Source organism: Heptranchias perlo, unplaced genomic scaffold (genome assembly GCF_035084215.1).
Source record: "Heptranchias perlo isolate sHepPer1 unplaced genomic scaffold, sHepPer1.hap1 HAP1_SCAFFOLD_59, whole genome shotgun sequence".
In the NCBI taxonomy this organism is placed as follows: domain Eukaryota; kingdom Metazoa; phylum Chordata; class Chondrichthyes; order Hexanchiformes; family Hexanchidae; genus Heptranchias; species Heptranchias perlo.
The window spans coordinates 2,413,776-2,485,864 of record NW_027139612.1 but is presented as its reverse complement, the minus strand read 5'-3'; the positions used below and the strand labels follow the sequence as shown (position 1 = coordinate 2,485,864).

Sequence of the window (72,089 nt, the reverse complement as noted above, 5' to 3'; positions counted from 1 at the left end):
CTCTCCCTCTCTCTCTCTCTTTCTCTCATTACATATACATATATATATCTGCTTTCTTTCTCTCTTTATTATTCTCTCCTGTCTTAATAACTCTCTCTTTATGTCTCTGGATATCTGAGTAAATCTGTCGCTGCCCCTATTTCATTCTATCTCTCTCACACACACACTTTTCCCTTTTATGTGAATCTGTCTTAACTTTCTGCACTTTTTAAATTGTTACATTTCTTTAGTCCTTGAGTGTGTGTGTCTCTCTCTCTCCATGTCTTCCTTTCTCTCTCTCTCTGTCCATCTTTCTCTCTAACTCTCCCTCCCTGCTTTCTCTCCATTTCTACCTCAACATTTATGTGGGGTTCACACATTCTAATCAGACCTCAAACAGATAGAGCAGGAGGTAAGAGAGGAGGGGGAGTTGCGTTCTTGATTAGGGAGAACATCACGGCAGTAGTGAGAGGGGATATATCCGAGGGTTCGCCCACTGAGTCTATATGGGTAGAACTGAAAAATAAGAAGGGAGAGATCACTTTGATAGGATTGTACTACAGACCCCCAAATAGTCAACGGGAAATTGAGGAGCAAATATGTAAGGAGATTACAGACAGCTGCAAGAAAAATAGGGTGGTAATAGTAGGGGACTTTAACTTTCCCAACATTGACTGGGACAGCCATAGCATTAGAGGCTTGGATGGAGAGAAATTTGTTGAGTGTATTCAGGAGGAATTTCTCATTCAGTATGTGGATGGCCCGACTAGAGAGGGGCAAAACTTGACCTCCTCTTGGGAAATAAGGAAGGGCAGGTGACAGAAGTGTTAGTGAGGGATCACTTTGGGACCAGTGATCATAATTCCATTAGTTTTAAGATAGCTATGGAGAAGGATAGGTCTGGCCCAAAAGTTAAAATTCTAAATTGGGGAAAGGCCAATTTTGATGGTATTAGACAGGAACTTTCAGAAGTTGATTGGGAGAGTCTGTTGGCAGGCAAAGGGACGTCTGGTAAGTGGGAGGCTTTCATAAGTGTGTTAACCAGGGTTCAGGGTAAGCACATTCCTCATAAAGTGAAGGGCAAGGCTGGGAGAAGTAGGGAACCTTGGATGACTCGGGAGATTGAGGCCCCAGTAAAATGAAGAAGGAGGCATATGACATGCATAGGCAGCTGGGATCAAGTGGATACCTTGAAGAGTATAGAGATTGCCGGAGTAGAGTTAAGAGAGAAATCAGGAGGGCAAAAAGGGGATATGAGATTGCTTTGGCAGATCAGGCAAAGGTGAATCCAAAGAGCTTCTACAAATACATAAAGGGCAAAAGGGTAACTAGGGAGAGAGTGGGTCCTCTTAAGGATCAACAAGCTCATCTCTGTGCGGAACCACAAGAAATGGGTAAGATCCTGAATGAATATTTCACATCGGTATTTACGGTTGAGAAAGGCATGGATGTTAGGGAACTTGGCGAAATAAATAGTGATGTCTTGAGGAGTGTACATATTACAGAGAGGGAGGTGCTGGAAGTCTTAACGCGCATCAAGGTAGATAAATCTCCGGGACCTGATGAAATGTATCCCAGGACGTTATGGGAGGTTAGGGAGGAAATTGCGGGTCCCCTCGCAGAGATATTTGAATCATCCACCGCTACAGGTGAGGTGCCTGAAGATTGGAGGGTAGCAAATGTTGTGCCTTTGTTTAAGAAGGGCGGCAGGGAAAAGCCTGGGAACTACAGACCAGTGAGCCTGAAATCTGTAGTGGGTAAGTTGTTAGAGGGTATTCTGAGAGACAGGATCTACAGGCATTTGGAGAGGCAGGGACTAATTCGGAACAGTCAGCATGGTTTTGTGAGAGGAAAATCATGTCTCACGAATTTGATTGAGTTTTTTGAAGGGGTAACCAAGAAGACAGATGAGGGCTGTGCAGTAGACGTGGTCTACATGGACTTCAGCAACGCATTTGACAAGGTACCGCATGGTAGGTTGTTACATAAGGTTAAATCTCATGGGATCCAAGGTGAGGTAGCCAATTGGATACAAAATTGGTTTGACGACAGAAGACAGAGGGTGGTTGTACAGGGTTGTTTTTCAAACTGGATGCCTGTGTCCAGCGGTGTGCCTCATGGATCGGTGCTGGGTCCGCTGTTATTTGTTATTTATATTAATGATTTGGATGAGAATTTAGGAGGGATGGTTAGTAAGTTTGCAGATGACACCAAGATTCTGGCATTGTGGACAGTGAAGAAGGTTATCTTGGATTGCAACGGGATCTTGATCAATTGGGCCAATGGGCCGATGAATGGCAGATGGAGTTTAATTTAGATAAATGTGAGGTGATGCATTTTGGTAGATCGAATCGGGCCAGGACCTACTCCGTTAATGGTAGGGCGTTGGGGAGAGTTATAGAACAAAGAGATCTAGGAGTACAGGTTCATAGCTTCTTGAAAGTGGAGTCACAGGTGGATAGGGTGGTGAAGAAGGCATTCGGCATGCTTGGTTTCATTGGTCAGAACATTGAATGCAGGAGTTGGGATGTCTTGTTGAAGTTGTACAGGGCATTGGTGAGGCCACACTTGGAGTACTGTGTACAGTTCTGGTCACCCTATTATAGAAGGGATATTATTAAACTAGAAAGAGTGCAGAAAAGATTTACTAGGATGCTACCGGGACTTGATGGTTTGACTTACAGGGAGAGGTTAGACAGACTGGGACTTTTTTCCCTGGAGAGTAGGAGGCTAAGGGGTGATCTTATAGAAGTCTATAAAATAATGAGGGGCATAGATAAGGTCGATAGTCAAAATCTTTTCCCAAAGGTAGGGGAGTCTATAACGAGGGGGCATAGATTTAAGGTGAGAGGGGAGAGATACAAAAGGGTCCAGAGGGGCAATTTTTTCACTCAAAAGGTGGTGAGTGTCTGGAACGAGCTGCCAGAGGCAGTAGTAGAGGCGGGTACAATTTTGTCTTTTAAAAAGCATTTGGACAGTTAAATGGGTAAGATGGGTTTAGAGGGATATGGGCCAAGTGCAGGCAATTGGGACTAGCTTAGTGGTATAAACTGGGCGACATGGACATGTTGGGCCGAAGGGCCTGTTTCCATGTTGTAACTTCTATGATTCTATGATTCTATAAACAGCTACTTTGATTACCAGCTTTGCCCATTTATCAGGGCGGCCATTTAGTAGAAGTCCAGCTGAGCTCTTTGGTGCCGTCATTTCGAGCAACAGTTCATGTGCCGTCCGTGGAGTAAATCCTGTCTCAAAGGGTCAGATTATCAACAAAATATAATATCAGAATCAGATTTAAGATAATTTCAAGGGTCTCTGCTGCTAATATAAAATGTACTTTCCATCCCCTCGGAAGTGTAGGAGATGGAGTATGAAATAGGATTTAGTTCTAGTGCTTGAAACCCTTCAGCTCTTTCTATGATTTAACTAATTTAACAATTAGATTGAGTGGGTATTTCACCGCGTTCTTCAGCTCCTCTCTGAATTTAGTCTGAGTCAGGACATAAATACAAGTGTTTGTGCAGGTACTAAGAAGCTGCATCATCTTTGCTGTGTGATCTGTGAGATAAACAGGATCAGTGGTGGAGTAATAATACCGAATGTCTGCAATTCGCATATAAATATAAAATACAACCTGTGTCATCCACAACAGTATAAAACTGCCCGATATACTGAAGAGTAAAATGATGGATTTCTTTCTGTTCTCCATCTCTGGGTCCTTGTGATTCTCTCCATTGCTCTTGCCCCGGAGTCCCCTGCGGACTCGACTGGACATAAAAATACGCCTGACTGTCTGAACATTGAGCAGCAAAATCAGACAGAACGGGACACAAGGGGTTAAAATGAGATGAAACATGTCAAATGCGGCCCATGCGGGGGAAGAACGGTAGCTCAGTTTAGTCTCACAAAACCAGGGAACATTATCAATTATATATAAAGGTTCAAATGTAAAGTACCAGGGGACACTCTCGAAACAGCCCAGCACGCTCACTGTTCCCAGAACCACAGCCGCCGTTCTCTCGCTGCAATATTTAGTTTTCAGCTTCTCACAACAAATGGCCACAAATCGATCAAAGGTGAAAGCGACTGTGAACCAGACAGAAACCTCCGTGGCTGCATTACTCAAGAAGTAAATAAAGCTACAAATGGGAGTAATGTCCAGGAATGACAATGGGAGATACATCACATTAATCGAGCCCAATATCGGATGAGTGATAACGACCATGAGATCGGCCACTGCCATTCCCACCAGGTAGACACTGATACATTTGGAGAGACCGCACTTCCCTCGGGACAGGATCACAATCGCCACCAAGTTAACTGTAAGAGAGAGAAAAGGAAGCAGAGAAATTACTGATCAGACCTGGAGCCAAAGCAGCAGTTTGAGAGGATCTGAGGTGAAATTTCCAGCTTCGTTGCTGCATCGAAGGGTGGAAAGTGATTGATTGACCTGGGCAGCGCTTTCGGGCAGAGAGATGTTTTTAAACACAATGATCAATAATGAATTGGGAGATGGATACAGAAAGTGAATAAAGTGAGCGCCGGATCCACTGGAAGGGCTGAGTGAGGGCGCAGTGCCGGTGGGGAAGGGAGAAGGGGTTTTACACACCGGGAATCCAGCGGATTAAAGCCAGATTTGGGCTCCAGATGGACGAGAAAGAGAGGGAAGGTTCCGGAAGGTGAGGGGAAAGGTGGAGGTGCAACTGTTTTGTTGCATTGGTTAAAGAAAGCACACAGGGGATGGGAGCAATAAGGAAAGGCAGCTGGATTCCGAGCCAGTGAGTGAGATTGCGAGGGAGACAAGGAAAAGGACATGTCGGAGCTGGAGGTGAGTCAGGAGCAGATGGATTGGGAAAGTGGACAAACTGAAGCAACGGATGAGGAAACAGAGGATTCAATGCAATGGGAGGAGAGGCTGGGATTCACAGGGAGAGATTGCAGCAGAGTGTTAGAGGAAATCTAAACTATAGGTCCCACTAACACAATCCAACTAAAACATTCAACAGTTCATTTCTGTGGTTATTGCTGTCAGGAAATCTGTGTTGGGTATAAAATGTGTTCAATAAATTTACTTTGTAATTCAATTAACATTAAATTTAAAAGTATTAATTAAATCAACCTCGTTGTTTATTGAAGTCAGCCGAGCTTTAAAAATACAGGATCCGAATAATTCATCACGATCAAGAAATTACTGATTCTATTCGTGAATTTTAATTATGTTTAGTGTTAATGTGGAAAACAAGAAACATTCACAAAAACAGACTGAAGACCTGACAGGGATATAAACATGAGGAGCGAGTCCCACAATAAAAACTCCCCCAGTCTGACCACATCATAATAACACCTTCAAATCACATTTTCTCTGTTTAATTGTACTGGAAGTTTCAGCAGTTTATTCTGATGAATTATTCACACCACAGCCTCTCGCTTTCCATCTCAGTCGCCCTCTCTATCACTCACTCTACTCTCTTTCTCAATTGCATTTTCATATCCGATTAAATCCTATCATCCTGAGCCTGCATTCTGTTCACCAGCCCCGTGTTTCACCGATCCTATTCTCAGTGTTAGTTTGTTAAATAGTGAAGCCTCTGTGGAATAGTTTAATATTTCTACAGATCATTCAATTCTCCACCTGTTCACCTACACTGTTCACTTCATCCACAAATCATGGAATAAACAGAATCGAATGCCTCTTCCAGACAGATCTCCCAATAATTGAGATTCCTTTTCCTGCAATTATAAAGTAAAGGGATAGATGGCAGGACTGTTCAATTAACAAGACGCTAACATCACACTTATCATCTGCAGATACATAGAAGGGCTCCTCATTCCAGCAGATACAGTGCAAACTACGAATAGACGGACATACGAATCAAGAGAAGGATTAAGCCATTCGGCCCCTCGAGCCTGCTCTGCCATTTTTTAAGATCATAGCTGATCTGATTGTGACCTCAATCCTACTTTCCCGTCTACCTACTCTAACCTTTGACTCATTTGTTAATCAGGGAACTATCGAACTCAGCATTAAAAATGCTCAATGACCCTGACTCCACCGCCCTCTGGGGAAGGGAGTTCCAGAGACTCACGACCCTCGGAGAGAAAAAAATCTCCTCATCTCTGTCTTAAATGGGAGACCCATATTTTTAAACTGTGGGCCCTAGTTCTAGTCTCTCCCACAAGGGGAAACATCATCTCAGCATCTACCCCTTCTAGTCCCCTCAAGATCTTATATGTTTCAATGTGACGACCTTTCATTCTACGAATCTCGAATGTATACAGGCCCAACTTGTCCAACCTTTCCTCCTCAGATAAGCCTCTCATCCCAGGAATCAGTCGAATGAACCTTCTCTGAACAGCCTCCAAAGCAACTAATCTTTTCATAAATAAGGAGACCAAAACTACACACAGTATTCTCGATGTGGTTTCATCAATGCCCTGTACAAATGTAGCAAAACATCTCTACTTTTATATTACATTCCCCTTGCAATAAATGACAACATTCCATTTGCCTTCCTAATCACTGGCTGTACCTGCATACGAACTTTTTGTGATTTATGTACGAGGTCACCCAGATCCCTCTGTACCTGAGAGTTCTGCAATCGCTCTCTATTTAAATATTATACTGCTCTTCTATCCCTCCTGCCAAAGTGGACAAGTTACACATTTTCCCACATTATACTGCATCTGCCAATTTTTTGCCGACTCACTTAACCTATCTATATCCCTTTGCAGATTCCTGACTCCTCTTCACAACTTACTTTCCTACCTTCATTTGTGTCATCAGCAAATTTATCAACCATAAAGCCGGTCATTTCATCCAAGTCATTAATACAACATAATATCAAAACATTTCATTTTACAGTGAAGTCCAGTGACAGTCAGTGAATTCATCCACAGTGAAGCAGAGAATATGATGTGAAAGAGGCAGCAGCAAACTCAGTTCAGTAACCAGACATCTGAAGCGGCGTCAGGTACACACATAATGAAATAATATTTCATAAGAGTGATCACCAATAAATACATTGAAATCCCAGTTAAACTGAAGCATGTTATTGGGGATGGAAGACGTGCGCTGCCTCCTTGTAACACTGAGATCTTGAACTGTCTCATTATCAATAACTGAAAACACAATGATGAAAACATATTCCAGGACCGGTTAGTTCAACAACAAGAAATTGTTATCAACTCCTGATGATCTGATACCAGCTCTTAGCCCAGACACCTGATTCCAATACATTCAGTACAGAGAATAATCCAGTAACAATGCCAGTGTTGGATATACAAAGTTCATTACAGATATAATGCAGCTCCTACAAGACCGAAAGAGCAGAGACTTAACACATTCCATCATTCAATCGATAGAACAGAACAGGTGACTGTGTAAAACATGCAGGGAGAAAAAACAATTTTCCAAGTACAGCAGCAGAGTCTCAACACCGATTGACACCATTAACAGATGTGGTAACGGCTTACCCAGAACACCAACGGCTGCAAGAACAGGATAATAAATGCGTTCTATCCGAATCATTACTGGATATTCCATTTCTGTGAGAAGCACTGACTTCTGTTACCCTGGGAACCAAAACTCCAGCAAGCACTCTGAGCTGATCCATTCCAACAAGCCCTGATTTATACACTGGATAATTCTCCACTGACACGGTTATACTCCTGACCATTGCTATTAGTTACAGTCAGTTTAACAAACACATTACATCAGCAGCTTTGACTCCGTTGTAAATAATGTGGTGGATATAACACAAACATCTCAAAGTCCAGGACATTATTTTAATCAGCCCTCTCTCAGGAATAAAGTTTAAATCTGTTCTCAATCAGGACTGATTCAACAATAATGCGCGGGTCCATTTACAGCTTTTATATAATTGTATTGACCATGTTCAATCCTGGTGATTCATTGATAAATGTTACAGATTCTCCGCAGTGCAGACTGAATCCAGGGACACAAGCAGACCCGTTTCACTCTGTTCCTGCAGTTTCCCAGTAAAAATAGGAATTGTGAGTCTCTGATACCAGGAGAGTTCAATGACAGGTTGAGGATTACAGCCCAGAAATGACTATGGGTGATATGCGGTGACGGACACTGAATGTGTCCCATTGACATTCCTCTCTCCGCTATTTTACTGCAGATTTATACCGTTTATTCTACCTTGGTTAACGGCTCGAGTAAAATTGGTCCCGTGTAAAACCGAGCTGAGCTCATGACCCGATTTGACCTCCAGCACAAAGGCCCCGTGATTCCATCACCCGCCTCCATTTTTTCCTCAACCAATTGCCATTGAAACCATCATCAATGCGTCTGTCCCCTCCAGACTCCATTCCTCCAATGCACTCCTGGCCGGCCACTCAACCTCCACCTTCCATAAACGTGAGCTCGTCCAAAATTCTGTTGTCTCTGTCCAACCAGCACCAGGTCCTGCTCGGCCTCAGTAATCCTCAGTGACTTCCTATCCCACATCCATTACATTTATAATTCTCATCCTTGGGTTTAAGAACCTCCTTGGCCCAACCCTCCCCATCTCCACACCCACATCAAACCCACCCGTCACCTCTTCATCCATCGGACACTGGCCTCTTTTGGTGGGACTACCCTCACTTGGTTCCACTCACCTATCTGGTCAGAGCCAGGAGAAGCTTCTCTTCCCACCCTATCACCGTTATCTCTGATGTTTCTGAAGGTTCAATCCTTGACTCCCTCCTCTTCCTCATCTACATGCTGCCCTTTGGTGACACAGTCCGCAGGCATGGACCAGCTTTCAGATGGACGCTGACAAAACCACCGCCTCTCTTGACCCTTCCAATATCTTTGTGTTGTCAGGCCCACATTCTGTTTTAGATGAGCCACAATTTCCTCCAGGTAAAAATTGGGAAGTCATGATCTTTGGCGCCAAAATCTCTGTCCTTGCCACAGATTCTATTCCCATCGCTGGCATTTTGATTGGTGAGCGGCTCACCAATCATTAAATCCCTTACTGACCTGCATTGGATCTCAGTCTCCAAAGCCTGTCGTATATTTTTATTTTTACTGACATTTTAATCTATCGGGGCCTCACCACTCCCTATCCCTGTAAACTCCTCCAGTCCGAATCCCCCTCCCAAACACTCTGCTCCTCCACCTGTGGTCGCTTGTGCATCCGCAGTCCATTTACCCCAATTTTGATAGCCGTGCCGACAGCCATATCCACGCTCCAGAAAGCACAACCTGAGCCCCTCCATCTCCCTCTCCGCCTTTCAGGTGTCAGACGTGGCTCAGTGGTCGCAGTCTCGCCTCTGAGTTAGAAGGTTGTGAATGCAAGTCCAACACCAGAGAATTGAACACATAATCCGGGCAGACACCACAGTGCCATTCTGGGGGAGCATTGCATTGTTGGAGGGTAAGTACTGAGGGAGTGCTGCACTGTCGGAGGGTCAGTACTGAGTGAGTGTTTCACTGTCGCAGGGTCAGTACTGAGGGAGTGCTGCACTGTTGTGGATGCCGCCTTCCCAGGTAGATGTAAAAGATCCCACAGCACTATTCGAAAAAGTGCAGGCGAGTTCTCCACCGTGTCCTGGGCAATATTTATCCCTCACGAACATCACTAAAACCGATTTTCTGGTCATTCATCTCATTGCAGTATGTGGGATCTTGCTGTGTATAAATTGGCTGCAGCATTTCCAACATTACTACAGTGACTACACTTCAAAATCAGAGAATCATGGAATGGTTACAGCGCAGTCGGAGGACATTCAGCCTATCGATCCCGTGCCGGCTCTTTGCAAGAGCAATCCAGTTAGTCCCAATCCCCCGCTTTACCCCATAGCCCTGCAAAGTTTTTCAATTCAAGTATTCATCCAATTCCTTTTTGAAGGCAATGATTGAATGTGATTCCAATACCCTTTCAGGCAGCGCATTCCAGAACATAACAACTCGCTGTGTAAAAAAAAGGTTTTCCTCATGTCGTCTTTTGTTATTTTGCCAATCACCTGAAATGATTTTGAACGCTTCTATCAAATCACCTCATTACCTTCTCTGCTCTGAGAAGAACAATCTCAGCTTCTCCAGACTCTCCACGTAACTGAAGTCCCTCATCCCTGGAAACATTGTAGTAAATCTTTTCTGCACCCTCTCTATCTTCTTCACATCCTTCCTAAAGTGTGGTGCCCAGAATTGGACACAATAGTCCAGTTGTGGTCGAACCAGTGTTTTATAAAGGTTCCACAGAACTTCCTTGCTTTAGTACTCCATGTCTTTATTTATAAAGCCCTTGACGCCACCTGCTTTTTTAACCGATTTCTCAAACTATCCTGCCACCTTCAAAGATTTGTGCACATATACCCCCAGGTCTCTCTGTCCCTGCATCTCCTTTAGAATTGTACCATTTAGTTTACATTACTTCTCCTCTTCCTGCCAAAATGTATCACTTCGCACTTCTCTGCGTTAATTTCATCTGCCACGTGTCCGCCCATTCCACCAGCCTGTCTATGTCTTCTTGAAATCTATCACTATCCTCCTCACTGTTCGCTACACTTCCAATTTTTGAGTCATCTGCAAATTTTGAAATTGTGCACTGTGCACCCAATTCCAAGACATTGATATATATCAAGAAAAGCATTGTTCCTAATACCAACCCCTGGGGAACACTTCCTCCAGTCTGAAGATCAACCGTTCACTACTACTCTCTGTTTACTGTCACTTAGCCAATTTCGTATCCATGCTCCCACTGCACCTTTAATTCCTTGGGCTTCAATTCTGCTGGCAAGTCTTTATGTGAAACATTATCAAACAACTTTTAAAAACCCATATACACCACATCAACTTCATTGCCTTCATCAACCCTCTGTTACCTCATCAAAAAACTCAGTCAAGTTAAGTAAACACGATTTGCCTTTAACAAATTCGTGCTGGTTTTCCTTTATTAATCCACACTTTTCCAAGTGACGATTAATGTTGTCTCGGATTATCGTTTCTAAAAGCTTCCCCACCACCGATTTTAAACTGACTGGCCAGTAGTTGCCGGGTTTATCCTTACAACCTTTTTTGAATAAGGGTGTAACATTTGCTATTCTCCGGTCCTCGGGCACCACCCCCATATTTAAGGATGATTGGAAGATTATGGCCAGAACCTGTGCAATTTCCACCCTTACTTCCCTCAGCAATCTTGGATGCATCCCAGCCGGACCGGGTTACTAATTTATTTAAGTACAGCCAGCCTTTCTTGGAATTCCTCTATCAATTTTTAGCATATCCAGTATCTCAACTACCTCCGTTTTTCTGTATCTTGGCAGCATCTTCTTCCTTGGTAACGACACAGGCAAAGTACTCATTTAGTACCTCAGCTAGTACGCAGGGAGTTAGCATAACATTTAGAGCCAGGACGTGCAGGAGTCAAATTAAGAAATCCTTCTACGTACAAAGGGTGGGAGAAGTTTGGAATACTCCTGTGCAAAGGGCAGTTGATTCCAGCTCAATCCAGAATTCTAAATCTGAGATTGATGGATTTCTGTGAACCAAGGGTATTAAGGGATATGGGGCTAAGGCGGGTATATGGAGTTAGATCACAGGTCCACCCTGATCTGATCGAATGGTAGAAAAGTCTCGAGGGGCAAAATGCCACCGCCACTGGCTGTCTCCTGATATGTGTCAGCTTCTCCTGCAAGAAAGCGGGTGATGTTCCTATCATGGTAGAATAGCTGCCAGTGTGTGTGGCCTGTGAGTTGTGGGTGTGCTGCTTGCAACGGTGGTAATGTGTAAGGGTGAGAGGGTTGATTACTGAAGGAAAGAGTTTGTTGCTATGTTGGTGATGGGGGGTGTAGTTCATGGAGCAATGGGTGCGGCTCGTGGTGTAGTTGGTTGGAGGCGCTATTGACAGTTGACCTCACTCAACTTGACCACACATGTCAAAGCATTGAATTTCTTCCTGTACTGCATCCATGTTCATGATGCTGTGCACCTGGCATTGACCTCATCCCCGACTGCCTCCCACTACCTTTTGGGTGTATGTCTGGAGGACCTCTTGCCCACTGCGGATATAGGATGTCCCTCCTTCAGTCCACCTCTTGCACCAAGGCCTCTGGTGCATCAGCAGAGAACCTTGATGCACGGAGTCTCAGGCCGGCACATTGGTGAGGTCTGGCCTGCAGATTGGAGGATGTGGGATTTACTGGTGTGCAACCTTTATTCAATATTTCAAATTAACTCATCAGTATTTAAAAATAGGGATGGGACCTGCATCTGTGCTTTACACGTGCGATGTCTGATCTCCGTTCAGACTCCGTGCAGACAGCAGGCTGTTATATTCAGCAAATAACAGGTACCAGCTACCTTTAAGAGATTTCCAACAGACAGCCTGCCTTTAAGAGATAGGACCTTCCCCCTGCTGGTGGAAAGTGCGAATTGCATGGAATCCTCGTTCAACGCTGATTTCCAACACAGATTGCAGGTGAGTCCTCAGGCCTGACGAAAATCTCGTCCTGCCTGCGCAGGGCCCATTGGGCACGGGGTGACAGCGGATCGTGCTGCACCCGCCGAAAAACAGTCCTATTCAATTTCCCCACTCAGTGTCCAGGTAACATTCCAGTAAATCTGCGTTGCACTCCCAAAGCCAATGTGACCTTCCGAAAGTGTGGTACCCACAACTGAAGACAGTACTCCAGGTGTGGTCTAACGAGGGCTTTGTATAGTTGCAGCATAACTTCGACCCCATCGTATTCTGGTCCTCCATATATAAAGACCAACATTCCATTAGCCTTTATTGATTATTTTCTGTACATGTCCATGATATGTTGATGATCCATACATATGGACATGTAACTCTCTTGTGATTTTGTGATTTCCGTTCCCACTGCTGTTTCCCTGCACCAGTTACTAAGTACAGTCCTGGTCCCACTGCTGCTGATAACCTGAGCTTCTGCCATCTCAAGCCTTCAATCGCCAAACAGGAGGGTTCCCTCCCAGTCGGGGAAAACTTCAGCAGTCATGGACATTCATCCACCGACCTTCGGGTAAGCGTACTCCAAGGCGGCCTTCGAGACACACGACAACGCAAAATCGTCGAGCAGAAATTGATAGCCAAGTTCCGCACCCATGAGGACGGCCTCAACCGGGATCTTGGGTTCATGTCACGCTACACGTTACCCCACCAGCGAACAAATGTTATCTGTTTTTAATATAATGGGTCATTTGCTGGCTTTCTCTGCCTTCCGGATGTTTCTGCCTCTCTCTGTTTTTTTTCCTGTTTGTTTTTTTGTTGAATGTGTATTCGGGGGTTCTGCAGGTGACACCTCTCTGTCTGAACACGGTGATTGCCTTGGCAACGGGCAGTTGCAGGGGCATTCTGTAAACACCATGTATTGTTCTATATGTATAAATGCGTAGGCTTCAAGGAGCTCCTGAACATTTACCTGAGGAAGGAGGAAGTCTCCGAAAGCTTGTGAATTTAAAATAAAATTGCTGGACTATAACTTGGTGTTGTAAAATTGTTTACAATTGTATTTGTTTGAGGTATTGTATTAATTCGAGATACTGTATTAGCTTGAGGTACTGTATTTGTTTGAGGTACTGTATTTGTTTGAGGTACTGTATTTGTTTGAGGCACTGAGTTAGTTTGAAGTGCTGTGTTAGTTTAAGATGCTGTACTAATTTGGGTTAATATATTAGTTTGGGGTACTGTATTAGCTTGAGGTGCTGTATCAGTTTGAGCTGCTGTATCAGTTTGAGATGCTGTATTAGTTTGAGGTGCTCTATTAGTTTGAGGTGTTGTATTAGTGTGAGGTGTTGTATTAGTGTGAGGTGCTGTATCAGTTTGAGGTGTTGTATTAGTGTGAGGTGTTGTATTAGTGTGAGGTGCTGTATTATTTTGAGGTGTTGTAGTAGTTTGTGTTGTTATATTATTTTCAGAATCTGTGTCAGTTTGAGGTGCTGTGTTAGATTAAGGTGTTGTATTCGTTTGAGGTACTGTATTAGTTTGAGGTACTTTATTAATTTGAGGCACTTTATTAGTTTGAGATACTTTATTAGATTGAGATGCTGTATTAGTTTGAGGTATTCTATTAGTTTCAGATTCTTTATCGTTTGAGGTACTTTATTAGTTTGAGCCACTGAATTAGATTAAGATGCTGTATTAGTTTGAGGTATTATATAAGTTTCAGGTTCTGTATCGGTTTGTATTAGTTTAAGGTGTTGTATTAGTTTGAGGTACTGTATTAGTATGAGATGATGTATTAGCTTGAGGTATTATATTAGTTTCAGAATCTCTATACGTTTGAGGTACTGTATTAGTTTGAGAAACTTGATCAATTTGAGGTGTTATATTAGTTTGGGGTATCTGTATTGTAAGGAAAGAGTTAATCTTTATATTGAAGTAATACAAACCTTTAGCTTTTACCTCTTAAGTAAGGAAGTGTAAATCTCTGTTGGGAGAATGAAACTACAATCATAAGACAGATTTGCTTCATTTTATATGCATGCATATGTTTAATATAGAGACGAGTAGATTCTGAAGTCCAGAAACTCTTGGATTGCAGCTGATATCATAATACTCGTAAGTTTAATTATCCTTTTTATACAAACAATTCTCTGACAATCATAACAAGGCCTTTAAATCATTCAGAGCTGGTGTGTATGTGTTTCAGACAGCATTGTGTGCTATTCGTCTTACCAGCTTCACAGGGAAGCAGGAGAGGTGTGACATCTGTACGATTGCTCCGTATAATTCCATACTGACGCAGCGGGAAAGGGCTGTACTGGTGAGAGATAAACACCATTCTGCTTTTTGGTCAATGGGCAAGGCCATATGTTTTAACGAACAAGTTCAAAAGTTATAGTTATAATTAATGCCGAAAGCAGAACACGTGGCTGTGTGGAAGGAGCCTGTTTGCAACATGAGGCGACATATAGTGGAGGAGTGTAGTTAGGTGATGAGGGAAGTGATACTCTGATAACATAGAAAATGCTGGAAACCCTCAGCAGGTCAGGCAGAATCTGTGGAGAGAGAAACAGAGTTAATGTTTCAGGTCAATGACCTTTCATCAGAACCAAGTTGGGCAGTTGTGTTAGGTAATAGTATGAAACATAGGAATTGTTTCACTCATGTGAGGTGATTTGGGTACTTTTCTGTCTTTGGACGTTCAAGATCAACAGTAAAATAAGGGCTCGTCCGGGATCTCTCACATATTTGGACAAACAACCCCGAAGCGAGAATCATAACCATGGACCAACATGCCCATTGGCAAAAGCCAATGCACTCAAAAGCCAGCCATCGTAAAACCCCTTTTTGTTGGCTATCCTTGATAAGCAATTATGAGGACAGGTTGCATAGACCAGACTTGCATTCCCTTGAGTATAGAATATTAAGGGGTGATCTAATTGAGGTGTTTAAGATCATTAATGGATTTGACAGGGCAGGTAGAGACTATTTTCTCTGGTGGGGAAAGTCCAGAACAAGGGGGCGTAACCTTAAAATTAGAGCTCGGCTGTTCAGGGGTGATGTCAGGAAACATTTCTTCACACAAAGGGGAGTGGAAATCTGGAACACTCACCCCCAAAAAGCTGTTGAGGCCGGGGGTCAATTGAACATTGCAAAACTGAGATTGATTGATTTTGGGGCTAATTCGGGAGTTTAATGACTTTGACATTTTTCCCTGTGACTTGTATAGTTTCGATCGATGAAATATTCGTGAAAAGAGTCAGTGTAAAGAGACTCGGCAGTTCATGTTTCCCCGAGACACTTCCTTCAGACCTGAGACCGAAAAGTTTGTCCTTTCCGTAGTGTAGCGGTTATCATGTTCACCAGTTACATGCAGAAAGTCCCCGATTTGACCTCGGAGGGAAACATTTTGTTGGGACTTGCTCCCCATAAACCTCCAGGGTCGAGTTTCTTCAAGCGTGAAAGGGGCTACAAACCTTTTTCAATTTAACAGCGGCTGCACCAGATTCCTGGTATAATAAGCACTAAACATTTTTAAGCAGACTCCTAAAATACAGTACGTAAAATGGGAAGGGATAAAAGTTCATGACATGCAAAGCACAAAGATTTATTAACGTTTTAATTGTCACTTGGCAAACAAGTTAGCATTTCCTTCAGTGTGCAACAGAACGTATTAATGGAGATTAAAAAAGAAAATTCAGTGTCTCACAGACTTGAATTATTTTTGTGCAATGAACAATTCCCAACCACAAGGGAACACTGCATCAATCATATATATTTCAGTATATAATAAGTATATATACATATATAATCTATACCATTAGTTCACCTCGTGGCGCAACGGTAGCGCATTTGATGCCAAATCAGAAGGCTGCGTGTCCAAATCACGTCGTAGTTACTATCTATTTTACCATTCATATGAGCCTGGATAATTTCGGAATAATACTTTTTAACAGTAAATCGAACTTTGGTCACTAATTCTGCGCTGTCAGGGAAGGATCATTTAAAAATAAACTACTGGTAGCGGTGAGCAAGTTAAGGCACAGCAGGTGTTGGGACAAGTGAGTGAACCGTCTTAGTTCAGTTGGTTGTTGCTTAAACGCCCGGGTGCTTGATTCTGACACATTGATGGGCCCCAGGGAATTTTAAAAGTGATGTTCATTGCTCCCTGTCATTGATAATTGAAATGAAATGTTAATCTGGCAAAGCCGGCGAACAAAATATTAAATAAGCGAAACAAATACTGAGTAAAATTATTTGCAATGTTTGGGGGGAAGTGCAGCTGAAAAGCAGAAGATCTGAATGGAATTATCAATGATTGAGCGGAATACATTGCTCGACTTGTTACTCGATTGCCTTCCACACCATGGAATTCAGGAGAACGTGTTTCATGGTTTGCACTGAACCCTTGGAGCGGAGCCAACAGCCGGCTCGCTGCAACAACAGACAAGGAAGTAACAGTTTCCTCAGGTTTGGCTAGCTCAGTCGGTAGAATCATTCACCTCAGGATCGTGGGTGCAAGTTTCAACTTTTACGCTGCACTCATGAGCGGACCCCAGCGCTCCATTTTCGCTGAAATGGAGAATTTCTCCACCACCTTTTTCTTGATATCACAATTGCTGGCGTGCGAGTGAAAACGGCCCTCCGCTTCACTGTGAATGCAAGAGACAAGTCTGTCGGTGCCGCATGGCGTCCAATGAATGTCAAAACTTTAAAAGAAGAGTTAGCGATTCAGGTACACAAACCTCGCTGGTGGGCAAGAGATTTTTTTGTCAGAGGTTCCAGCCTTGACTTCATCTCTTGCCCTTTGCGAGGCACATGTTCTGGTTTAAATGTACAAACAGGGTGAGTTGGTGATCGGGGGGACTGCAGGAGACTCAGCGGCCCCAGGTGAGACACAGAAAAATCCGACCAAGCCCTGTCCCAATGCACGTTTGTGGAAATAAACACGGGAGGGGACCGTGTGACCTTCCAGTCAAACCCCCTGTCCGGGAACGCCTCGATTATTAAATTCTCATCCTTGCTTTCAAATCCCACCATGGCCCTCGCCCCCTCCCTATCTCCCTAACCTCCTCCAGCCCTGCAACCCTCCGAGATCATGTGGCTAGAAGAGCCGGTCAGAGGCTGGGTATTCTGCGGCGAGTGACTCACCTCCTGACTCCCCAAAGCCTTTTCACCATCGACAAGGCACAAGTCAGGAGTGTGATGGAAAACTCTCCACTTGCCTGGATGAGTGCAGCTCCAACAACGCTCAAGAAGCTCGACACAATCCAAGACAAAGCAGCCCGCTTGATCAGCACCACATCCACCACCCTAAACATTCACTCCCTTCACCACTGGCGCACTGTGGCTGCAGTGTGCACCATCCACAGGATGCACTGCAGCTGCAGCAACTCGCCAAGGCTTCTTCGACATAGAATCACAGAAGTTACAACATGGAAACAGGCCCTTCGGCCCAACATGTCCATGTCGCCCAGTTTATACCACTAAGCTAGTCCCAATTGCCTGCACTTGGCCCATATCCCTCTATACCCATCTTACCCATGTAACTGTCCAAATGCTTTTTAAAAGACAAAATTGTACCCGCCTCTACTACTGCCTCTGGCAGCTCGTTCCAGACACTCACCACCCTTTGAGTGAAAAAATTGCCCCTCTGGACCCTTTTGTATCTCTCCCCTCTCACCTTAAATCTATGTCCCCTCGTTATAGACTCCCCTACCTTTGGGAAAAGATTTTGACTATCTACCTTATCTATGCCCCTCATTATTTTATAGACTTCTATAAGATCTCCCCTTAACCTCCTACTCTGCAGGGAATAAAGCCCCAGTCTATCTAACCTCTCCCTATAAGTCAAACCATCAAGTCCCAGTAGCATCCGAGTAAATCTTTTCTGCACTCTTTCTAGTTTAATAATATCCTTTCTATAATAGGGTGACCAGAACTGTACACAGTATTCCAAGTGTGGCCTTACTAATGTCCTGTACAACTCCAACAAGACATCCCAACTCCTGTATTCAATGTTCTGACTAATGAAACCAAGCATGCCGAATGCCTTCTTCACCACCCTATCCACCTGTGACTCCACTTTCAAGGAGCTATGAACCTGTACTCCAAGATCTCTTTGTTCTATAACTCTCCCCAACGCCCTACCATTAACGGAGTAGATCCTGGCCCGATTCGATCTACCAAAATGCATCACCTCACATTTATCTAAATTAAACTCCATCTGCCATTCATCGGCCCACTGGCCCAATTTATCAAGGTCCCGCTTCAATCCTAGATAACCTTCTTCACTGTCCACAATGCCACCAATCTTGGTGTCATCTGCAAACTTACTAACCATGCCTCCTAAATTCTCATCCAAATCATTAATATAAATAACAAATAACAGCGGACCCAGCACCGATCCCTGTGGCACACTGCTGGACACAGGCCTCCAGTTTGAAAAACAACCCTCTGCAACCACCCTCTGTCTTCTGTCGTCAAGCCAATTTTGTATCCAATTGGCTATCTCACCTTGGATCCCATGAGATTTAACCTTATGTAACAACCGACCATGCGGTACCTTGTCAAAAGCTTTGCTGAAGTCCATGTAGACCACGTCTACTGCACAGCCCTCATCTATCTTCTTGGTTACCACTTCAAAAAACTCAATCAAATTCGTGAGACATGATTTTCCTCTCACAAAACCATGCTGACTGTTCCTAATCAGTCCCTGCCTCTCCAAATGCCTGTAGATCCTGTCCCTCAGAATACCCTCTAACAACTTACCCACTACAGATGTCAGGCTCACCGGTCTGTAGTTCCCAGGCTTTTCCCTGCCGCCCTTCTTAAACAAAGGCACGACATTTGCTACCCTCCAATCTTCAGGCACCTCACCTGTAGCTGTCGATGATTCAAATATCTCTGCTCGGGGACCCGCAATTTCCTCCCTAACCTCCCATAACGTCCTGGGATACATTTCATCAGGTCCCGGAGATTTATCTACCTTGATGCGCGTTAAGACTTCCAGCACCTCCCTCTCTGTAATATGTACACTCCTCAAGACATCACTATTTATTTCCCCAAGTTCCCTAACATCCATGGCTTTCTCAACCGTAAAGACCGATGTGAAATATTCATTCAGGATCTCACCCATCCCTTGTGGTTCCGCACATAGATGACCTTGTTGATCCTTAAGAGGCCCTGCTCTCTCCCCAGTTACTCTTTTGCCCTTTATGTACTTGTAGAAGCTCTTTGGATTCTCCTTTGCCTTATCTGCCAATAATTGACAGCACCTCCCAAACACGCGATCTCTACCACCTAGAAGGACAAGAGCAGCAGGCACATGGGAACACCACCAACTGCACGTTCCCCTCCAAGTCACACACCATCCAGACTTGGAAATATATCGCCGTTCCTTCAGTGTCGCTGCGTCAAAATCCTGGAACTCCCTTCCGAACAGCACTGTGGGAGAACCGTCACCACACGGACTGCAGCAGTTCAAGAAGACGGCTCACCACCACCTTCTCAAGGGCAATTCGGGATGGGCAATAAATGCTGGCCTTGCCAGCGACGCCCACATCCCATGAACGAATAAAAAAAATTCTCTGTGCTCCTCCAATTCTGGCCTCTTGCGCATCCCCGATTTTAATCGCTCCACCATTGGTGGCTGTGCCTTCAGCTGCCTAGGCCCTAAGCTCTGGAATTCCCTCCCTGAACCTCTCCGCCTCTCTCTCCTTCAACACATACCTTAAAACCTACCTCTTCGACTGAGCTTTTGGTCACCTGTCCCAATATCTCCTTTTGTGGCTTCGTGTCAAGTTTTGTTTAATAACGCTCCTGTGAAGCACTTCGTGACGTTTTACTACGTTAAAGGCGCTATATGAATGCAGGTTGTGTCCTCTGGTTATCGGCCCTCCTGCTAATGGGAACAGCTTCTCCCCATCCATTCCTTCAAAATCCCCTCATAATTTTGAACACCTCCATGAAATCTCCCCTGAACTTTTTTTGCTCGAAGGAGAACAATCCCAGCTTCTCCAGTCTCTCCACATAACCCATCCCCGGTCACGATGGAAGGTGGAGTGTTGCAACCAGGTTTGCAAATTATTGCCAGTCGGGAGCTGGACAAATCGAAAGGAACCGAAATGACAAACAGCTTTGTGAATCTGTCGATACGCTTTGGGAAACGGAATTGGAGGCGAATAAAGGACTGACCAGAGAGGCGGCCAAGACGCAGCTGAGTCGGCATGTCCCCCTGGAACAGTTACTCTGATGTTGTGGGTGAAATTAAGAGGTCGGAGCCATTTAAAGCGCTCCCAGTCACTGCAGGTCAGGCATCAAAACCTGACATCAGCGTCTGGAGGCTCAGAATGCTATTTTTATTCGTTCAATGGATGTGGGCGTCGTTGGCGAGGCCGGCATTTATTGCCCATCCCTATTTGTCCTTGAGAAGGTGGTGGTGAGCCGCCTTCTTGAACCGCTGCAGTCCGTGTGGTGAAGGTTCTCCCACAGTGCTGTTTCGTAACAGACAAAGCACCGGTGGGCGCGCCGGTTGCAGGAGAGCTGGTTGTCGGTGATATCGATGCTGTGAGCGAGACCAGACCGTTTCCATGTTTCCACAAACAATGTCCCATCATTTATTTCTGGAAAAGCAACACTGATAGTGGACAATTGCATTTCTGTGGCTGCAACATTTTACTTTGGCTAGGTAACACGCTGCTTTAGTGTATCTTGCCGGGGAAAATCCCGGACGGTTTATGTGCCGCAATCGGTTTGCGCGTTCGGCTATGAACTGTAAAGGTTGGTGGTTAGAGCCCACCCAGAGACGAAAGTTGCACCTTTTTCTTCCCACGTTTGGATTAATTGCCTCATTCTGACAGCCCTGAAGCCGGTGCCAGGTTTAAATTCCTGATCTGCAGTAAATGGGAGCACTTTAAATGGCTCCGATCTCTTCATCTCATTTCAGGTTTTTTAATGTGTGATTTGTCTGCAAGAAAACACTCTGTGAACAATGTCATCTGAGCATGCCTGATTCGCCATAATTTACACTGCCGTCGGATATCAGGCACATGATAAAAAACAGTGAAATGTTTGTGTGGGCGCGATGCTCTGGGATTCCCTGCCTGACCATCGTCACCGATCCTTCTCTGCAGCCTTCCGAAATACAGCGCAGTGAATGTATCCCTGTGAAATGAGCTCCTGGACAGTAATACGGAAATTAGTTTGGCTGAGGGGTTATATCCATAACACAAAGCTTGAAGCACCAGGTTTCCGTAGTGTAGTGGTTATCACGTTCGCCTAACACGCGAAAAGTCCCCGGTTCGGAACCGAGTGGAAACATTTTGTAACCTTGTCCCCATGAAAAATGAGTAAGTTTTGAACGATTCACATTGCTGATTAAATGTGAACAATGTCCATGTCTCCCAGCCCTGTTAGTGCAGTCCGCTGGGAGCAGGCGATGAATGCCAGCGTGATATTGGGGGTGAAGGCTGCTTCCAATACTGTCTCACACCCGGTGCGACCTGGCGGAGATTTGATCAGACCTATCCATTCAACCAATATATGAAACGGTGTTTGAGAAACATTCATATATGTAACAACATCCAGGATTCTGTCTTCAGAGTGCGTGGCGCAAAGGTCTGACTCCAGATCAAAAGGCTGCGTGTTCACATCACATCGGGGTCACGGTTTCTTTCACCGCTCACATGAGACTGGAACGTTCCCGAATGAAGGTTTGAATTGCTTTTTCACAAAAAAAAAACAGAAGTTTGGTCTAAACCCTGACTCAGTACCAACCCAGTGACAGGGAGGGGAGCGCCTGATACCCTCATTTATTTCATGCAACAAACTGACACGAATACTGGTATTGATTCAAAATCGACCTGCAGATGGACACACACAGAAAAAAGACAACCACAGAAACAGACAGCAATTACTTGCATATATATATATATATATATATACATACATAAATATATGTGGAAACACTTAAAGGCGACTACCTAAAAATCACTTAGTGCAAATTTAAAATCACGGTTATTTAGGTCTGATAGAAATAACAATAAACATGTCAGTCAGTGCCCGCGGTGAGACGTGTGGAATTAGTTTGCTGCGAAGTTCACCGCTGGGCTAAAGTTGACGCCGTTTAAAAGACGCGAAAGGATGAGCTGATAACCAACAGGTCCCGTCAACGTCAAACACCTCTTTTCTTGTTCAATAGAGGGAGCAGAGGCGTGTACATCATCAGACGCCAGCAACTTTAAGAAATGGAACAGATAAAGGCACAGATGCAAGTTCCAAATCTTTTCAATGCAAAGTTATTTCACTTTACTGAAAGTGCCATGAGGCTGAAAACGGGTCCCAGATGATTTGCGTTCACTCGTGACTTGTTTTCCAGTATTTGTCCATCAGGTTTGCAATTCAATTTGAATTGGATATTGAAGATATTTCAGGATGATTGCAAAACATACCATGTGTAAAGCAACCATCTTGATAACTTCAATTATCACACACTCTACATCGACGCTGCAGAGGCCCCAGCACCCCTTTCAATATTGTTTTTCTTAACGCGCAGTTTTCAAAAGGGAATTGGATAAACGCTTGGATGGAAACATTTTCAGGGCAAAGGAGAAACAGCAGGCTAGTGGGACGAACTGGACAGCTCTTTCAGAGAGCTGGCACAGGCACGATGGGCCGAATGGCATCCGAATGGCGCTGCCTTATTCTATGATTCTATTAATAGATCAATTTCCGCCTTTCATTGAGCCTCCCTAAATGGAGCGCAGTAATCGTGTCCCTGTGAAATGAGCTCCTGAACAGTAATACGGAAATTAGCGTGGCTGAGCGGTTTGAAACTCTGGTCAAGCACCTTACAGGATATTTCCTCTCTGAGTTTGATTAGTTTATCAATTATCTCCCCACCTTTCCATCTTAAATGTCTTTACATATTTTTTTGATCTCTTCTTCTACTGTCATGCCCACAATACTAGTCTCCCTGGTAAATACTGAAGCAAAGTGATTATTTAATATTTCTGCCATTTTGCTGTCATTGCCTGTGAGTTTGTCGTGTGTATCCCTTAGTGGCCCGATTCCAATCCTAAACTTTCTTTGGCTGTTGATGTGTCTAGAATACTTTGCTTTTTATGATATTCCTTTTTGCCTTTCTAATAGTTCTTTAGACTTCTTTCCCAGCCTTTTCAAATTCCCCTCTCTCCTTTATTGTCTCGTCTGTGCCTTTTTCTTTAGTTTCAATTTTACCCTTATTTCTTTATTCATCCCTGGTGTGTCATTTCTGGCTCGTTTGTTCTTGCTTTTCAGTGGGATGTATTTCTCCTGGACTCAGGCATTCAGCATGCTTGGTTTCATTGGTCAGAACATTGAATGCAGGAGTTGGGATGTCTTGTTGAAGTTGTACAGGGCATTGGTGAGGCCACACTTGGAGTACTGTGTACAGTTCTGGTCACCCTATTATAGAAAGGATATTATTAAACTAGAAAGAGTGCAGAAAAGATTTACTAGGATGCTACCGGGACTTGATGGTTTGACTTACAGGGAGAGGTTAGACAGACTGGGACTTTATTCCCTGGAGAGTAGGAGGTTAAGGGGTGATCTTATAGAAGTCTATAAAATAATGAGGGGCATAGATAAGGTCGATAGTCAAAATCTTTTCCCAAAGGTAGGGGAGTCTATAACGAGGGGGCACAGATTTAAGGTGAGAGGGGAGAGATACAAAAGGATCCAGAGGGGCAATTTTTTCACTCAAAGGGTGGTGAGTGTCTGGAACGAGCTGCCAGAGGCAGTAGTAGAGGCGGGTACAATTTTGTCTTTTAAAAAGCATTTGGACAGTAACATGGGGAAGATGGGTATCGAGGGATATGGGCCAAGTGCAGGCAATTGGGACTAGCTTAGTGGTATAAACTGGGCGACATGGACATGTTGGGCCGAAGGGCCTGTTTCCATGTTGTAACTTCTTCTATGATTCTATGACTCTATTGATCATCGTTTTAAATGTTTCCCACTGCTGTTCTATTTCTTTGTCCAGGTCATTAATATGTCAAACATTTCACCGTTGGAAACTTCTCAAGTCACATCTGCATGACAAAGCCAGTTACTTTTGTGGGAGGAGCAAATCAACTTGGCAGAAAAATCAGCTGCAGCCCAATTCACAAATAAAATATTTCCACGTCTTGGTACAATTTAGTAATGTCAGAAGTGAGACTGCGACCTGAACGCAGCGCCTTAGACCGCTCGGCCATCCTGACCACCAAGCTCAGGTTTCATTCTGCATTATTTCTGCACTGTTGGCCAGTGAAAGCAGCATAAAAGTTTAAAATGGCACTCGCCCAACGTGGGCTCGAACCCACGATTCTGAGATGAAGAATCTCATGCTCTACCGACTGAGCTAGCTGGGCCAAAAGGCTTTTAACCGCCCTATCTATTATTGCAGCAAGCAGGAGAAAGACTCCATTTCAAATTATTGGAATTAATTCTGAGGGACAGGATAAACCGTCACTTCGAGAGGCACGGACGAATCAAGGACAGTCAGCATGGATTTGTTAAGGGGAGGTCGTGTTTGACGAACCTGATTGAATTTTTCGAGGAGGTGACAAGAAGGATCGATGAGGGTAGTGCAATTGATGTCGTCCACATGGATTTTCGCAAGGCTTTTGAAAAGTTCCCACATGGTAGATTGGTCAAAAAAGTAAAGGCCCATGGAATCCAGGGGAATGTGGCTTGTTGGATCCAAAATTGGCTCAGTGGCAGGAAGCAAAGGGTAATGATGTTTTTGCGGCTGGAAAGCTGTTTCCAGTGGGGTGCCGTAGGGCTCGGTACTTGGTCATTTGCTTTTTGTGGTATACATTAACGATTTGGACTTAAACGTAGGGGACATGATAGCGAGGAGGAAAGCTGTAGACTGTGGGGGGTTCAGGCAATTTTCTGATAACAAAGCAATCAATCTATCTCTGAACGAATTTTGAACGAATATGTGTGTTTGACCCGGCACAGGCACGATGGGCCGAATGATCTCCTCTTGTGGACTAACATAATACGATGATACTAATTGTTGTCAGATGGAAAAGCAACACATTCCAAATAAGAGCAGAGACAGGAAACTCGTCTAACCGCAGAACAGCACGTTGAGATATTGTATTTGAGAAGGATGAGGAGGGATAGATTATCATGGTGGTCGTCACATAGGGTATAATTTGTAACTTTGATAAGGACCATTTCATGCTGCGACAGGGGCGGAAAACTAATCGGAGAGATTCATCCCGGGTGCGGCCCCATCGTGCGCGGTGAGACGGAGGGGGGCGAGGGGAAGTGTCAGAGCTGGGGCTCACCGGCGGAAGCAGCATAAAAGATTAAAACGGTACTCGCCCAACGTGGGGCTCAAACCCACTACCCTGAGAGTTTTTAAAGAAAAGGGGGAGCAGCCACTGTCGGCATCTCTTGCTGTACTTGAAACAACACATTCCACGTACGAGCAGAGAGAGGACACCATTCAATTGCCCATTGTGTTAAACAAAATGCCATCGTTTTCCGTGGTTTGGTGGTTCCCGGTTCGATTCAGGGGAGGAGCATTATTTTGGAACTTGGTCTCCATAAACATCCCGATCGATTTTCTTCTCCTGCCAAAACGGGAGAAAGTGGCTGCTCCCTTATTCTTTGAAAGCTGCATCTTTTACTTCATTAAACAGATAACTTTGAGTGAGAGAAAACTGATCCACAATGACGCTCATTTCAAGTTTATTCCCTTTTAAACTGGAAGGATATATTGGCTTTGAACAGAGTGGCTTTTGAAAGGATCTAGTCGGGTGGGATCGACAAACCATTTCTGCTGGTGGGGGACAAGGGAACCGAACCAACCATCTACCAAGTTCTCCTGAATTCTGAGGTGCAATGGGGAACCGACCAACAAAAGCCCTTTCATTGACCGTGGAGGTTCAGACAATTTTCTGATAACAAAGCGCTCAATCCATGTCTCTTGTCTATTTCCCGATGTTTCCGGATACTGTCTGCATCTCTGCCCTGTGTTTATCTCACGATGTGTCCACATGCAGGGTGGTTTTTGAATGAAGACGTGTGATTGTCTTCTGTTTGTTACATTAAATAAATAGAGGGCATCAGTTGCTTCACTCCCTGACACTGGGGAAACAGAGGCAGACTTTAAAGCAGGGTTCTTTTACTTGTGAAGACGCAAAGAAAACATTTATTGCAGAATTATACAAACCAATTTCAAGGGAAAAAACGGTGACCCCGACGTGGTTTAAACACACAACCTTCTGATCTGGAGTCAGACGCGCTACCGTTGCGCCACGAGGCCTGGGTGCGGCAATGGGTGTTTGTTTTTCTCAATGTTTGCCAAGCACCGCTTTATAGCTCCGATATCGATGGAATGGGTTGGCTTTCAAATTCCCGCCCACTCCCACCAGATGTCAGGAAGCATCAGAAGTCGCCTTCACCTGTCAGCGGCAGCATGGCGCTCGCTTCCATCGCCTGCTGTCAGCGGACTGCAGCAAATCCAATTACATTCATCCTGCACCCAGAATTATCACATCACATGAAAAGGATGTGGGAAACTGCTCAAGATACATAACAGGAGGGGAACCTTCTGAAAAACACTTAGACTTTCGGTGTTTAGACTTCGATTCGAACTGCGAAAAAGAACGTGTGAAAATAGAAACTATGGGTGTGATGTTTATATATCAAGTGAATGTTTGTAACTGATTTCTCCCGTTACTCTGACAACTAAGGGTTGTTAATCCATCAACAATGAGTTCCGCTTGATTTTAGCACGAGTGGTTACAAAATAGCAAGTTTAATAGATTGACTTACAACAGAGTTGCACTACAGCTGTCTTCAACATTATATTCAACAGTATTATTATTATTATACAACTGTCGACAGATTACATTAATGACAAGCAATTAACACAACCTGACCTGTCTACGAATCCAGGTGTATCAGACCTGACCTTTGCGGACAGCCTGTGGCAATGAACTTCTGACTGTCCCCGATTGAGAGCTCCAACATTTGAGAAGGGAGCATGCCCTCTCTTTATACGATTCGGCTGCATTGTTCTGTACGGAAGCACCACTGATCTTAACTCATGGTCGTAAACCATCCGACTTTGCTGACTCTCAGAATCCACCAAGGATTGTTTCATGTCTTAGTGCTTATTTAGCATTTCTCCGTCATCAGGTTTTGGATGTTTATACTCGGTTCGCACAACCTGGAGTTCAGGTGTCCAGGACACCCAAGTTTCTCTGGACATCAATATTTAATAGTTTCCCACCATTTCAAAAATATTCTGTTTTTCTGTTCTTCCCACCAAAGTGAATGATCTCACATTTCCCCACATTATACTCCATCTGCCACCTTCTTGCCCACACATTTAACCTGTCTATATCCCTTTGCAGACTCTTTGTGTCCTCTTCATAGCTTACTTTCCCACCTAGCTTTGTATCATCTGCAAACTTGGATACATTACACTCGATCCCTTCATCAAGTCATTAAAAGTCTTCGACAGGTATATAAATAGTAAACGGGTAGTAAGAGGAGGGTTAAGACCGATTACAGACCAAAAAGGAGATCTATGCATGAGGTACTAAATGAGTATTTTGCATCTGTCTTTACCGAGGAAGAAAATGCTGCCTAAATCACAGTAAAAGGGGAGGTAGTTGAGATACTGGATGGGGTGAAAATTGCTAAAGACGAGATAATAAAAAGGCTGGCTGTACTTAAAGTCACCTGGTCCGAATGGGATGCATCCTCAGTTGCTGAGGGAAGTAAGGGTGCAAATTGCAGAGGTACTGGTCATAATCTTTCACTCCTCCTTCGATACAGGGTTTGGTGTCAGAGAACTGGAGAATTGCAGATGTTACACCCTTGTTCAAAATAGGGTGTAAGGATAAACCCAGCAATTACAGGCCAGTCAGTTTAACCAAGGTGGTGGGAAGCTTTGAGAAATGATAATCTGGGACAAAATTAATAGTCATTTGGACAAGTGTGGATTGATAATAGAACGCCACTGTGGATTTGTTAAAGGCAAATCGTGATTGAGTTTTGTGATGAGTTAACAGAGAGGGCTGATGAGGGCAATGTGGTTGATGTTGTGTTTCTGGCCATTCAAAAGGCTTTTGAAAAAGTGCCACAAAGTGGGCTTGTCAAAAGGGGCGATAGTGGCTGCTTCCTTATTCTTTAAAAGCGCATTATCTTATTTCAATCAACAGATAACTCTGAGTGAGCGAAAACTGATCCACAGTGGCGCTTATTTCAAGTTTATACCCGTTTAATCTGAAAGGATATATTGGCCTTGGAAGGAGTGCAGCACAGATTCACCAGGTCAGATGGAAGTGTTAAGGGAGAAAGTGAACTGCTGACTCCCACTTCTGGGGGATATCCCAAAGCGCTTCATAGAGGTTTAATCAAAAACATAAAATCATAGAATCGCAGGAGGCCATTCGGCCCATCGTGCCTGTGCCAGCTCTTTAAACTAAATGGTGCAATTTTAAAGGGGGTGCAGGAACAGAGAGACATGGGGGTATACGTGCACAAATCTTTGAAGGTGACAGGACAAGTTGAATGGATTGTAAAAAAAAATATCCGGAATCGTTGACTTTATTAATAGTGGCATAGAGTACAAAAGCAAGGAACTTATGCCAAACCTTCATAAATCACTGGTTAGGCCCCAGCTGGCCACCACACAATTCTGCCCACCACACTTTAGGATGGATGTCAAGGCCTTGGAGAAGGTGCAAAGGTGATTTACTAGAATGGTGCCAGGGATGAGGGACTTCAGTGAGGTGGAGAGACTGGATAAGCTGGGGTTGTTTTCCTTTGAGCAGAGACGGTTAAGGGGAGATTTAACAGAGGTGTTCAAAATCATGAACGGTTTTGATAGAATGAATCAGGAGAAACTTTTTCCAGTGCCAGAAAGGATGGTAACCAGAGGACACAGATTTAAGGTAATTGGCAACAGAGGTGAGACGGGGAGAATGTTTTTACGCAGCGAGTTGTCATGATCTGGAATGCGCTGCCTGAAAGGGTGGTGGAAACAGATTCAATAATAACATTCAAAGGGGAACTCGGTAAATACTTGAAGGGGAAAGTTTTGCAGTGCTATAGGGAAGGGGAAGGGGAGCGGGTCTAATTTGATAGCTCTTTCAAAGTGTTGGCACTGGCACGATGGGCCGAATGGCCTCCTTCTATGATGTTTCCATGCTGTGATTCTATGTTATCGAGTATTTTCTGATGCAGTGGATATTCGGGGCAGAGGACCAAGTGGGGATTGAGCTCGACGGCAAGTGTATACAGTTCGTTCAAAGGACTGAAGCCGATGGTTTCATTCTTCCCGTCGTTTAGCAGCAGGAAATTACTCGGCAATGCAGGCGACTTTTTTGCCTTCATTCATGGGATGTGGGTGTCAATGGCAAGGTCAGCATTTATTGCCCATCCCTAATTGCTCTTGAGAAGGTGCTGGTGAGTCGCCTTCGTGAACTGCACCTTTCATTGACTGTTTCATTGACATTTCCTGGATAGAGAGAAACTATTTCCGCTGGTTGGGGATTCTAGGACTAGGGGGCACAGTCTAAAAATTAGAGCCAGACTTTTCAGGAGTGAGATTAGAAAACATTTCTACACACAAAGGATGGAAGAAGTTTGGAACTCGCTTCCGCTCACGGCAATTGATATTTGCTTAATTGCTAATTTTAAATCTGAGATCGATAGCTTTTTGCCAACAGAAGTTATGAAGGGATATGGACCAAAGGCAGGTATACGGAGTTAGATCACAGATCAGCCATGATCTGATCAAATGGCGGAGCGGACTCGAGGGGCTGAATGGCCGACTCCTGTTCCTGTGGTACATTTCCCCAACTGTCTGTTCTCTCCGTAGTTGTTGCCTTGTGTTTAAAGCATATTTTCGTTTCAAGCTCCGTTTTGGGATGAGCCGGTGGGCGTCAAAACGTGCCGTGGATCGAGACCGGGTTGCTTATTGCGGGAAGAGCAAATCAACTGGGCCGAAAAATCAACTGCAGCTCAAGCAACAAATAAAATAGGAGTCAAAATAACTGATGTCAGGAGTGGGATTCGAACCCACGCCTCCAAAGGAAACTGCAACTTGAATGCAGCGCCTCAGATCGTTCGGCCATCCTGACTAATAAACGGCTTTTTCACTCGCCACCCTTTCCACATTGAGACCCGCCCGGAGAAAGTTTCACTCACTCCAGTGGTTGGTAAGATAAGTGCTGCTGGAAAGGCTCGGCGAGCGGGATACCACCTCCCCGGGTTTTCCTGAGCATATTGTACTTTATTCCTATTTAATCACGGGAATATCCGCAATCAGGAGCTAAAAATAATTAAAAGCTGAATCACAGAGAAAGGGAAATCCATATTACATCTGATAAACTAACCAACAGCGCTTCCTGGTGCTCTAGTGGTTAGGATTCGGCGCTTTCATCGCCGCGGCCCGGGTTCGATTCCCGGTCAGGGAAGCAACTTTTGAACACTTGTTGTATTCATCGCATGAACTGACTCAAAATCTGTGGGAAGAAAAAAAACAATCATTGTTTTCATCACCATTAATTAACCGATAACGTTCTTTTGCAGAATGAAAGGCGACTGAGAGAAGTTGGAAAACTTTAATAATTTATTTTGTGCGATGAACTTTTTATCCCTTCTCATTTTACACACGGTATTTTTAAGGGCTCGGTTTAAAATGTTCAGTGCTCGTGAGACCACGAATTTGTGTGAAATTTAACAGACCGGCTATTTCACAGAGAAAAAATAAATTTGCCCCAACATAATGTTTCTGCTCGGGATTGAACCAGGGACTTTCCATGTATAAAGCAAACGTGATAACTGCGACACTGCAGAAACCTCTGTTGGGGTTATCAGCCAGAAGTTCGAATGACTGCATTGATTCTCTTTCATAACTATTCAATTGATCGAAGTTGCGCAAGTCACAAAAGAGAAATGTTCATTTCAAAGTTATTAAACTCCCAAATGTGGCCTGCCTTGTTTGGACAGGGGTTGACCCTGACGTCACAGCCTCAAGAAAGCATATTCTCAACATTTCCATTGGGAACAGGAGGAGGCCATTCATCCCCTTGAACCTGTTCCGCCCTTCAATTAGATCAGAGATGATCTGCAACTGAAATCCATTAACCTGCCTTTGCTCCCTGTCCCTCGATCCACTGACCCAACAAAACTCTATCGATCTCAGTCTTGAAAGCTTCAATTGACCCCCAGCATCCACAGCCTTTTGGGGGACAGAGTTCCAGACTTCCACTGCCCTTTTTGTAAAAAAGTGCTTCCTGTTTTCGAACCTGAATGGCATGGTTCGAATTTTTTAAGGTTATGTCCACCTCGTTCTTGATTCCGCAGAGGAAATTGATTCTCTCTCTCTATTCTATCGAATCATTTGAACATGTTAAACACCTCGCTCAGACCGCCCCTCAATCTTGTATACTCGATGGAATACGAGCTCAGTCTATGCAGCCTGTCCTCATAATTTAACCTTTTTAGCCCCAGTAACATTCTGTGAATCTGCTCTGCACCCGCTCCAAGGCCAATCTATCCTTCCTGAGGTGCAGTGTCCAAAACTGAACGCAGTTACTCCAGACGCAGTCTAACCAGAGCTTTATATAACTGGAACATAACTTCCACTTCTTTATATTCCAGCCCCCTGAGATAAAGGCTAACATTCCGTTCGCCTTTTAAATTATTTTTGGACCCGCCCGTTAGCTTTTACTGATTTATGTAAATGAACCGTTAATTCTCTCTGCTTCTCCACAGTTCCTAGCTTCTTACCATTTGGAAAATACCCTGACCATCGGTCCAAAGTGGATTACCCAACATTGAACTCCATCTGCCATAGTTTTGCCCACTCACTTAATCTATCAATGTCCCTTTGCAACTTTCCAATCGCATTCCACACTACTTACTGCACCACCTAACTTAGTGTCATCAGCAAACTTGGATATACGACTCTCTGTTCCTTCATCTAAGTCATTCATAAATATGGTGACAAGCTGAGACCCCAGTTACAGATCCCTGGGGGACACCACTAGTCGCATCCTGCCAATTGGAGTATGTACCCATTATCCCCACTCTCTGTCTCCCATCTCCGAACCAATTCTCTACCCATGTCAATACATTGCCTCAAGTTCCATAAGCTTTCATTTTTGCCAACAGTCTCTTGTGTGGAACCTTATCAAATGCCTGTCGGAATTCCATATAAATAATATCATAGGAACATAGGAACAGGAGTAGGCCATTCAGCCCCTCGTTCCTGCTCCGCCATTTGATAAGATCATGGCTGATCTGTGATCTAACTCCATGTACCCGCCTTTGGCCCACATCCCTTCACACCTTTGGTTGCCAAAAGCTATCTGTCTCAGATCTAAATTTAGCAATTGAGCTAGCATTAATTGACGTTTGCAGAAGGGAATTCAAAACTTCTACCACCCTTTGTGTGTAGAAATGTTTTCTAATCTCACTCCTGAAAGGTTCGGCTCTAATTTTTAGACAAAATGGTGGCAAGTTCGCCGGACATCTTGGACAAAATGGCTGTAAGTCCTTCACGGCTGTTCGACAGGAACAGAAGGAGGCCATTAAGCTCTTCAAGCCTCTTATATGGGAACTGAAGGCCATTCAGCCTCTGAAGGATGTTACACAGGAAAAGGAGGAGGCCATTCAGCCCCTCAAGCCCGTTACATCGTTACTGGAGGCCGATCATCCCCTCAAGCCTGTTACATGGAATCAGGAGGAGGCCATTCAGCCCTTCGAGCATGTTATACAGGAACCTGAGGCCAATCAACCCCTCAAGCCTGTCAAATAGCAAAAGGAGGAGGTCATTCAGCCCCTCGAGCCTGTTATCTGAGAACTGAAGGCCATTCTGCCCATCGAGCCGGTTATACAGGAACTAGACGCCAATCAACCCTTCAAGCCTCTAAGGTAGCAACAGGAGTCGGCCATTCAGCCCCTCGAGCAACTTACACCAGATCTGGTGGCCAATCAGCCCCTCAAGCCTGTAAAATAGGAACAAGAGGAGGCCACTCAGCCCCTCGAGCCTGTTATATGGGAACTGAAGGCAATTCAGCCCCTCGAGCCCGTTACACCACACCTGGAGGCCAATCAGCCCCTCAAGCCTGTTACATAGGAACAGCAGCAGGCCATTCAGCCCCTCGAGCGTGTTATACGGGAACTGAAGGCCATTCAGCACCGCGAGCCTATTACACTGGAATAGGATTCGGCCATTAAGCCCCTCGAGCTTGTTGCACTGGAACAGGAGGAGGCCATTCAGCCCTTCGAGACTGTTATAAAGGATCTGGATGCCATTCAGCCCCTCGCGCATGTTACATAGGAACAAGAGGAGTCCATTCAGCCACACGAGCCTGTTACACAGGAACAGGATTAGACAATTCAGCTCCTCAACCTGTTCCGCCATTCAATTCGATAATGGCTGTTCTGTATCTTAACTCCATCTACCCGCCTTGGTTCCTTAATTATTAATACCCATGCCTAACAAAAATCTGCAATCTTCGTTTTGAAATTTCGTATTCACCCCAGGCCTCAACAGAATGAAGTGCTTCCTGACATCAACCCTGAACGGCCGAGCTCTAATTTTAAGGTTATTCCCCCTTGTTCTGGATTCCACACCAGAGGAAGTAGTTTCTCTCCATCTACACTATCAACTCCTTTAATCATCTTAAACACCTCAATTAGATCACCTCTTAATCTTCTATATTCAGGGGAATAAAGCCTAGTCTATTCAACCTGTCCTCATAATATAACCCTTCTAGCCCGCCTACAATTCTGGTGAATCTGTGCTGCATTCCTTCCAAGGCCAATATATCCTTCCTGAGGTGCAGTGCCCAGAACTGAATGCAGTTCTCCAGATGGGCTCGAACCAGAGCTCTGTACAGCTGGAACATAACTTCCACCCCTTCATATTCCAGCCCTCTTGAAATAAAGGCCGACATTCTATTTGCCTTTTTAATTATTTTTGTAACTGTCCACTAGCTTTTAATGATTTCTGTACTTGGACCCTAAATCTCTCTGCTCCTCCACAGTTCCGAGCTCCTCACCATTTAGAAAATTCTCTGATCTATCTTTCTTAGATCCGAAGTGGATGACCTCACATTTCCCCACATTGAACTCCATTTACCACAGTTTTACCCACTCACATAATCTCCCAATATCCTGGGAATGCTTGGTGATTTTGTTTGGTTGGAGAATGCTTGAAATCAGATTGTTATTTTTAAAAGATTCGAAATGATTTTTAACTTGTACAGTTTGAACAAGATCATTATTCCCCGATCAATAAAATGTCTGTGTTTTTCAGATAGCGGCGACAGTTCAGAGATAGTTGCCTTTTTGTCTACTTTAATGAAGTGAAATTTTGCTGATTTAAAATCAGCTGTATTTCTTAGCTTGAAAAAGCAGCTCCTCTGTTGGTGAGGCTTCATTCCCAATGTATCAGTGTTTCCGCTTATCCTGATATCAGTGCAACATTTGAAGGGTTCCAGCCCACTCGTTCGATCCAGTGCCGAATAGTGCTTGCTCTTCAGAGGGTGCCGCGGCTCCGGTTCGATTCCCGGTCAGAAAAGCAACTTTTGAACACTTGTTATATTAGTCGCATGAACTAATTGAAAGGCTGTGGCAAGAAAAAAAAACGATCATTGTTTTCATCACCATTAATTAACCGATAACGTTATTTTGCAGAAAGGCGACTGAGGGAAGTTTGAAATAATTTATTTTGTGCGATGAACTTTTTATCCCTTCTCATTTTACACACTGTATTTTGAAGAGCTCGGTTTAAAATGTTCAGTGCTCGTGAGACCACGAATTTGTGTTAAATTTAACAGGACCGGCTCTTTCACAGATGAAAAAAACATCTGTCCCAACATAATGCTCCCACCCGGGATCGAACCGGGGACATCTCGCGTGTGAGGTGAACGTGATAACCACTACACTACAGAAACCTTTGCTTTGGTTGTCAGCCAGAAATTAGAATGACGGCATTGATTCTCTTTCATAACTATTCAATTGATCGAAGTTGCACAAGTCACAAAAGAAAAATGTTCATTTCAAAGTTATTAAACTCCCAAATGTGGCCTTGTTTTGACAGGTGTGGGACGTGGCATCACAGCATCAATAAAGCATATTCTCAACATTTCCATTGGGAACAGGAGGAGGCCATTTCGCCCCTTGAACCTGTTCCACCCTTCAATTAGATCAGAGATCATCTGAACCGCAAATCCATTTACCCGTCTTTGCTCCCTATCTCTCGATACCCTCACCCAACAAAAATCTATCGATCTCAGTCTTGAAAGCTTCAATTGAACCCCAGCATCCACAGTCTTTTGGGGGACAGAGTTCCAGACTTCTTCTGCCCTTTGTGTAAAAAAGTGCTTCCTGATTTCGAACCTGAATGGCATGGTTCTAATTTTAAGGTTCTGTCCCCCTCGTTCTTGATTCCCCAGAGGAAATTGATTCTCTCTCTTTATTCTATCGACTCATTTAAACATGTTAAACACCTCGCTCAGACCGCCCCTCAATCTTCGGTACTCGAGGGAATACGAGCCCAGTCCATGCAGCCTGTCCTCATAGTTTAACCTTTTTAACCGCGGTAACATTCTGGTGAATCTGCTCTGCACTCCCTCCAAGGCCAATCTATCCTTCCTGAGGTGCAGTGTCCAAAACTGAACGCAGTTACTCCAGACGCAGTCTAACCAGAGCTTTATATAACTGGAACATAACTTCCACTTCTTTATATTCCAGCCCCCTGAGATAAGGGCTAACACTCCGTTCGCCTTTTAAATTATTTTTGGACCCGTCCGTTAGCTTTTACTGATTTATGTAAATGAACCGTTAATTCTCTCTGCTTCTCCACAGTTCCGAGCTTCTTACCATTTGGAAAATACCCTGACCATAGGTCCAAAGTGGATTAGCCCACATTGAACTCCATCTGCCATAGTTTTGCCCACTCACTAAATTTATCAATGTCCCTTTGCAACTTTCCACTCGCATCCACACTACTCACTGTACCACCTAACTTAGTGTCATCAGCAAACTTGGATATACGACTCTCTGTTCCTTCATCTAAGTCATTGATAAATATGGTGACAATCTGAGACCCTAGTTACAGATCCCTGGGAGACACCACTAGTCGCATCCTGCCAATTGGAGTATGTACCCATTATCCCCACTCTCTGACTACTATCTCCTAACCAATTCTCTACCCATGCCAATACATTGCCTCAAGTTCCATGCGCTTTCATTTTTGCCAACAGTCTCTTGTGTGGAACCTTATCAAATGCCTGTCGGAATTCCATATAAATAATATCATAGGAACATAGGAACAGGAGTAGGACGTTCAGCCCCTCGTTCCTGTTCCGCCATTTGATAAGATCATGGCTGATCTGTGATCGAACTCAATGTACCCGCCTTTGGCCCATATCCCTTAATACCTTTGATTGCCAAAAAGCTATCTATCTCAGATCTAAATTTAGCAATTGAGCTGGTATCAATTGCCATTTGCGGAAGAGAGTTCCAAACTTCTACCACCCTTTGTGTGTAGAAATGTTTTCTAATCTCGCTCCTGAAAGGTTCGGCTCTAATTTTTAGACAAAATGGTGGCAAGTTCGCCCGACATCTTGGACAAAATGGCAGCAAGTCTGGCAATCATCTTGGACAAATTGGCCGCAAGTCCTTCACGGCTGTTCGACAGGAACAGAAGGAGGCCATTGAGCTCCCCAAGCCTTTAATATGGGAACTGAAGGCCATTCAGCCTCTGAAGGCTGTTACACAGGAAAAGGAGGAGGCCATTCAGCCCCTCAAGCCCGTTACATCGTCACTGGAGGCCGATCATCCCCTCAAGCCTGTTACATAGAATCAGGAGGAGGCCATTCAGCCCTCTGAGCCTGTTATACAGGAACTTGAGGCCAATCAACCCCTCAAGCCTGTCAAATATCAAAAGGAGGAGGCCATTTAGCCTTTCGAGCCTGTTATCTGGGAACTGAAGGCCATTCAGCCCTTCGAGCCTGTTATATAGGAACTAGACGCCAATCAACCCTTCAAGCCTGTAAGATAGCAACAGGAGGAGGCCATTCAGCCCCTCGAGCACCTTAGACTAGATCTGTTAGCCAATCAGCACCTCAAGCCTGTTACACAGGAACAGCAGCAGACCATTCAGCCCCTCGAGCGTGTTATACGGGAATTGAAGGCAATTCAGCCCCTCGAGCCCGAAACATCAGACCTGGAGGCCAATCAGCCTCTCAAGCCTGTTAGATAGGTACAGCAGCAGGCCATTCAGCCCCACGAGCGTGTTCCACGGGAACTGAAGGCCATTCAGCACCTCGAGCCGATTACACTGGAATAGGACTCGGCCATTAAGCCCCTCGAGCTCGTTGCACTGGAACAGAGGAAGCCATTCAGCCCTTCGAGACTGTTATACAGGATCTGGACGCTATTCAGCCCCTCGCGCATGTTACATATGAACAAGAGGAGTCCATTCAGCCCCTCGAGCATGATAATATAGGAAGAAGATGAGAACATTCAGCCCCTCGAGCATGTTACATAGGAACAAGAGAAGTCCATTCAGCCACACGAGCCTGTTACATAGGAACAGGAGTAGACAATTCAGCTCCTCAACCTGTTCTGCCATTCAATTAGATCATGGCTGATCAGTATGTTAACTCCATCTACCCGCCTTGGTTCCTTAATCATCAATACCCTTGACTAATAAAAATCTATCAATCTCCGTTTTGAAATTTCGGATTGACCCCCAGCCTCAACAGACTTTTGTGGGAGAGAGTTCCAGATTTCTACGACCCTTTGTGTGAAGAAGTGCTTCCTGACATCACCCCTGGACGGCCGAGCTCCAATTTTAAGGTTATGGCCTTTTGTTCTGGACTCCCCCAACAGAGGAAGTAGTTTCTCTCTATCTACCCTATCAAATCCTTTCATCATCTTAAACACCTCAATTCAATCACGCCTTAATCTTCTTTATTCAGGGGAATACAAGGCTAGTCCATGCAACCTGTCCTCATAATTTAACCCCTTTTAGCCACGAGATCATTCTGGTGAATCTGCGCTGCAGCCCTTCCATTGGCAATATATCCTTCCTGAGGTGCAGTGCCCAGAACTGAATGCGGTCCTCCAGATGTGGTCTAACCAGAGCTCTGTACAGCTGGAACATAACTTCCACCCCTTTATATTCCAGCCCTCTTGAAATAAAGACCGACATTCCATTAGCCTTTTTAATTATTTTTTTAACTGTCCACTAGCTTTTAATGATTTCTGTACTTGGACCCCTAAATCTCTCTGCTCCTCCACAGTTCCGAGCTCCTCATCATTCAGAAAACTCTCTGATCTATCTTTCTTAGATCCGAAGTGGATGGCCTCACATTTCCCCACATTGAACTCCATTTGCCACAGTTTTACCCACTCACATAATCTCTCAATGTCCTGGGAATTCTTGGTGCCTTTGTTTGGTTGGACAATGCTTTAAATCAGTTCATTATTTTAAAAGGATCACAATTGATTTTTATTTTGTACAGTTTGAACAAGACCATTATTCCCCGATCAGTAAAATATCTATGTTTTTGAGAGAGTGGCGACAGTTCAGAGATAGTTGCCTTTTTGTCTACTTTAATGAAGTGAATGTTTGCTGATTTAAAATCAGCTGTATTTCTAAGCTTGAAAAAACAGCTCCTCTGTTAGGTGAGGCTTCACTCCCAATGTCTCAGTGTTTCCGCTTGTCCTGATATCAATGTAACATTTGAAGGGCGCCAGGTAATGAACAGTGAAACCCCTTCAGATTATCTCAGCCCACTCGTTCTATCCAGTGCCTAATAGTGCCTGCTCTTCAGAGGGAGACAGATTCACACTACACTAGAGCTTGTTTTAGACTTTAACTGCCAAACAAATTGATGAAACAATAAGAGAACAAACAAAATAGTAGCAGTAAGACAACAGTTTTACTGTGAAGCTCAACCAGATCCTTAATGGAAAAGAAAATAATAAATAATTCACAAATACTATACGAAACTGTGACCGAACTTTCGAACATCCTGGTTCTTTGTTGTCTTTTTATCACAAACTATGGAAGCTGTCGACTTGATTAACATTCTCAGAGATTCCAAACAGACTCACCAGTTTGAAAAAGACAAGGTGAAAAATGGCTTCAAAACAGTGACTGGGAGCCAGTCATTTTAAGCAATGGTTTGTTTAATTGAAAAGAAGCTGCCAATCAAAACTGTACGAGAGGAAATGACCCCGGAGGTTTGAATCTGAATCAAATGTTTGACTTTGTGAGATCCAGCCTGACTTTAATCGGTGCAGCCTGCCTTTAAGAGGTGCAGCCTGCCTTTCAGAGGTTCAGCCTGCCTTTAAGAGGTGCAGCCTGCCTTTCAGATGTTCAGCCTGCCTTTGAGAGGTATGGGCTGCCTTTGAGAGGTGCGTGCTGCCTTTCAGAGGTTCAGCCTGCCTTTAAGAGGTACGGGCTGCCTTTCAGAGGTTCAACCTGCCTTTAAGAGGTGCAGCCTGACTTTAATCGGTGCAGCCTGCCTTTAATCGGTGCAGCCTGCCTTTAAGAGGTGCAGCCTGACTTTAATCGGTACAGGCTGCCTTTAATCGGTGCAGCCTGCCTTTAAGAGGTGCAACCTGCCTTTATGAGGTGCAGCCTGCCTTTAAGAGGTGCCGGCTGCCTTTCAGAGGTGCGGCCTGCCTTTCAGAGGTGCGGCCTGCCTTTATGAGGTGCCGGCTGCCTTTAAGAGGTGCAACCTGCCTTTCAGAGGTGCAGCCTGCCTTTAAGAGGTGCGGGCTGCCTTTCAGAGGTGCGGCCTGCCTTTCAGAGGTGCGGCCTGCCTTTCAGAGGTGCGGCCTGCCTTGAAGAGGTGCGGGCTGCCTTTTCGAGGCGCTCACCACTCACGCAATATCAGGGCCCCCCTGCTGGTGAGAAGCCGCTCAACAGCACAGCCAGGCCTGACTGCTCGCAGGAATCAGGTAAATCACCAGGCAGCACCAATCTCACGGACTGTCTGCATCTCAACGACCGGGTGCAGGTTAATCACTCGGGGGTTAATCGCCCCCCGCGCCCGGATTCGGGGGTTATCGAATTTAACCCCGTACATTTCTTTATATATATTTTACATAGAATACAGCACGGCACAGAAACAGGCCATTCAGCCCATCTGGGTAAAGAAATTCCCCTGAATTTCTTATTTGACAACAACAACAAATTGTTGAATATATGGTATAATATAATATATAATAGAATTATACAGTTACATATATTTTACATTGAATGTACAGTACAACAGAGTATAGTACAGAGGCCATTCAGCCCGATTTCTATTTCTATTTTACAACATTTGCTTGTATATATAAAATATTTATCTTTTGAGATATATATATATATATATAGCATTGAATACTGCACGGCACAGAAAGAGGCCATTCGGCCCATCTGTGTAAGGAAGTCTCTCCGGGATTCCCTGTTTTCCCACAACATCATAACAACATTATCTATATTTGTATACTACATAGAATTACATCGAATGTACAGCAGAGAAACAGAGGTCATTCGGCCCAACTGGGTAAGTAAATATCCCATAGAGTCCCCACAGTGATTATTGATCCCACAGTGCACCCAGTGATAGTGCCCTATTGATCCACAGTGTCATAGTGATCCACAGTGCACCCAGTGATCGCAGAGTGACCCAGTGACCCCCACAGTGCACCCAGTGTTACTGCCCCAGTCTTGCACAGCGTCCCAGTGATCCACATTGTCCCAGTAATCCGCAGAGAACCCAGTGATCGCAGAGTGACCCAGTGATCCCACAGTACACCCAGTGATAGTGCCCCATTGATCCACAGTGTCCCAGTGATCCACAGTGCACCCAGTGATCGCACAGTGATCGCAGAGTGACCCAGTGACCCCCACAGTACACCCAGTGTTATGCCACAGTCATGCACAGTATCCCAGTGATCCACATTGTCCCAGTGATCCACATTGAACCCAGTGATCCCACAGTGATCGCAGAGTGACCCAGTGATCCTCCTGCACACCCAGTGATAATGTCACAGTGCTCCCAAAGTGATCCCAGTGATCCCACAGTGCACCCAGAGGTCCCAGTATCCAAACTTAATTTGTGTAAATGTTTGAGAGACTTTCATGTGTATATAAAATAAGATATATATATATGTATATATATATATATATATATATGTATATAATATTTCTATATTACATAGAATGGGTAAAGTAGTTTCTCCTGTCACCCCATGAAGCTGAAACAAAATGGCCGCCAGTGCCCCAGTGAACCTGCAGTATCCCAGTGATCCCACAGCAACCCGTGATCCCACAGTGCTCCCACCGATCCCACAGTGACCCAGGCAAAACTCACGTGAGCCACATTGAGTGCAGCCTGTGGTGAAGGCCTCGGTCAGTCCCCTGTGGAGAGAAAGCTTCTTGTCCAAGGATTCCTCCTCCTCCCAAAAATTATCTTTCCACATCTTCATGTTACGGCATTTCCAAAAAAAAAATCCTCTGTAGGGAGAGAGAGCGGTGGTGAAAAGTAATTGATTAAAAACAAAGCAAGTGATTGAAAAGGCACAGCAAGAGCCCAGAGCTCCCTCACACTCACTCACTCACACACATTCACACTCACTCACTCACTCACTCACTCCATTACATAGGCAGGCAATCTCTCACCAAACACCACTGACAAAGAAACTCCCCAGTTACAAATCAGAGAATCTAAAGAAAAGAGAGAAAAGTTGGGAGAGAGAGAGAGACAGAAAGACACTCAGGGCAGGCTGAAGAGCACAAGTTGCTTCTCTCTCTCTCTCTAATACAAGTTTGCAGGGTTTTCTCTCCTGCTTTGAAATTCATTCCCTCACTCACCCACTCCCTCTCACCTCTCCCCTAAAAGGTGCTGGTCTGTCTGTCTGTTCTGGTTAGTGTTTTCTGCATGGTCCACATTACTCCTGTGCTCATTTTCTCTTCTGTTGCTGGAGCAGGCGACAAAACTCTGGGCATTTTTTGCTACTTTACCCCTTTATGTTGCAGTTTGCAAAGGTGAACGAACTTTACCTTTGCTCTTTTCTCTTGTTTTAATTAGCAATGGACAAAAAGCCTGTAGTTTGTGGTCAACTTACAGTTAGTGGCTTTTTCCAATCTGCCAAAGAGTTCAAACAAATTCATGACGTATAAAAGAGCCAAAGCAAAAAAGTGTTTTTTTCAAAAAACTAATGCACAGCATGATCCCTCACTCAGTTGCAGGGACAATCTCTCAGCAACATTCATTTGCGCACAAGCAAAGCCCAGTTCATAAAGGAGAAGAATCTCAAGAGTAAAAGATTGAGAGACAATCATTTGCAACTAAATTTGCACATACACATATATATGTATTTCCATTATACACCTACTATTACAAAGCCTCCAAAAGGGCTGTGGGGGAAAAGCAGAGCGGGAAATGGGACTAATTGGATAGCGCTTTCAAAGAGCTGGCAAAAGCATGGTGGGCTGAATGGACTCCCTCTTGCATCGTACCCACCATGAAACCATGAATCGATGAACAATAATTTCAACGCCGTGAACGTGAAACTGAATGGACATGAGTAAGGCAGCCATCTTACTGAGGGGCAAGGAGAAGCTTGTTCTGGTGAGAGACATGGAGAGGGTTCATTTGTTGTTCCTGTTAAATCACTGTTGAACTACAAACTGAGTGAGAACGGCACCAGCTGGTGTGTAACACAAAGACAGCGGTGCAGTGAGGGAATTAAACAACAAAAGGTGAACTTCTGAAAAAAAAGTGGATTAACATTTGGTTATTTGGACGTAATGGTGACCGAGAAGGAGAGACCAGACATTCGGAGGAAAGGTCCAATTAGCCATTTTGTGTAGAGAATGTAATTCTAGCTTCTGTTAAATAATTCAGAGTAAAATTGGACTCAATCTGAATGTAGTTCTGATCTGGGATTTAATTCATTTCTCCATTATTAATACTTTTCTTTAATCTGAAACAATAACAGTATTTGTAACAGTAACAGAACAGGAGAGTGCTGTGGGACCCTGTCCAGTTTAGTAACACAGCAGAAGGGGTAAGAGTACATTGTGATTTATTACAGAATCCAGCAGCTCACTGGGAAAGTTACACATGGTACAGATGGAGGAGCAAAAAGGTGCAAAGTGATTTTACACTTTAATTTGGGATCAATGACTTTTTGTCTCCACGATGTTTAATTTTATATTGAAATAATGGGCTCTTTATCCTAAAGAAACTTCAGGCACAAACCATGGCTTTATGAACAAAACAATCATTTATTATTATTATTAATTTACTAGAAAAATTGAGATTACAATTTAATCAACATCTTTGGTTTATGCCAGATTTAGAATTGCTTCAACAACAATAAAACAACACACTCTGAATTCCCAAAATACGTAACTGTTTGGAAATCAAATATCTATCTTAGACTGATCCCATAACAACAGTTATATCCTCATGGTTGGTTCAATCTTGCCGCGAAGATTCCAGGTATTTTGATGGAGACCGTTGTAGTGTAGTGTGACTTTCTCTTGTATCCAGGCCATCTGCTTCACAGGCAATCTGTAAACCAGCATCGAGGCATCAAGCTGGGAGTTAGCGAGCAGTCATGAAGATTCCAGGTGAGGTGGTGCTGCCAGGAAGTGAAAGGTGAGGTTGGAGCAGTCGTGGTGGATCTGTGTCTCTCTCCAATCAACGTCTGCCCAGATTTTAAAGACCTTTTTAACAAAGAATCACACCTCTGGGACGGTGGGTTATCAACAATTGGTTCAGACAAATATAACCCACGATTGATTGACACTTCACTTGTTGTCTCTCAGTGTCCACAACGTAACCAAGTTAAGTCGGCAGGTGTTCAAACGACCTCGAGCCCTCCTTGAATCGTTCTTGTTGCTATGGTGATCTATCCTCTGCTGTGTGATCTTTTACAATGTGTCATTAACAATCCTTTTAACAGTCCTTCCTCCTTTTAATCATCCTTTTCCTTCAGACATGCTGAAGCTGATTTAATTTCAGCCTTTCGTTTATCAGATGATTTTTTACTGCACAGAGCAGCTGGGAAACTCCTGCAGTAAGTAATGGTCAGGGTCAGGTACACAAGGCTGAGTGACTTTATTGTGGGGCATCCCGGCATCACCTCTCTCATTGTTTCTCTCTGTGGATCTACTTTTCCCTTTTCACCTGTCTTTGTTCTATTCTGTTTGTTTTTCACTCTCTCCAGCTCTACTTCTGTCTCCTTCTTTCTCTCCGGTTCCATTTGACTTCTCGATCTCTTCTTTCCATCTGTTTCAGTATTTCATTCCATCTCTCTCAGTCTCCATTTTAATCTTTGTATTTCTCCCATCTCTCCTGTTTTCTATTATTCTCCTTGCTTTCTGTTCCTATTTCTCTCTTTCTCGTATTGTCTTTTTATGTCTGACACTCTCCTGCTCTGCCTCACTCTCAGTCTCTAGTTATTTTGAATTGCTTTCTTCCATCGAATTACCTCTCCGCTCCGATCACTTTATAATCATTTGTCAGTGTTTCACTCTCGTTCCATCCATATTTGTGTTGTCTCTCTCTCATTATAATATATGCATTTTTTCTCTCTTTATTTTTATCTCCAATCTAAATAACCTACTCCTTGTTTCTCTTCGTCTCCGAGTAACTCTGTCTCTGCCCCTCTTTGTTTCTGCACTTTTGTAATTGGTACATTTCTTTTGTCCTTGTGTTCTCTCTCCCTCCGTCTCCCTCTCTCTGTCTCTCTCTCTCTCTGCCCTCCCTGTCTCTCCCTCTCTCTTTCTCTCTGTCTCTACCCTCCCTCTCTCTTTCTCTTTCTCTCTGTCTCTCTCTCCCTGCCTCTCTCTTTGTGTCTCTCTCTGTCACATTCTCTGTCTCTCTCTCCCTCTCTCCCCCTCTGTCTCTCTTTCTCTGTCTTCCTCTCTCTGTCTCTCTCTAATTGCCTATCCCTCTCTTTCCCTCTTTCGAGCACCCTCTCTCCCTCTTTCACTCTTTCTCTCTCTCCCTCTCTCTGTCCCTCTCTAATTGCCTCTCCCTTTCTCTCCCTCCTTCTAGCTCCTTCTCTCTTTCTTTCACTCTCTCTCTCTCTCTCTCTCCCGCTCTCCCCCTCCACACTATCTCTGTCCCTCTTTCTCTGTCTCTCACGCTCTCTCTCTCTGTCTCCCGTCTCTCTCTCCGTCTCTCCCTTCCTCTCTCCCTCTCTCTCACAATTTATGTGGAGTACACACATTCTGAACAGGGCCACAGAAGTGACTTTGATTTCCAGCTTTGCCCATTTTGCCTTGCGGTCAGTTAATTAAAGTCCAGCTGAGCTCTTTGGTGCCGCTATTTTGAGCAACAATTCACGTGTTGTCTGCAAAGCAAATGCTGCCTCAATAGGTCAGATTATCAATAAAATATAATCTTCGAATCAGATTTAAGATCATTTAATGGCTCTGTGCTGCTAATATAAAATGTACTTTCCATCCCCTGGGAAGTGCAGGGGATGGAGAATGAAATGGGATTTAGTTCTAGTGCTTGAAACCCTTCTGTTCTTTCTCTGATTTCACTAATTTAATAATTAGATTGAGTGGGTATTTCACCGCGTTCTTCAGCTCCTCTCTGAATTTAGTCTGGGTCAGGACATAAATACACGTGTTTGTGCAGGAACTGAGAAGCTGCAGCAACTTTGCTGTCTGTTGTGTGAGATAAACAGGGTCAGTGTAGGAGTAAAAATTCCGAATGTCTGCAATTCGCACATAAATGAAAAATACAACCCATGTCAGCCACAACAGTATAAAACTGCCCGATATACTGAAGAGTAAAATGATGGATTTCTTTCGGTTCTCCATCTCTGGATCACTCTGATTCTCTCCATTGCTGCGGCCCCGGAGTCCCATGCGGACTCGACTGGACACTAAAATACGCCTGACAGTCAGAACATTGAACAGTAAAATCAGACAGAACGGGACACAAGGGGTTAAAATGAGGTGAAACATGTCAAATGCGGTCCATGCGGGGGAAGTACGGAAGCTCGGTTTAACCACACAAAACCAGGGAACATTATCAATTATATAGTGAGGTTCATATATAAAGTACCAGGGGACACTCTCCAAACAGCCCAGCACACTCACTGTTCCCAGAACCACAGCCGCCGTTCTCTCGGTGCAATATTTAGTTTTCAGCTTCTCACAACAAATGGCAACAAATCGATCAAAGGTGAAAGCGACTGTGAACCAGACAGAAACATTCGCGGTTACATAACACAAGAATATAACAAAACTACACACGGGAGTGATGTGCAGGAATGACCATGAGAGATACAGCTCATTAATCCATCTCAATATCGGATCAGCGATAACGACCATGAGATCGGCCACTGCCATTCCCACCAGGTAGGCACTGATACATTTGGAGAGACCGCACTTTCCTCGGGACAGGATCACAATCGCCACCAAGTTAACTGGAAGAGAGAGAAAAGGAAGCAGAGAAATTACTGATCAGACCTGGAGTCAAAGCAGCAGATTGAGATGATCTGGGGTGAAATTTCCAGCTTTGTTGCTGCATCGAAGGGTGGAAAGTGATTGATTGACCTGGGCAGTGCTTTCGGGCAGAGATATGTTTTTAAACACAATGATCAATAATGAATTGGGAGATGGATACAGAAAGTGAATAAAGTGAGCACCGGATCTAGTGGAAGGGCTGAGTGAGGGTGCAGTGCCTTGGGGAAGGGAGAAGGGGTTTTACACACCGGGAATACAGTGGATTAAACCGGGTTTGGGCTCCAGACGGACGAGGAAAGAGAGGGGAAAGGCCGTGAATGTGAGGGGACAGGGGGAGGTGCAGCTGCTTTGTTGTTCTGGGTTAAGTGAGCCGACAGGGGCAGGCACTAAATGGGAAAGGCAGTTGGAGACCGAGCCAGTGAGTGAGATTGGGAGGGAGGCAAGGAAAAGGATATGTAAGAGCTGGAGGGGAGTCAGGAGCAGATGGTTTGGGAAAGTGGACAAACTGAAGTAAGGGATGAGGAGACAGAGGATAAAATGCAGTGGGAGGAGAGGCTGGGATTCGGAGAGAGAGAGACTGCAGCAGAGTGTTAGAGGCAATGAAATATATAGCTCCAACTTACAAAATCCAACTAATACATTCAACAGTTCATTTCTGTGGTTATTGATGTCAGGGAACCTGTGTTGGGTGTAAAATATGTTCAATAAATATACTTTGTACCTTCAATTGAAATTCAATAGATATTTATTAATTAAATCAACCCAGTTGTTTATTGAATTCAGCCGAGCTTTAAAAACAGAGTATCCGAATGATTCATTACGATCAAGAAATTACTGATTGTGTTCTTGAAGTAAGTTTTCATTATGTTTAATTTTAAGTTGGAAAACAAGGAACATTCACAAAAACAGACTGAGGACCTGACAGGGATATAAACATGAGGAGCGAGTCCCACAATAAAAACTCACCCAATCTGACCACTTCATACTAACACCTTCAAATCACATTTTCTCTGTTTAATTGTATTGGAAGTTTCAGCAGTTCATTCTGATGAATTATTCACACCACAGCCTCTCGCTTTCCCTCTCAGTCACCCTCTCTATCACTCACTCTACTCCCTATCTCAAGTCCATTTTTATATCCGATTAAATCCTATCATCCTGTGCCTGCATTCTGTTCACCAGCCCCGTGTTCAACCGATCCTATTCTCAGTCAGTTTGTTAAATAGTGAAGCCTCTGTGGAATAGTTTAATGTTTCTACAGATCATCCAATTCTCCATCTGTTCACCTACACTGTTCACTTCATCTACAAATCATGGAATGAATGGAATCGAATGCCTCTCCCAGACAGATCTCACAATAATTGAAATTCCTTCTCCAGTAATTATAGGGTACAGGGATAGATGGCGGGATTGTTCAATTTACAAAACGCCAACATCATACTTATAAACTACAGGTACATAGAAGGGCTGCTGATTCCAACAGGGACAGTGCAAATTGAGACCACAAAACATCAAAACATTTCATTTTACAGTGAAGTCCAGTGACAGTCAGTGAATTCATCCATAGTGAAGCAGAGAAGGAGATGTGAAAGAGGCAGCATCAAACTCAGTTCAGTAACCAGACATCTGAAGCGGCGTCAGATACTCACATAATGAAATAATATTTCATAACAGTGATCACCAATAAATACATTGAAATCTCAGTTAAACTGAAGCATGTTATTGGGGAGGGAGGACATTCCGCTGCCTCATTGTAACACTGAGACCTTGAGCTGTCTCATTATCAATCACTGAAAACACATTGATGAAAACATATTCCAGGACAGGTTAGTTCCACAACAAGAAACTGTTATCATCTCCTGATGGTCTGATACCAACTCTTAGCCCAATACATTCAGTACAGAGAATAATGCAGTAACAATGCCAGTGTTGGATATACAAAGTTCATGACAGATATAAAGCAGCGCCTCAATACCGAAAGAGCAGAGACTTAACACATTCCATCATTCAACCAATACAACAGAACAAGTGACTGTGTAAAATATGTAGGGACAAAGAAGAATTTGCCAAGTACAGCAGCAGAGTTAGCACCGATTGACACCATTAACAGATGAGATAACGGCTTACCCGGAACTCCAATGGCTGCAACAACAGGATAATAAATAAGTTCTATCTGAATTATTACTGGATATCCCATTTCTGTGAGAAGCACTGACTTCTGTTGGCCTGGAAACCACAGCTCCAGCAGGCACACTGAGCTGATCCATTCCAACACCCCTGATTTATACAGGGGTTAAGTCTCCACTGACACGGTTATACTCCTGACCATTGCTGTTAGTTACAGTCAGTTTAACAAACAAATTCCTTCAGCAGCTTTGACTCCGCTGTAAATAATGTGGTGAATAAAACACAAACATCTCAAAGTCCACGATATTACTCAATCAGACCTCTCTCAGGAATAAAGTTTAAATCTGTTTTCATACAGGGCTGATCCAACAATAATAAACGGCTTCATTTACAGCTTTTATATAACTATATTGACCATGTTCACTCCTGGTGTTTCATTTATAATTTAGACAGATGTCTCCGCAGTGTAGCCTGAACCCAGGGACAGGAGCAGACCCGTTTCACTCTGTTCCTGCAGTTTCCCAGTTAAAATATGAATTGTGAGTCTCTGATACGAGGACAGTTAAAGGGCAGGTTGAGGATTGCAGCCTAGAAATGACTGTGGGTGATATTAGGGGACGGACACCTTGGATAAATTGGAGGACAGCGCGGCCAACCTTTTGGAAAAAAGCCCGCTGCGCCGCCGCCATCTTGCTCAGATGGCAGCAAGTGGCCAACAGAATGTCCCCAGTGATCCCGCAGTGAACCCAGAATGATGCCTGGGTGCACCCAGTCAGCCCAGAGTGATGCCAGAGTGGCGGTCTTGATGTTCAGACCACCACCACAACAACAAGAGCTACCACAACAATGTCCCCGTGACCAACCCCCCTCTAGTGTCCCCTGAATGTCCCAGTGATCCCCCCAGTGTCCCCTGAATGTCCCAGTGATCCCAGTGTGCACCCAGTGAACCCAGAGTAACCCTGACATGACTCACGTGCCCCCCATCGGGTCCAGGCTGCGGTGAAGGTCTCAGTCAGTCAGTCCCCAGCGGAGAGAACTGTTCTTGGCCCAGGATTTCTTCCACTCCTCCTCCTCCTCACAAAATGTCTCTTTCTGGATCAACTCCTTGCAGCATTTCATCAAAAAAGATTCCTGAGGGGAGAGAGAGAGAGAGAGGGAATTGATTAAAATACAAAAGCAAGGGATTGCAAAGGCACAGCAAGAGACCAGAACTCCCTCCCTCCCACTACCTCTCTCAATCTCTATTTTTCCCTCCCTCACTCTCTCTTTTTCCCTCCCTCCCTCTCCCCCCTCTCCCTCTCTCTCCCTCCATCTCTCTCTCTCCCTCTCCCTCTCTCCCTCACTCTCCCCCTCTCTCTCTCACTCTCCCTCTCTCACACTCCCCCAGTTGCACAGAATCTCTCCCTAATCCAAGTCTGCAGCTTGTTTCACCCCTGTCTTTCCTCTGAATGCCTCGAACCGGTGCCGCACTGCCTGTCTGCGCTGCTCAGTGCTTGCTGCAGGGTCCAACCCTCCCCTGGGTTTGTTTTCTCTTCTGCTCTGTACTTTGTTGCAACTTTTGCTCTGTCAGTTGCTGTCAGCGAAAGGTCAACAGCTTTTACCTCAACAGTTTTCTCTTGTTTTAATTAGAAGCTCGCCCCTCCCTGTTCAATCTCTCCGCCTCCCCGTTCAATCTCTCTTCTTCTCCGTGTAATATTCCCCCTCTCTCTAATATTCCCTCTCTGTGTAATATTCCCCTCTGCGTAATATTCCATCTCCGTGTAATATTCCCCTCCCTGTAATATTCCCTTTCTATGTAATATTCCCCTCTGTGTAATATTCCATCTCCGTGTAATATTCCCCTCTCTGTAATATTCCCTCTCTATGTAATATTCCCCTCTGTGTAATATTCCGCCTCTCCGTGTAATATTCCCTCTCTCTGAGTCCACCCCAACTTGTATTGTACAGAATGTAAAATAAGTCATGTACTGAGTCCACCCCACCTTGTATTGTTCAGAATGTAATATGAGATATGTACTGAGTCCACCCCACCTTGTATTGTACAGAATGTAATATAAGTTATGGACTGAGTCCACCCCACCTTGTATTGTACAGAATGTAATATAAGTTATGGACTGAGTCCACCCCACCTTGTATTGTACAGAATGTAATATAAGATATGGACTGAGTCCAACCCACCTTGTATTGTACAGGATGTAATATAAGTTATGGACTGAGTCCACCCCACCTTGTATGGTACAGAATGTAATTTAAGATATGTGCTGAGTCCACCCCACCTTGTAATGTACAGAATGTAATCTAAGATATGGACTGAGTACGCCCCACCTTGTAATGTACAGAATGAAATATAAGATATGTACTGAGTCCACCCCACCTTGTAATGTACAGAATGAAATATAAGATATGTACTGAGTCCACCCCACCTTGTATTGTACAGAATGTAACATAAGATATGTACTGAGTCCACCCCACCTTGTAATGTACAGAATGTAATATAAGATATGGACTGAGTCCACCCCACCTTGTATTGTACAGAATGTTGTATAAGATATGTACTGAGTCCACCCCACCTTGTATGATGCAGAATGTAATATAAGATATGTACTGAGTCCACCCCACCTTGTATTGCACAAAATGTTCAGTGAGTTGGTCACACCACAGAGAAAAATTACTGAGGGAGATAGTGAATGGGTGACCAACAGACAGAGGAAGGGTAGGAAGGCAGTGCATGGGTCCCCTGCGGTCATCTCCCTCCAAAACAGGTATACCGTTTTGGATACTGTTGGGGGAGATGGCTCACCAGGGGAAGGTGGCAGTGGTCAGGTTCATGGCACCGTGGCTGGCTCTGCTGCAGAGGAGGGCAGGAAAAAGAGAGGCAGAGATATAGCGATAGGGGACTCGATTGTAAGGGGAATAGACAGGCGTTTCTGCGGACGCAACCGAGCCTCCAGGATGGTATGTTGCCTCCCTGGTGCAAGGGTCAAGGATGTCTCGGAGCGGCTGCAGGACGTTCTGGAGGGAGAGGGTGAACAGCCAGTTGTCGTGGTGCATATAGGCACCAACGATATATGTAAAAAACAGGATGAGGTCCTACAAGCTGAATTTCGGGAGTTAGGAGTTAAACTAAAGAGGAGGACCTCAAAGGTAGTAATCTCAGGATTGCTACCAGTGCCACGGGCTAGTCACAGTAGGAATGACAGGATAGCTAGCATGAATACGTGGCTTGAGAGATGGTGCAAGAGGGAGTGATTCAAATTCCAGGGCCATTGGAACCGGTTCTGGGGGAGGTGGGACCAGTACAAATTGGACGGTCTGCATCTGGGCAGGACTGGAACCAATGTCCTCGAGTGTTTGCTAGTGCAGTTTGGGAGGGTGTAAACTAATGTGGCAGGGGGATGGGAACCGATGCAGGAAGTCAGTAAACTGATGACTGAAACAAAAGGCAGTAAGGGAGAGTGCACAGAACATGACCGGACAGATGGTCTGAGAAAGCAGGGCAAAGACCAAGGGCAGTCGAGATTAAACTGCATTTATTTCAATGCAAGAAGTCTGATGGGCAAGGCAGATGAACTCAGGGCATGGGTGGGTACATGGGACTGGGATGTTATAGCTATTACTGAAACATGGCTAAGGGAGGGGCAGGACTGGCAGCTCAATGTTCCAGGGTACAGATGCTATTGGAAAGATAGAGCAGGAGGTAAGAGAGGAGGAGGAGTTGCGTTCTTGATTAGGGAGAACATCACGGCAGTAGTGAGAGGGGATATATCCGAGGGTTCGCCCACTGAGTCCATATGGGTAGAACTGAAAACTAAGAAGGGAGAGATCACTTTGATAGGATTGTACTACAGACCCCCAAATAGTCAACGGGAAATTGAGGAGCAAATATGTAAGGAGATTACAGACAGCTGCAAGAAAAATAGGGTGGTAATAGTAGGGGACTTTAACTTTCCCAACATTGACTGGGACAGCCATAGCATTAGGGGCTTGGATGGAGAGAAATTTGTTGAGTGTATTCAGGAGGAATTTCTCATTCAGTATGTGGATGGCCCGACGAAAGAGGGGGCAAAACTTGACCTCCTCTTTGGAAATAAGGAAGGGCAGGTGACAGAAGTGTTAGTGAGGGATCACTTTGGAACCAGTGATCATAATTCCATTAGTTTTAAGATAGCTATGGAGAATGATAGGTCTGGCCCAAAAGTTAAAATTCTGAATTGGGGAAAGGCCAATTTTGATGGTATTAGACAGGAACTTTCAGAAGTTGATTGGGAGAGTCTGTTGGTAGGCAAAGGGACGTCTGGTAAGTGGAAGGCCTTCAAAAGTGTGTTAACCAGGGTTCAGGGTAAGCACATTCCTTATGAAGTGAAGGGCAAGGCTGGTAGAAGTCGGGAAGCTTGGATGACTCGGGAGATTGAGGCCCCAGTCAAAAAGAAGAAAGAGGCATATGACATGCATAGGCAGCTGGGATCAAGTGGATCCCTTGAAGAGTACAGAGATTGCCGGAGTAGAGTTAAGAGAGAAATCAGGAGGGCAAAAAGGGGATATGAGATTGCTTTGGCAGATCAGGCAAAGGTGAATCCAAAGAGCTTCTACAAATACATAAAGGGCAAAAGAGTAACTAGGGAGAGAGTAGGGCCACTTAAGGATCAACAAGGTCATCTATGTGCGGAACCACTAGAGATGGGTGAGATCCTAAATGACTATTTCGCATCGGTATTTACGGTTGAGAAAGGCATGGATGTTAGGGAACTTGGGGAAATAAATAGTGATGTCTTGAGGAGTGTACATATTACAGAGAGGGAGGTGCTGGAAGTCTTAACGCGCATCAAGGTAGATAAATCTCCGGGACCTGATGAAATGTATCCCTGGACGTTAATGGAGGTTAGGGAGCAAATTGCGGGTCCCCTAGCAGAGATATTTGAATCATCGACAGCTACAGGTGAGGTGCCTGAAGATTGGAGGGTAGCAAATGTTGTGCCTTTGTTTAAGAAGGGCGGCAGGGAAAAGCCTGGGAACTACAGACCGGTGAGCCTGACATCTGTAGTGGGTAAGTTGTTAGAGGGTATTCTGTGGGACAGGATCTACAGGCATTTGGAGAGGCAGGGTCTGATTAGGAACAGTCAGCATGGTTTTGTGAGAGGAAAATCATGTCTCACGAATTTGATTGAGTTTTTTGAAGGGGTAACCAAGAAGATAGATGAGGGCTGTGCAGTTGACGTGGTCTACATGGACTTCAGCAAAGCATTTGACAAGGTACCGCATGGTAGGTTGTTACATAAGGTTAAATCTCATGGGATCCAAGGTGAGGTAGCCAATTGGATACAAAATTGGCTTGACGACAGAAGACGGAGGGTGGTTGTCGAGGGTTGTTTTTCAAACTGGAAGCCTGTGACCAGCGGTGTGCCTCAGGGATCGGTGCTGGGTCCGCTGTTATTTGTTATTTATATTAATGATTTGGATGAGAATTTAGGAGGCATGGTTTGTAAGTTTGCAGATGACACCAAGATTGGTGGCGTTGTGGAGAGTGAAGAAGGTTATCTCGGATTGCAACGGGATCTTGATAAATTGGGCCAGTGGGCCGATGAATGGCAGATGGAGTTTAATTTAGATAAATGTGAGGTGATGCATTTTGGTAGATCAAATCGGGCCAGGACCTACTCCGTTAATGGTAGGGCGTTGGGGAGAGTTATAGAACCAAGAGATCTGGGAGTACAGGTTCATAGCTCCTTGAAAGTGGAGTCACAGGTGGATAGGGTGGTGAAGAAGGCATTCGGCATGCTTGGTTTCATTGGTCAGAACATTGAATACTGGAGTTGGGATGTCTTGTTGAAGTTGTGCAAGACATTAGTTCGGCCACACTTGGAATATTGTGTACAGTTCTGGTCTCCCTATTGTAGAAAGGATTTTACTAAACTAGAAAGAGTGCGGAAAAGATTTACTAGGATGCTACCGGGACCTGATGGTTTGACATATAGGGAGCGGTTCGATAGACTGGGACTTTTTTCCCTGGAGAGTAGGAGGTTTCGGGGTGATCTTATAGAAGTCTATAAAATAATGAGGGGCATAGATAAGGTAGATAGTCAAAATCTTTTCCCAAAGGTAGGGGAGTCTATAACGAGGGGGCATAGATTTAAGGTGAGAGGGGAAAGGGTCCAGAGGGGCACTTTTTTCGCTGAAAGGGTGGTGAGTGTCTGGAACGAGCTGCCAGAGGCAGTAGTAGAGGCGGGTACAATTTTGTCTTTTAAAAAGAATTTGGACAGTTCCATGGGTAAGATGGGTATCGAGGGATATGGGCCAAGTGCAGGCAATTGGGACTAGCTTAGTGGTATAAACTGGGCGACATGGACATGTTGGGCCGAAGGGCCTGTTTCCATGTTGTAAACTTCTCTGATTCTATTATTCTATAATAGGAGCACTTCATATGAAAGGAACGTGAGAGGGGGACAGGGAGAGGGGGTGAGAGACAGAGAGAGACAGACGGAGAGATAAAGAGGGAGAAAGAGACGGAGAGGGAGTGGAAGAGAGGGGCAGGGAGAGAGAGGGAAAGAGAGAGAGAGAGGGAGGAGAGAGAGACAGACACTCAGGGACAGAGACCGAGAGAGAGCGAGATACTGACACAGAAAACGAGAGGAAGAGACAGAGAGCGAGAGAGAGACAGAGCGAGACAGATAGAGGTAGAGAGACAGACAGAGAGACAGAAAGGGAGAAACAAAGAAAAGAGAGATTGAGAGTTGCAAAGACAGAGAAAGAAAGATACAGCGAGAGAAAGACAGAGAGAAACAAAGAGAAAGAGAGTATAAGAGTGAGAAAGACTCAGACAGACAGAGAGACAGAGAGACTTAGCGGGAGTGAGAGACGGAGAGAGGGGAAAAAGCAAGAGAGATAGTCAGATGGAGAGAGAACACAATGACAAAAGAAATAGAATGATTCAAATGGCGCAGAAAATTAAGACCGATTCACTTCAAAGAGAGGGTGTGTGTGTGAGAGAGAGAGAGAGAAATAAAGAAGGGCAGAGACAGAGTTACACAGAGAAGGAGAGAAATAGAGTTTGGAAAGCAGGAGAGAACAATAAAGTGAGAAAGTAAGAGTGAAAAAAAACATACATATATAACGAGAGAGCAAATAGACATGGATGGAACGACAGAGAAACACTGAGAAAGAATTACAAAGTGATGGAAGTAGAAGTGGAAATAACAAGATAGAAAAACACACAGAAATTAAATCGAGACAAACGATTTTATCAGTGAACAGACACAGTGAAAGACGGACAAACATATATAGTGACAGGAGGGTAGAGGCAGATGTGTGAATAGAACACAGAAAGCATTAAATGACGAAACAAACTGTGTAATCAGCCTGGAGTGTGTGAGAGTGCTGACCAGCAGAACAGCAGCTGATGAAGCAGGACAGACAGTTCATGTTTGTTCTGGGGTAACACTCTGGTGGATTTAATTTTGACAGTTCGAAAGGTGATGCCTGAAAGTTGCACAATAAAGTCACTCAGCCTTGTGTACCTGACCCTGACCATTACTTACTGCAGGAGTTTCCCAGCTGCTCTGTGTAGTAAACATTCATCTGATAAATGAAAGGCTGACGCTAAAACGGCTTCAGTGTGTCTGAAGGAAAAGAACTCTGTTAATGACGTATTGTAAAAGAACACACAGCAGAGGAGAGATCACCATAGGAACAAGAACGATTCCACCTGCCGACTTAACGTGTTTCCGTTGTAGACACTGAGAGAAAATAAGTGAAGTGTCAATCAATCGTGGGTTGTATTCGGAGGAACATATGGTTGAAAAGCCGCCGTCCCAGAGTTGTGAATCTGTGTTAAAACGTTCTTTAGTAGTGGGCAGAAGTTGAGTGTGGAGAGACACAGATCCACCATAACTGCTGCAACCTCACCTTTCGCTTCCTGGCGGCACCACCTCACCTGGAATCTTCCTGACTGCTCGCTACCTCCCAACTTGATGCCTCGATGCAGGTTTACAGATTGCCTGTGAAGCCGATGACATGGATACAAGAGAAAGTCACGCTACACTACAACGGTGTCCATCAAAACACCTGGAGTCTTCCCGGCAAGCTTGAGCCAACCATAAGGGTACAACTTTCGTTATGGGCTCAGTCAAAGATAGACATTTGATTTGAAAAATTTTATGCATTTTGGGAATTCAAAATGTGTTGTTTTATTGTTGTTAAAGCAATTCTAAATCGGGCATAAACCCAAGGTTTTGTTTAAATTCTAATGTCAATTTTTCCAGTGTATTAAAAATAATAAATGATTGTATTCTTTATAAACCCATGGTTTTATTCCTGAAGTTTATTTCGGAAAAGGAGCTCATTAAGTCATAAGTAAAATTAAACCTTATGGAGATAAAAAAAAAGTCAATGCCCCAAATTAAAGTGTAAAATCACTTTACACCTTTTTGCTCCTCCATCTGTACCATGTGTAACTTTCCCAGTGAGCTGCTGGATTCTGATAATGAATCACATTGTACTCTTACCCCTTCTGCTGTGTTACTAAACTGGACAGGGTCCCGCAGCACTCTCCAGATCTGTTACTGTTACAAATACTGTTATTGTTCCAGATTGAAGAAAAATATGAATCATGGAGAAATAAACAAAATCACAGATCAGAACTACATTCAGATTGAGTCCAATTTTACTCTGATTTATTTATTAGAAGCTAGAAATGTATTCTGTACACAAAATGGCTCATTTGACCTTTCCTCCGAATGCCTGGTCTCTAATTCTCTGTAACAATTACCTCCAAATAATCAAATGTTAAACAATTCTTTTTTGCAGAAGTTCACATTTTGGTGTTTAATTCCCTCACTGTACCGCTGACTTGGTTTTAAACACCAGCTAGTCCCATTCTCACTCAGTTTGTATCTTTAACTATGGTGCAACAGTGATTCAATAGGATCCGCAAATGAATCCTCTCCGTGTCTCTCAGAACAACAAGCTCCACCTGGGCAATCATTAAGATGGATGCCTTACTGGTCGCCATTTTGTTTCAGGATTAGGGCGGCCATTTTGATGAAACTTCATGTCTGCCTTGCCCCTCAGTAAGATGGCCGCCTCCCCTCAGTAAGATGGCTGCCTTCCTCGTGGCCATTTTTTCAGGATCAGTGTGGCCATTTTGTTTTAGCTTCATGGTGGCTAATTGGCTTAACATGGCCAACTTGCCCACCAGCAATTTGGTCGCCTTGCCCCTCAGTAAGATGGCCGCCTTGCCCCTCAGTTGAATGTCCAGCTTGCCCCTCAGTAAGATGGCTGCCTTACTGGCTGCCATTTTGTTTCCGTTTCATGGCGTTGAAGTTGTGGTTCATAGTTTCATAATTTCAAAGTAGGTACGCCACAAGAGGAGGCCATTCAGCCCACAGTGTCTGTGCCAGCTCTTTGAAAGGGCTTTCCAATTAGTCCCTTTATTAATCCACACAGTCCAAGTGGCTATTAATTTTGTCCCTGATTAATGTTTCGAAAAGCTTCCCCACCACCGAGCTTAAACTGACTGGCCTGCAGGTGAAGGGTTTTCCTGAAAAGCAACCCCTTTGAACACAAAGCCCTCAGACAGTGGTCAGCATGGAACGTTCTGGGGTAGATGCTGGATCCGATCGGACAGCTCTGTGACCAGACGGTCGATGTCATTTGGCAGAACGTCTCTTCGCTGGGACTGACCAACAGCCGTCAAGATGTGGCCTGGATCATGGCAAGAAATGCCCTCCCAGTTTGGTCCTTCCAACTTGCATGGAATCTCAGTGCCACCGCGAGCTGCCCTCGAGGCTGAGGCGAGGAGGAGAGAGATGCGTTGGTATCTGTTCCAGTTCATCCCTAACACCTCGCTAACACAGGACGGTGTGCTCTACGGACTGTTCCCTGGGTCCCGCACTGAGACAGATATCAACTGCTGCTGGAAGACCATCAATTCGGTGAAGGAGGTCCTTTGTTCCACCAGAAACCTGCTGGCCTTCCAGCTGAGGAGCTGTCCACGACCGAGTATTGCTGATTGGCACACTGCAAGGTCCAGGAGTACGTGCTATCAGACGCACTGAAGCGAGGTGCAGCCTGCGCAAAGGCTGTATGCGGAAAAGGCACCGTGTAAGGCCATCCTACGTGGTATTGGTCACCATACATTGTTTGAAATGTGATGTTGGGATCGTATTGTGTGTGTCTCCTATTGTTATAACTGTATTGCTTCGAAATTGTGATAATTATTTTGAACTCTATTATTAAATATTAGGAAATAAAGTATATTTTGTAATTTAAACAAGGTTGCAGAAACCTTCGAGCCAGTTCGAAATCAAACGAACAATCTTCTGATCTGTAGTTAGATACGTTCCCCATTGCTGCACTGGCCCAGGTTGTGGAGAGTAAGGAGCAGCTCACACTCCCACAGCGCTGTGATATGAGCAGGTACCGAATCAGTCTCGGTCATGCCCACGCGACTCCACGAATCCGGGAGTGTCTAAAGGCGCGCAGTGAACAATCCCCAAAGAGAGCAATCTTTCCTGCTTCCTTTCGATCGCTCAGCTGGTAGTGCAGATGTCTGTACTCAAAAGCAAAGCAAAGTCATTCTTAGGTTGCGGGTTTAATTCTGGCTCGAAGAAGCCCGTGTGCTTTTGAAGTAAGTAGCAAATAGCTCAAGGCCGCTTTCTTAACTTTACAGGCAGCCGAGAGCTTAACATGTTGGTGCTGAGGCACCAGACACCTTTTTCCTTTCTCAAAGCTGAAAGCTTTCTGTGTCTGCCAGAGCACGGCGGTTTTGCTCGTGCATTTGCCTCTGCTCACCAGCAGGGAGTGCCTTTGACCAACAACACGTCAAACCGCACTCACTTTCAGGCAAAAAAAGCCTTCGATCAGTCAGTCATTCAGTCAGACAGGGCTCTCGCTGCTCCTCAAGCTCGTGGTGGGGGTGGGGGGTTGCTGTTCCACATCTGCCTTCTGCAGGCTCGTTCTCCTCAGCATCATTCACGATTACTGTGACTTCCCGTCCTGCTGTTGCTCACTTGCTGACGCTCGATACCGCCGATTTTGAATATATTCAGGGAGGGGGCAACTCGTGGCGCTGCTTGGAGGCGAGTGTGAAGCGACCACTGTGAAGGGCAAATTGCCTATCACAACTGGGGAATTAGCTCAAATGGTAGAGCGCTCGCTTAGCGTATGAGAAATAGCGGGAAGGATGCCCACATTCTGCACTCACTTTTTTACCTTGTGGGAATTGTCCAGAAAAAAAAATGGTGTCAGTTTTCAGCGAGCCCATTACCCACGTAAATCCTTAGCTTCGATAAAGAGAGGTCAAGGGGAAGCAAATCTTTTAGTGTGCTGCAGTAAGCAAAAGTTTTTGATTTTGGTGTTTAGTAAAGATGGAAAGATGCGGTGAGACATGGAAAAAAGCTTTACAGGTCCTCACATCATTTCTGTGGATTGAACTCAGGATTTACAAAGTTAATAAAACTAATGCACTCCCTGCTGATTTAAGAACGCACTTACGGTGGAGACTGCCAGGCAGCACTCACAGTTAGGACAGTTTGCAAGCTATCTAAAGTCATAAAGTAATGGACAGTTTGCAAAAACAATGCAGCCAGGTAGGAGTTGACCCGACAATCTTCAGATTTGTCATTAGAAACGTTCTCCACTGCTGCACTGGCCCATGGTGTGCAGAGTAAGTAGCAGCTCACACTCCCACACCGTTTCGCTATGAGCAGGAACCGAGTCAGTCTCGGTCATGCACCCGTGAGTCCACGGGTCAGGGAGTGCCAAAAGGCGCGCGATGAACAATCACCAAAAAGAGAGTTATTTACTGTTTCCCTTCGATAGCTCAGCTGGTAGGAGCTGAGAATGATAGTTAATTAAACTCAAAGCCAATTCATCCTCAGATCACTGTATCCAATCCGGTTTATAGGAACGTGTCTGCTTTTGGATTAAGCGGCAATTAGGTCAAGGCCGTTCTTTTAACTTTCCAGGCAGCCAACAGCTCAACATGTCGACACCTCTTTTCCTTTCTCAAAACTGAAAGCTTTCTGTCTCTGCCCGAACACGGCTGTTTTGCTCGAGCATTTGCCTCTGCTCACCAGCAGGGAGTGCCTTTGCGTAACAACACGTCAAACCGCACTCACTTTCAGGCAAACAAGTCTTCTCTTGGTCAGTCAGACAGACACGGCTCTCACTGCTCCCTCAAGCTGGGGGCGGCTGTTCCTTTCCGTTGACCTCGTCTGTGTTCCACAGGCTCGGGCTCTTCTGAGCATCATTCCCGATTACTGGGGCTTCCCGTTCTGCTGTTGTTCACTTGCTGATGCTCGATACCTCCGATTGGAGCAAAGTATTGATTGTTTTCAGGGAATGGGCCAATCCAAGGCAAGATTTCTCTACTGGTCGTGGAGCTGCTTGGAGGCGAGTGCAAATCAGCGGCAATTTACAAGAAACAACCTCAAATATGGAATAAAGTGGGAGGTGGCAACATAGATACAGGATTGGCTCAGGTACAGGAAACAGGGAGTAGTGGTGAACGGTTGTTTTTCGGACTGGAGGGAGGTGTACAGTGGTGTTCCCCAGGGGTCGGTGCTGGGACCACTGCTTTTCTTGATATATATTAATGACTTGGACTTGGGTGTATGGGGCACAACTTCAAAATTTGCAGATGATACAAAATTTGGAAGGTAAATGAACAGTGAGGAGGATAGTGATACATTTCAAGAGGATATAGACAGCCTGGTTGCATGGGCGGACACGTGGCAAATGAAATTGAACGCAGAGAAATGCGAAGTGATGCATTTCGGTCGGATTAACGAGGAGAGGCAATGTGAACTAGAGGGCACAATTCTAAAAGGGGTACAGGATCAGAGGGATTTGGGGGTACGTATGCACAAATCATTGAATGTGGCAGAGCAAGTTGAGAAAGCGGTTAAAAAATCATGCGGGATCCTGCCCTTTATAAATAGAGGCACAGAGTACAAAAGTATGGAAGTCATGATGAATCTTTATAAAACACTGGTTCGGCCACAACTGGAGTATTGTGTCCAGTTCTGGGCACTTCACTTTAGGAAAGATGTGAAGGCCTTAGAGAGGGTGCAGAAGAGATTTACTAGAATGATTCCAGGGATGAGGGACTTTAGTTACATGAATAGACTGGAGAAGCTGGGGTTGTTCACTTTGGAACAGAGATTTGATAGAGGTATTCAAAATCCTGAAGGGTCCAGATAGAGCAGATAGAGAGAAACGCATCCCGTTGGCAGAAGGGTCAAGGACCAGAGGACATCGATTAAAGTTGATTGGCAAAAGAACAAAAGGTGCTATGAGAGAAAACTTTTTTACACAGCGAGTGGTTAGGATCTGGAATGCACTGCCCGAGGGTGTGGTTCAATCTTGGAAAGGAAAACATTTGCAGGGCTACGGGGATGGGGCGGGTAATGGGACTAGCTGGATTGCTCTTGTATCGAGCCGGTGCGGACTCGATGGGCCGAACGGCCTCCTTACGTGTGGTAACCTTTCCATGATTCTGGTCGAGTGCTCGCTGAGCATGCGCGAGAGAGCAGGACCGATTCTTCCGCCTGAGGGAGCTGTCCACGACCGAGTGCTGCCGACCGGAACACTCCAATGTACAGGAGAACATGGTGCGGGACTCACTGAAGTGAGGTGCGGAGTGGCAAAGGCTCCATGCGGAAAGGCTACTGTGTAAGGCCGTCCCACGTGGTATTGTATATAATGTATTTAAAAATATGTACCGTGGTTAAATTGTAATATTGGGATCATATTATATACGATCTGAATTGTATTGCTTTGAAATTGTGAGATTTAATTTGATCTCTGTGCATTCTTAAATTTTATGAAATAAAGTAGATTTTGTAATAAAGTAAAAGTTTGCAGCAACCTTTGAGCCAAATCGGGATCGAACCTACTAATCTTCTGATGTATAATCACGCAATGGGGTATCTATTGGTCCACTGGCACACGTCGTGAAAACTCAGTGGCAGCGTAAACTCCGACAGCGCTGCTTTATGAGCAGGTACTGCGTTCGTGCCGGTCAGGCTCACGCGACTGCACGAATCGGGGAGTTTAAACTGGTGAACAATCAACAAACAGAAGGATCTTTGTTGCTTTCCTTCGATCGCTCAGCTGGTAGAATAGAGGACTGTAGTGGAAAACAAAGCAGAGTTACCCTTAGGTTGCTGGTTTAATTCCGGCTCCAAGTAGCGAATGTGATTTTGGAATAAGCAAGTGTTCGATCAAGGCCGCTGACTGTGGCTTCCCGTTCTGCTGTTGCTCACTTGTTGACGCTGGATACCGCCGATTGGAGCAAAGTATTGAAAAAAATCAGGGAGGGGACAATTCGTGGCGCTGCTTGGAGGCGAGTGTGAAGCAACCATTGTGAAGGACAGTTTGCCTACTAACATTGGGGAATTAGCTCAAATGGTAGAGCGCTCGCTTAGCATGCGCGAAGTAGCGGGATCGACGCCCGCATTCTCCACTCACTTTTTTTCCTTGGGGAATTGTCCCGAAACAAAAATGGTGTCAGTTATCAGCGAGCACAAAACTCACGACAATCCTTTGCTTCGATGCAGAGAGGTCAAGGGGCAATAAATCTTTTGGTGTGCTGCAGTCAGCAAAAGTTCTTGATTTTGGTGTTTAGTAAAGATGGAAAGAAGAGGTGAGACATGGAAAAAAGCTTCACTGGTCCTGATAACTTTTCTGTTGATTGAACTCAGGATTTACAAAGTTAATAAAACTAATGCACTCCCTGCTGTGTGAAGTGCGCACAGAACGGTGGAGACTGCCAGGCAGCACTGCCAATTAGGTCAGTTTGCAAACTATCTAAAGTCATAAAGTAATGGGCAGTTTGCAAAAACAATCCAATCAGGTAGGAGTTAACCAGGTAATCTTCTGTTTTGTCATCTGACACGTTATCCACTGCTCTATAGAGGATATAGACAGAGTGGTGGCATGGGCGGACACATGGCAAATGTAATTTAACGCAGACAAATACGAAGTGATGCACTTCGGTAGGATTAACGAGGAGAGGCAATGTAAACTGTAGGGCACAATTCTAAAAGGGGTACAGGTTGAGAGGGATTTGGGGGTACGTATGAACAAAGCATTTAACGTGGCAGGGCAAGTTGAGAAAGCGGTTAAAAAGCATACGGGATCCTGGGCTTTATAAATAGAGGCATATAGTAGAAAAGTATGCAAGTCATGATGAACTTTTATAAAATACTGGTTCGGCCACAACTGGAGCATTGTATCCACTTCTGGGCACCGCACTTTAGGAAATATGTGAAGGCCTCAGAGAGGGTACAGAAGAGATTTACTGGAATGCTTCCAGGGATGAGGGACTTATTCACGTGGATAGACTGGCGATGCTTGTGTCTTTCTCCTTGGAAAATAGATGGTTGCGAGGAGATTTGATGGTGGTATTCAAAATCATGATGAGGCTGCACAGAATAGATAGAGAGAAACAGTTCCCATTGGTGGAAGAGTCAATGACCAGAGGACATAGATTAAAGGTGGTTGACAAATGAACCAAAGGTGACATGAGGAAAAACTTTTTTACACAGCGAGTGGTTAGGATCTGGAATGCACTGCCCGAGGGGGTGATGTAATCATGGAAAGGAAAAAAAATAGCAGGGCTAAGGGGACGGGGCGGGCGAGTGGGTCTAGCTGGATTGCTCTTGCGTAGAGCCGGCGCTGACTCGATGGTCCGAATGTTCGCCTTCCTGCTGTCACCTTTCTCTGATTCTGGTCGAATCCTCGCTGAGCATACACGAGATAGCAGGATCGATACTTCCACCTGAGGGAGCTGTGCACAACCGAGTATTGCCGACCTGCACACCCCAAGGTGCAGGAGGACATGCTGCGGGTCACACTGAAGCGAGGTGCGGCGTCACAAAGGCTCGATGGGGAAAGGCTGCTGTGTAAGGCCATCTCCCGTGGTATTGTATGGAATGTATTTAAAAATATGTACCGTGGCTAAATTGTAATATTAGGATCATATTGTGTACGATCTGAATTTTATTGCTTCTAATTGTGATATTAATTTTGATCTCTGTGTATTCATAAATTTTATGAAATAAAGTATATTTTGTAATGAAGTAAAAGTTTGCAGCAACCTTTGAGCCAGTTAGGAATCGAACCTACTAATTTTCTAATGTATAATATCAAAACAGTATGTGCATTAGTCCACTCGCGCAAGTCGCAAAAAGTAACCAGCAGCGTGCACTGTGACAGCGCTGCTGCATGAGGAGGGAGGGGGCAATTCGTGGCGCTGCTTGGAGGCGAGTGTAACGCGACCATTGTGAAGAACAATAGAGCAATTGTGTTTGGGGAATTAGCTCAAATAGTAGAGCGCTCGCTTAGCACATGAAAAATAGCGGGATCGATATTTGGATTCTCGAATCGCTTTTTTACATTGAGCAATTGTCCCGAAACAAAAATGGTGTCAGTTGTCAGCGAGCACAGAACCCACGTAAATACTAAGCTTCGATAAAGAGATGTAAAGGGGAAGCACATCTTTTGGTGTGCTGCAGTAAGCAAATGTTCTGGATTTTGGTGTTTAGTAAAGATGGAAAGATGAGGTGAGAGATGGAAAAAAGCTTCACAGGTCCTGATATCTTTCTGTGGATTGAACTCAGCATTTACAAAGTTAATAAAACTAATGCATCCCCTGCTGTGTTAAGAGCGCACTGACGGTGGAGACTGCCAGGCAGCACTAACAATTAGGTCAGTTTGCAAACTATCTAAAGTCATAAAGTCATGGACAGTTTGCAAAAACAATCCAGCCAGGTTGGAGTTGTCGAGACAATCTTCTGATTTGTCATTTGACACGTTCTCCACTGCTCCACTGGCCCAGGGTATGCAGAGTAAGTAGCAGCTCACACTCCCACAGCGCTGCGGTCTGAGCAGGTACCGAGTCAGTCTCGGTCATGCACCCGTGAATGTGATTTTGGAATAAGCAGCAGTTAGATCAAGGCCGCTCACTGTGGCTTCCCGTTCTGCTGTTGCTCACTTGCTGATGCTCGATAGCACCGATTGGAGCAAAGTATTTAAAATATTCAGGGACGAGGCCAACCCAAGGCAAGATTTCTCCGCTGGTCGTGGAGCTGCGTGGAGGCGAGTGTGCAGCAGATAGTGGAAGGGCAATGTATGAGTATTAAACAGGGAATTAGCTAAAATGGTAGTGTGATCACTTAGCGGGATCGATGCCTGTATTCTCCGTATACCGAAGATCAATTGTCCAGAAATGACTTCACTTTTCAGCGAGCCCATAACCCACTTAATTCCAAAGCTTCACCATGTGCTACGGTACAGAGAGGTCAAGGATCTGCAAATCTTTTGCTGTGCTGCAATAAGCAGAAATTCTTGATTTTGGTATTGAGCAAAGATGTAAAAAAAAAGCTTTAGAATCCATAATGCCTTCTCTGAGGATCGAACTCAGAACCTTCATGATTATGAGATTGACGCGGTGCCTGCTGCGCTAAGAAGGCACTTAGTAGCTAATTATGCAGGCAGCACTACCGAGTAGGACAGTTTGCAGGGTGTCACGCCATGAAGTAAGGGGCAGGATACAAAACCCATCCATCCAGGTGGAAATCGAATCACACTCCCACAGCACTGTGGTGTGAGTAGGTAACAAGTCAGTCGCACTCATGCGCACGTGATTCCATAAGTCCGGGAGTGTCAAAAGGTGCACGGTGAACAATCCCATTTGCTGCATTCCTTCCATCACTCAGTTGGTAAGACAGAGGATTATCAGTGATAAATAAAGCAAAGTAATCCTTTGGTTGCTGGTTCGAAGAAATGAGTCTACTTTTACCGTAAGCAGCAATAATCTCAAGGCGGCCCTCTTAACTTTACAGGCAGCCGACAGCTTAACATTTTGGCGCTGAGGCCCAGGACACCGCCTTTCCTTCCTCAAACCTTGAAGCTTTCTGTGTCTGCCCGAACACGGCTGTTTCGCTCGAGCATTTGTCTCTGTTCTCCAGCAGGGGGCGCCTTTGAGGAGCAACTTCTTAAAATTTCAAAATATACTTTATTTCATAAAATTTAAGGATACCTACAGTTCAGGGTGAAAGTCGAAATTTCACTTCAAAACAATACAAAACAGTTCGCACACAGTATGATCCCATTATTTCAATACAAAACACAGTACATATTTTCTAATATATTCTGTACAATAAAAGGTGGGGTGGCTTTCAACGGTGGCCTTTCCCCACAGACCCGACGCTTAGGCCGCACCTCACTTCCGTCCGTCCCGCAGCACGTATTCCTGGACCTTGGAATGTGTCAGGTTTCAAGTGGACCAAAGAGCCTCCTTCACAGAGTTAATGGTCTTCCAGCCGCAGGTGATATCTGTCTCGGTGTGCGTCCCCGGGAACAGCCTGGAGAGCAGAACATCCTGTGTTACCGAAATGTTGGGGATGAACTGGAACAGAAACCAACGCATCTCTCTCCACACATTCTGTGTGAAGGGGCAGTTTACCTGGAGATGGACGATGATCCAGTCCGTGCTGCAGTGTCGAGGGCAGCTCGCAGTGGCGGGAAGACTGCACTGGGAGAGCATTTCTCACCACCATCCAGGCCACATCCTGGTGCCTGTTGGTCAGTTCTGGCGATGAGATATTCTGCCAAATGGCATCGAACTTCTGGTCGGGGAACTGCCCGATCGGATGCACCCTCTCCATTTCCTGCAGGACCGTCAGAACGTTCCTCTTTCGACCACCGGCTGACGGCCTTGTGGTCCAAGTGGTTCCTCCTCAGGAACTTCTCCACATGGGACAGGTTGGGGGGGTGGGTGCGGTCCAACTGGACTGGACGTCCTGCGTCTGCTCGGCCAGCATGACCAGACCAAGTTTTCTCAGTGTATTGAAAGGGTAGAAACTCAGCACGTAGTGACACTTGGTGTTTGTGTACTGGGGGTCTACACACATCCTGAGTCAGTCACACACAAACGTCGCAGCATTGGCTTCTGCATGATGTCCCTGTGGACACGTTCTAATTTGCGCCTCCAAACAACGTGGAAGATAGCTCTGGTGACTGTGGCAAAGGAACCGCGGGGAATGGGCCAGAAAAGAGCCACATGAATTAAAACTGTGAGTACCTCACACTTTATCACCAGGTTCTTGCCAGTTACATTTCTTGTATGAAGCCTGAGGCCCCACGTACCCGATACCCAGCACCATCAGGTCGCCAGACCTGACGATGAAGGTGACAAAGGATTGGGTCCCCCACCTGCCATAGAACATGGCCTCACCCTGACTGCCGTTCGCTCTGTCCCCCTGAGTCCAGCTTGAACTGGTCGCAGATGCCCATCAGTCTGTGGACCGACTGATCGGAGCAAAAAACGGTGACGTCATCCTTGTACAGGGAGGCCTCAACCTGAGAGCCTACACTGTCTGGGGTCATCATCCCCCTGATACCTGTGTCCTTCTTGATGGACATGTCAAATGGCTCGATAAACACAGGAACAAGACCGCGGAGAGAGGACAGCACTGCCTGACTCCAGATCTGATCGGAAAACTCTCCGACTCCACCCATTGATTAGCAATGCGTTATGGATGTGCACGTCGAGCAGTCGGATCCAATCGCGGATTCCCTCCCCAAGCCCCATTTTGGAGAACATGTCCATCATGTACGTGTGGGATATTCTGTCGAAGGCCTTCTCCTGGTCCAGGCTGATCAGGCAGGTGTTCACCCCCCTCTCCTGTATGTAGGCGATCATATCCCTGAGCAGCGTAAGGCTGTCAGAGAACTTCCTGCCGGGTACAGTATGGATCTGATCTGGGTGGATCGCCCGCTCCAGAGCAGACTCGAGTCTGTTGGCGATTGCCTTAGACAGAATCTTGTAGTCGACATTTAGCGAGGAAATGTGGCGCCGATTTCTGATTTCATTCCTCTCCCTCTTCCGCTTGTAGATGAGGGTAATGATGCCATTCCTCATGGACTTTGACTTGCTGCCTGCCAGAAGCAAACCCCCCTAAACATCCAGTAGGTCTGGGCCTATCCAGCCCAACAGAGCCGTGAACAACTCAACCGATAAATCATCACTCCCGGGAGTTCTGCTCTTCTCGATGGACTGGACGGGCTTTGTCAGCTTGTCCAGAGTCAGTGGCCGATCCAGGCTCTCCCATTTGATATCCTCCAAGACCTGCGTGACAGAGGACAGGAAGGATTGAGAAGCCGTGCTGTCTCTGGGCTTCAAGTCAAACAGCCCGGCATAAAAGGATTTGCTGATCCTCAGTATTTCGGTCTGTGAAGACGTCACCGAGCCGCCTTCCTCCTTCAGGCTGCTGATGACCAGAGGTCGGTCTGTGCAGCTTCAGGAAGAAAAAGCGCGAGCACTTCTCGCCCTACTCCACGGAGCGGGCTCAGGACCGAAGATGATCTTCGAGGCCTCAGAGGCGAACAGTGAGACTTTCTGGCCCATCAACTCACTGAGTTCCTCCCCGACATCGATCCCCATCGACTGCAGCTGGAGCAGATCCTGCATACTTTTCTGGAGCTGGGACAATTTCCTCTGTCTCTCTCTCGTCCCTTCAACTGGGCGGGTGAAACCGTGAGATCAGAGGGTGAGGCTCCTTTAACTGGACAGGACAAACCTTGAGATCTCAGGGTGAGGCCGCGTTAACTGGACGGGTCACAACGTGAGACCACAGGGTAAGGCCCCTTTAACTGGACGGGTCACACCATGGAGAGCTCGGGGTGAGAAACCTTTAACTGGACGGGTCAAACCGTGAGATCTCAGAGCGAGAAACCTTTAACTGGACGGGTCACACCGTGAGATCTCAGGGTGAGACTGGTTTAACTGGACGGATCACACCGTGAGATCTCAGGGTGAGGCCCCTTTAACTGGACAGGTCACACCGTGAGATGACAGGGTGAAGTCCCTTTAACTGGACGGGTCACACTGTGAGATGACAGGTTGAGGCCCCTTGAATTGGACCGGACACACCGAGAGATGTCAGGGTGAGGCCCGTTTAACTGGACAGGTCACACCGTGAGATGACAGGGTGAAGTCCCTTTAACTGGACGGGTCACACCGTGAGATCACAGGGTGAGGAGCCTTGAACTGACGGGTCACACTTTGAGATGACAGATTGAGGCCCCTTTAATTGGACCGGACACACCGAGAGATATCAGGGTGAGGCTCCATGATTCCAGGTGGTATTTCCTTGCTCGGCTAATTTAAATATGTGAGGTGGCGAGAGTGCAGGAGAAATGAAGGCTTGAAATGGCAGAAGCACAGGGTCTCAGCAGCAGTGGGACCAGCACTGTACTTTGTAACTGGTGCAGGGAAACAGCAATGGGAACGGAAATCACAAAATCACAAGGGACTTAGAGGTCCGTGCACATAGATCATTAAAAGCTCATGGAAAGCTGGCCTTTCTATCTGGAAGACTAGAATACAATGGGGTAGAAGTTATGCTACAACTATACAAAGCCCTGGTCAGACCACACTGAGAGTACAGTGTTCATTTGTGGGTACCACACTTTCGGAAGGACATATTGGCCTTGGGAGTGCAGCGCAGATTTACGGGAATGTTACCTGGACACTGAGAGGGAAAATTGGACAGGACCTGTTTTCGGGCGGGACTAGCACGATCCGTTTTTACCCCGAGCCCAATGGTCCCTGCGCATGCAGGACGAGATTTTCTTTCGGCCTGAGGACTCACCTGCAATCTGCGTTGGAAATCAGCGTTGAACGAGGATTCCATGCAATTTGCACTTACCGCCAGCAGGGGGTTGCTCCAATCTCTTAAAGGCAGGCTGTCTGTTAGAAATCTCTTAAAGGTAGCTGGTACCTGTTACTTGCTGGATATAACAGCTTGCTGTCTGCACGGAGTCTGAACGGAGGTCAGACATCGCGCATGTAAAGCACAGATGCAGGTCCCATCCCTAATTTTGCGTACGGATGAGTTAATTTAAAACATTGAATAAAGGTTGCGCACCACTAAATCCCACATCCTCCAATCTGCATGCAGGACCTCACCAATCCGCCGGTCTGAGTCTCCGTGCACCAAGGTACTCCGCTGATGCACCAGAGGCCTTGGTGCAAGAGGTGGACTGAAGGAGGGACATCCTATATCCGCGGTGGAGCGGGGGAGCAAGAGGCTCTCCAGACAGACACCCAAAAGGTAGTGGGAGGCAGCAGGGCATGAAGTCAATGCCAGGCGCACAGCATCATGAACATGGATGCAGTACAGGAAGAAGTTCAATGCTTTGACATGAGTGGTCAAGATGGTTGAGGTCAACTGTCAAGTCGCATCTCCTTCTAACTACACCATAAACCGCATCCATTGTTCCACGCACTACACCCTCCATCACCCACAGACCAAAAAACACTTTCCATCAGTACTCAACCCTGTCAGCCTTACACATTACCACCGTTGCAAGCCGCCCACCTACAACACACAGGCCACACACACTGGCAGCTGTTCACCATGATCGGGACATCACCAGACACACGTCCCGTTCACTTGCAGGAGATGCTGGCACATATCAGGAGGCAGCAAGTGGCGGTGGCATTTTGCCTCTCGAGCCTTTTCCACCATTCGATCAGATCAGTGTGGACCTGTGACCTAACTCCATATCCCCGCGTTAGCCTCATATCCCTTAATACTCTTGGTTTACAGAAATCTATCAATCTCAGATTTAGAATTCTCGATTGAGCTGGCATCAACTGCCGTTTGCACAGGAGCGTTCCAAACTTAACCCACCCTTTGTGCATAGAAGCATTTGCTAACTTCACTCCTGCACGTCCTGGCTCTAAATGTTCGGCTAAGTCACAGCGTCCTAGCTGAGGTACTAAATGAGTACTTTGCATCTGTCGTTACCAAGGAAGAAGATGCGGCCAAGTCACAGTAAAAAAGAGGTAGTTGAGATACTGGATAGGCTAAAAATTGATAGAGGAACTACTAGAATTGCTGGCTGTACTTAAATAAATAAGTCACCCGGTCCGGCTGGGATGCATCCAAGATTGCTGAGGGAAGTAAGGGTGGAAGTTGCAGAGGTTCTGGCCATGATCTTCGAATCATCCTTAGATATGGGGGTGGTGC

The 72,089-nt window shown here is 45.1% G+C and overlaps 5 non-coding genes across 5 annotated transcripts; 1 reads left to right on the top strand and 4 right to left on the bottom strand.

Annotated features, from left to right (window-relative positions):
* Positions 1-24,718: 24,718 nt before the first annotated feature.
* trnak-cuu (transfer RNA lysine (anticodon CUU)) lies at positions 24,719-24,790 on the bottom strand. The gene has a single exon. It is a non-coding gene; the product is annotated as a tRNA-Lys (tRNA).
* A 1,841-nt stretch (positions 24,791-26,631) lies between these two features.
* Positions 26,632-26,703, bottom strand: trnaw-cca (transfer RNA tryptophan (anticodon CCA)). The gene has a single exon. It is a non-coding gene; the product is annotated as a tRNA-Trp (tRNA).
* A 3,752-nt stretch (positions 26,704-30,455) lies between these two features.
* trnal-caa (transfer RNA leucine (anticodon CAA)) lies at positions 30,456-30,538 on the bottom strand. The gene has a single exon. It is a non-coding gene; the product is annotated as a tRNA-Leu (tRNA).
* A 264-nt stretch (positions 30,539-30,802) lies between these two features.
* trnae-uuc (transfer RNA glutamic acid (anticodon UUC)) lies at positions 30,803-30,874 on the top strand. The gene has a single exon. It is a non-coding gene; the product is annotated as a tRNA-Glu (tRNA).
* Positions 30,875-35,295: 4,421 nt separating this feature from the next.
* On the bottom strand, positions 35,296-35,368 carry trnav-cac (transfer RNA valine (anticodon CAC)). The gene has a single exon. It is a non-coding gene; the product is annotated as a tRNA-Val (tRNA).
* Between the last annotated feature and the right edge of the window lie 36,721 nt (positions 35,369-72,089).